This window comes from Cryptomeria japonica, chromosome 5 (assembly GCF_030272615.1).
Source record: "Cryptomeria japonica chromosome 5, Sugi_1.0, whole genome shotgun sequence".
In the NCBI taxonomy this organism is placed as follows: Eukaryota; Viridiplantae; Streptophyta; class Pinopsida; order Cupressales; family Cupressaceae; genus Cryptomeria; species Cryptomeria japonica.
Window position 1 is genome coordinate 488,257,626 of NC_081409.1, and position 72,089 is coordinate 488,329,714.

A 72,089-nucleotide genomic window follows, 5' to 3' on the forward strand; every position below is an offset into this window, starting at 1 on the left:
GGGTATGTGCAAGATCATGGTGTGCCAAAACAGGCCCTTAAGTGGCAATGAAATTTCAGAAAATCAGAGTTATGCAACTTGACATGAAAATTTGAATAAGTTGTGAACATTATTTTTAAAATATGTAAGAAGAGAATATATAGAAAATTGAATTTAGTTTCTAAGCTACTAGTTGTTTTTTGGAAAAAAAAAAAAATCCTATTTGATGAAAATTTCAAATTTCAATGCAGTGGTACTAAAATTTCAGGAAAAAAATAAGAAGTAGACTTATGTCTGACCACCCTAATCACAATCAAATCTTAATATTTTTTTATAATATTTATAATATAAGTATTAGATTCATGTCTGGATGTGACACATTTTTTTATTTTTTTTTTTATAAATTAAATAATTATCTATGAATTTTTTACTACAGCTTTTCAAAATTTCAGAAACTCCTACATCTGACCACCTTAACTTGGTCAAAACCTTATGAAATTTATTTTATTTTTATTTTTCCCTATAGTAGACAAAGCATAGGATGTGACGCCTATTCTGGTTTCAAAAAATGATATACCGTTTGAAAGTTATGAGTGTTTTTCAATCAGTATATCAATAAGGACTATTGTTAGAATTCAATTAGAAAATAAATAATAATTATTTATTAAAGTCAAAATAAGACAAGCCTTATATTGTTGGAAAGCTAGGAACGTCCTTAAAAAACCCTTTTCGTTTTATCAATTTTGGTTACAAAAAAAGTCGTCAACCACCAGTGTAAAGTCTGGAAAATCAAGGAATACTGAAAAACACATTTTTTCAGTTGACTTTCCAGGCTTGTCACTTCCAAGCCAAATACCAAAGCAATCCCAAACCGAAATTTGAAAATTTGACTACAAAAATCAGATATCGGATTTTATCCGATATCCGATTTTAGTAAAAAAATTTGTGGTCCCCAAACAATTTCCTGTTGCTGCCATTTATTTGGTAAACTGCCACATGGCAGAAATTTGATATCCGATTAAATCGGATATCAGATTTTATTAGTCATATTTTAGAGAGAGGGAGAGAGAAGGAGAGGGAGAGAGGGGGAGAGAGAGAGAGAGAGAGAGAGAGAGAGAGAGAGAGAGAGAGAGAGAGAGAGAGAGAGAGAGAGGAGGAGGAGAGGGAGAAAGAGAAAGAGAGAAAGAGAGGGAGAGGGAGGAGAGAGAGAGACAGAGAGAGACAGAGAGAGACAGAGAGAGAGGGAGGGAGGGAGACAGAGACAGAGACAGAGACAGAGAGAGGGGGGAAAGAGAGAGAGAGAGAGAGAGAGAGGGAGAGGGAGAGAGAGATAGAGAAAGGAGGAGAGGGAGAAAGGGAGGGAGAGAGAGAGAGAGATAAAGAGAGAGAGAGAGAGAGAGAGAATATAACCCCTAATGACACATTTGTTTTCTTAAGCGGTCTTATGGTGTCGTTAGGGGTCATATGGTGTCTTGGGACACCATAGGACCCCTTAAGACACCAAAGCATATCGTTAGGGGTCATATGGTGTCTTAAGGGGTCATATGGTGTCCCATGAACCCTTATGATCTCTTAAGACACCATATGACCCCTAATGACACCATATTGGGTCACTTTGGGTCATATTGTGTCCTAAGGGGTCCTATGGTGTCCCAAGACACCATACGACCCCTATGGACACCATACAACCCCTAATGACACCATAGGACCCCTTAAGACACCAAATCATGTTGTTAGGGGTCATATTGTGTCCTACGACCCCGTAAGACAAAATATGACACCTAACGACATGATTTGGTGTCTTAAGGGGTCCTATGGTGTTGTTAGGGGTCATACGATGTCCACAATATGACCCCTTTTCCCTACAACATGAGCCAAAGTGACCCAATATGGTGTCATTAGGGGTCATATGGTGTCCTAAGAGGTCATAAGGGTTCATGGGACACCATATGACCCCTATGGACACCGTATGACCCCTAATGACACCATAGGACCCCTTAAGACACCAAGTCATGTCGTTAGGGGTCATATTGTGTCCTACGACCCCGTAAGATACAATATGACCCCTAAAGACATGATTTGGTGTCTTAAGGGGTCCTATGGTGTCATTAGGGGTCATACAGTGTCCATAGGGGTCATATGGTGTCTTGGGACACCATAGGACCCCTTATGACATAATATGACCCATTTTCCTTACAATATGACCCAAAGTGACCCAATATGGTGTCATTAGGGCTCATATGGTGTCCTAAGAGGTCATAAGGGTTCATGGGACACCATATGACCCCTAACAACACCATAGGACCCCTTAAGACACCAAATCATGTCGTTAGGGGTCATATTATGACTTGCGGGGTCGTAGGACACAATATGACCACTAAAAACATGATTTGGTATCTTAAGGGGTCCTATGGTGTCGTTAGGGGTCGTATGGTATCCATAGGAGTCATATGGTGTCCCATCCCTTATGACCTCTTAGGACACCATATGACCCCTAATGACACCATATTGGGTTGCTTTGGGTCATATTATTGGGAAAAGGGGTCATATTGTGTCATAAGGGGTCCTATGGTGTCCTAAGACACCATAAGACCCCTATGGACACCGTATGACCCCTAACGACACCATAGGACCCGTTAAGACACCAAATCATGTCGTTAGGGGTCATAATGTGTCTTACGAGGTCGTAGGACACAATATGACCCCTAACAACATTATTTGGTGTCTTAAGGGGTCCTATGTTGTCGTTAGGGGTCATACGGTGTCCATAGGGGTCATACAGTGTCCATAGGGGTCATATCGTGTCTAGGGACACCATAGGACCCCTTACGACCAAATATGACCCCTTTTCCCTACAATATGACCCAAAGTGACCCAGTATGGTGTCATTAGGGGTCATATGGTGTCCGAACAGGTCATAAGGGTTCATGGGACACCATATGACCCCTATAGACACCATATGTCCCCTAATGACACCATAGGACCCCTTAAGACACCAAATCATGTTGTTAGGGGTCATATTGTGTCCTATGGGGTCGTAGGACACAATATGACCCCTAATGACATGATTTGGTGTCTTAAGGGGTCCTATGGTGTCGTTAGGGGTCGTATGGTGTCCATAAGGATCATATTGTGTCCCATGAACCCTTATGACCTCTTAGGACACCATATGACCCCTAATGACACCATATTAGGTCGCTTTGGGTCATATTGTAGGGAAAATTGGTCATATTGTGTCATAAGGGGTCCTATGGTATCCCAAGACACCATATGACCCCTATGGACACCGTATGACCCCTAACGACACCATAGGACCCCTTAAGACACCAAATCATTTCGTTAGGGGTCATATTGTGTCTTACGCGGTCATAGGACACAATATGACCCCTAACGACATGATTTGGTGTCTTAAGAGGTCCTATGGTGTCGTTACGGGTCGTATGGTATCCATAGGGGTCATATGGTGTCCCATGAACCCTTATGACCTCTTAGGACACCATATGACCCCTAATGACACCATATTGGGTCATTTTGGGTCATATTGTAGGGAAAAGGGGTCATATTGTGTCATAAGGGGTCCTATGATGTCCCAAGACACCATATGACCCCTATGGACACCGTAGGACCCCTAACGACACCATAGGACCCCTTAATACACCAAATCATGTCATTAGGGGTCATATTGTGTCTTACGGGGTCGTAGGACACAATATGACCCCTAACAACATGTTTTGGTTTCTTAAGGGGTCCTATGGTGTCGTTAGGGGTCCTACGGTGTCCATAGGGGTCATATGGTGTGCCATGAACCCTTATGACCTCTTAGGAAACCATATGACCCCTAATCACACCATATTGGGTCACTTTGGGTCATATTGTAGGGAAAAGGGGTCATATTGTGTCCTAAGGGGTCCTACAGTGTCCCAAGACACCATATGACCCCTATGGACACCATACGACCCCTAACGACACCATAGGACCCCTCAAGACACCAAATCATGTCGTTAGGGGTCATATTGTGTCCTACGGGGTCGTAGGACACAATATGACCCCTAACGACATGATTTGGTGTCTTGAGGGGTCCTATGGTGTCGTTAGGGGTCGTATGGTGTCCATAGGGGTCATATGGTGTCCCATGAACCCTTATGACCTCTTAGAACACCATATGACCCCTAATGACACCATATTGGGTCACTTTGGGTCATATTGTAGGGAAAAGGGGTCATATTGTGTCGTAAGGTGTCCTATGATGTCCCAAGACACCATATGACCCCTATGGACACCGTAGGACCCCTAACGACACCATAGGACCCCTTAACACACCAAATCATGTCATTAGGGGTCATATTGTGTCTTACGGGGTCATAGGACACAATATGACCCCTAATGACATGTTTTGGTTTCTTAAGGGGTCCTATGGTGTCGTTAGGGGTCCTACGATGTCCATAGGGGTCATATGGTGTCCCATGAACCCTTATGACCTCTTAGGACACCATATGACCCCTAATGACACCATATTGGGTCACTTTGGGTCATATTGTGTCCTAAGGGGTCCTACGGTGTCCCAAGACACCATATGACCCTTATGGACACCATACGACCCCTAATGACACCATAGGACCCCTCAAGACACCAAATCATGTCGTTAGGGGTCATATTGTGTCCTACGGGGTCGTAGGACACAATATGACCCCTAACGACATGATTTGGTGTCTTGAGGGGTCCTATGGTGTCGTTAGGGGTCCTAGGGTCGTAGGACACAATATGACCCCTAACGACATGATTTGGTGTCTTGAGGGGTCCTATGGTGTCGTTAGGGATCGTATGGTGTCGTAGGACACAATATGACCCCTAACGACATGATTTGGTGTCTTGAGGGGTCCTATGGTGTCGTTAGGGGTCGTATGGTGTCCATAGGGGTCATATGGTGTCCCATGAACCCTTATGACCTCTTAGAACACCATATGACCCCTAATGACACCATATTCGATCGCTTTGGGTCATATTGTAGGGAAAAGGGGTCATATTGTGTCCTAAGGGGTCCTATGGTGTCCCAAGACACCATATGACCCCTATGGACATCGCATGACCCCTAACGACACCATAGGACCCCTTAAGACACCAAATCATGTCATTAGGGGTCCTATTGTGTCTTACAGGGTCGTAGGACACAATATGACCCCTAACGACATGATTTGGTGTCTTAAGGGGTCCTATGGTGTCGTTAGGGGTCATACGGTGTCCATAAGGGTCATATGGTGTCCCATGAACCCTTATGACCTCTTAGGACACCATATGACCCCTAATGACACCATATTGGGTCGCTTTGGGTCATATTGTAGGGAAAAGGGGTCATATTGTGTCATAAGGGGTCCTATGGTGTCCCAATACACCATATGAACCCTATGGACACTGTATAACCCCTAATGACACCATAGGACCCGTTAAGACACCAAATCATGTCATTAGGGGTCATATTATGTCTTACGGGGTCGTAGGACACAATATGACCCCTAACGACATGATTTGGTGTCTTAAGGGGTCCTATGGTGTCGTTAGGGGTCGTATGGTGTCCATAGGGGTCATATGGTGTCCCATGAACCCTTATGACCTCTTAGAACACCATATGACCCCTAATGACACCATATTGGGTCGCTTTGGGTCATATTGTAGGGAAAAGGGTTCATATTATGTCATAAGGGGTCCTATGGTGTCCCAAGACACCATATGACCCCTATGGATGTCGTATGACCCCTAATGACACCATAGGACCCCTTAAGATAGCAAATCATGTCATTAGGGGTCATATTGTGTCCTACGACCCCGTAAGACACAATATGACCCCTAACGACATGATTTGGTGTCTTAAGGGATCCTATGGTGTCGTTAAGGATCGTATGGTGTCCATAGGGGTCATATGGTGTCCCATGAACTCTTATGACCTCTTAGGACACCATATGACCCCTAATGACACTCTCTCCTTCTCTCTCTCCCTCTCCTTCTCTCTTTCTCTCTCTCACTCTCTCCTTCTCTCTCTCTCTCTCTCTCCCTCTCTCCTTCTCTCTCTCTCTCTCTCTCTCTCTCTCTCTCTCTCTCTCTCTCTCTCTCTCTCTCTCCCTCTCCTTCCCTCTCCTTCCCTCTCCTTCCTTCTCTCTCTCTCTCTCTCTCTCTCTCTCTCTCTCTCTCTCTCTCTCTCTCTCTCTCTCTCTCTCTCTCTCTCTCTCTCTCTCTCTCTCTCTCTCTCTCTCTCTCTCTCTCTCTCTCTCTCTCTCACCTCACACTCACACACACACTCTCTCATTCCTTCTCTCTCTCCTTCCTTCTCTTTCTCCCTCTCTCCCTCTCTCTCACTCTCTCCTTCCTTCTCTCTATCCTTCTCCTTCTCTCTCTCTTTCCTTCTCTCTCCTTCCTCTCTCTCTCTCCTCTCCTCTCTCTCTTTCCTCTCTCTCTCTCTCTCTCTCTCTCTCTCCTCTCCTCTCTTTCTCTCTCTCTCTCTCTCCCCCTCTCTCCCCCTCTCCCTCTCTCTCTCTCTCTCTCTCTCTCTCCCCCCCCCCCTCTCTCTCTCTCTCTCTCTCTCCCTCTCTCTCTCCTCTCTCTCTCTCTCTCTCTCTTTGGTTGAGTAGAATGCATGTGGAGAGGCGTATACCTCATATTTGGTGTTTTTTTGAGGTGGGGTGTGGGAAGGGTGAGCATGATGGAGGAGGTGCATGTTTGAAGAGTGCTCTAGTTAAGGAGCAATTGAGGATTTCTTTGATGCACGTTCTATTGTTGATTGGTGTAGTTCAGCATTGTCATAAGGAGGTACTCTTGATTCAGCAGGTGAGCAGATTCTTTTGGTTGGTTGAGGAGGGGAACAGTGGGAGATAGATTGGATTGTCAAACAATTAAAGATTCTTCAAAGATGCATTCATTTCTCAGCTCAGATGCAAGTACATGGACCATTTGGACATGAGCGTTGTCTTTTTTTTGTTAGAGTTGTGTTCAGTGTGATTGGGATCAGTGCAAGTCAAGTGAGTGGATTGATACGTGGGTTCCCCACTATCTAACTCCTTTATCTCAAACAATATTCTTGTCAAACGATGACATGGAAAGTTCACTTGAGTATGATCGTCTATCAGATCTTGTATAGCCAGGACATGTTTTTGCAGTTGTTGCACCGTAAGGGAATGAAGAGAGATCAAAATATTGGTTGGCACGATGTGTACAGGGAAAACAAAAGCTAACACAACCAGTGACAGATGATGATGGGTTCACATATCATATAGGTTCAGTTGTTGTTGTGGGAACTTGGTTGTGAACATACATGATTAGAAAGAATGGTATACCTGCATTTGAAGACTATGAGAGACACAAAACCATTATAATGTATTCACACCTTATTATAGCTACAAATGTCAAGTTGTTGAAGCATCAAGCAAAACCGAAGACCAAAGAGCTATGGACAATGACGACTGTTGATCATGAAGCAATACTAGATACTCTTAAACAAAGAGATGACCCTTCAGGAACACTTGAGTAGTAGGTCTTTAATGGTGCCTTATTTTTTTATCATGCATTTCATTTCAAACAATGATCATTAAACCTTAATGTTCAAGTTTGTTACGTGTATATTAAGGATGTGTTCAAAATGTAGGTCTATTGATGAACGATTTGTTTTGGCAACACGGTTTTTGCATGCACATAGCGAGTACACTTGATATAATTGGAAGGGACGTATTTTTGCAACATGACTTATTATCATGCATTTGATGAGCTTTACAATTTTTGTTATTAGACAACACTATTTGATATTTTTTTATGATATAATTATCGCATAACCTTTATGCTCATGAAGGTCTTTTTTGATGATATACAACAGTATCACATTATGATTTTTGCGTCGACACAGTGGGTTATGTTGATATAATTCGAAGGGACATATTTTATGGTATATAATCCCACCTTTTCATTTATTATCATGCATTTCAGTTGAAGTGATTATCATTAATCCTTAATGTTCATCCATGAATTTTATGTGTAGACTAACAATTCTTAAAAATACAGGTTCATGCTAGATCATTCGTCGTTGACAAGACCCTCTCTTGGTGATGGTACATATTCCTTTGTGCATTAATGAGATTAAATTGTGGGTCTTGTCGTCGTTTATTATCATGAAGGTGATTCAAATGCATGTGGCCAAGACACATCTACAGTGGATCAAATTGTCATGACAGATGATCTATTGAATCAAACATTTGACATTGATAGTCAAGTAAATAGGTTAATGTTGGGCCTTCAGCATCAACACCTACTAGTCAAGGTGGTCATCAAACTTTCACTCAGGTAACCTTGTCTATTTTTATTGATTAATGGTTTATAGAATAAAGTCAGTTAGATTTTGGCAATTGAATAACATTGTTTCATTTTCAGACGCTGACATCAGATGCACCTAATATTCTCTCCACAATGGAGCATGGTGTTCTCTAGCAATAGCATCTTTGATGCTTTTGACAGTAGTATGAGTCAGATTAGTAAATTTCTAATTTGATGCTTCCCACAGGGCTTTGCAACTTCAGATTTTGAGTGTGCCCCTGTTACAAATGAATTGTACTTTAATCGACATAGATGTTCTATGATGGATTTTTTGTAAGACTATATGATTTTATTACATATATTGTACTTTAATCGACATATAACAATATCCAAGTGGTGGTTGGCATGAGCTTGAATATGGTAAGTTGTATGCATCTTGAAGTTGAATATGATATGTTGTATACACCTTGAAGTTGAAATTTGATTAGACTTTGTCAGCATTTGATGAATCATAAATGTCATTTCATTATTAATCTTGTGAGTGTGAGGTGTAGGAATAAATATCAATTACTTTGAAAGTCATGGATGGTTGTCCTGATATGATAACCACCTAATGGTTGTGCCTTATGAAGAAAAGTTGAACAGATAATAACTAATTGAGAACATCAATTCAAATCCATAATATAGAGGATACTAATAACAGATCTTTGTATATTTATTTTTTCTAATAATGAAATAGGTACAACTGTATTGAGATAAAATGAAGCTTTTCTTTGATATGAAGATGTCGCATTGGCAAATTGGTCTTTATTATAATACACAAGACATAAGTAAAATCAAAACACTCTCATCAAATCCTTCTAGATTCTATGTTAACTTGTGACTCATTAGTGTATGCTAGGAGAGGGAAGAGTGTGTGGCTTCAGGGTACAGTTTTGGACTTGAACCATATTGCATAAATCTCAAGGCTTCAACTTGATTATCATTAAAGGTTTATGATTGTTTACAAAATATCCCTTCATATCCCTTCATGGATGTCACATGCGTAGGGTATGACCCCGAGCATCGGATCGAGTGGGGGGGCAAAATAGGAGCATGTGTAGGGTAATAATGCCTAATTGGACATGTTGGAGCTGACGATTCATCATCATGACAAGCAGAATGAGAAATCAGCCACGCGACAACATTCCACTGAGTGAGACTGACAATTTTTTCGCCAACCAAAAAATTGTTGCCCTAATAAAACCGTAGGGCAACTTGAAAAACCGAGATAGGCTTTGGTAGGGACTCCTCTCATGACCCCGTAGGTTCAAATGGATCGTTCACAGGTGCCACAGATTCCGAGTTAGGGCCCGTCAAAGTTTGACAATTTTGAGCACTTAGGGCACTCAAGGGATGACGTCGGTAGGGTATGACCCCGAGCGTCGGATCGAGTGGGGGGGGGAAAATAGGAGCATGCGTAGGGTAATAATGCCTAACTGGACATGTCGAAGCCGATGGTTCATCATCGCGATGAGGAAAATGAGAAATCGGTCACACGACAACATTCGATTGAGTGAGACTGACGATTTTTTTGCCAATCAAAAAATTGCTGCCCTAATAAAACCGTAGGACAACTTGAAAACCTGAGATAGGATTTTGTAGGGACCCCTCTCATGGCCCCACAGGTTCAAATGGATCATTCGCAGGTGCCACGGATTTCGAGTTAGGGCCCGTCAAAGTTTGATAATTTTGAGCACTTAGGGCGCTCAAGGGATGACGCCGGTAGGGTATGACCCCGAGTGTCGGATAAAGTGGGGGGGGAAAATAGGAGCATGCATAGGGTAATAATGCCTAACTGGACATTTCATAGCCAACGGTTTGTCATCGCGACGAGCAGAATGAGAAATCGGCCACACGACAACATTGCATTGAGTGAGACTGACGATTGTTTTGCCAACCAAAAAATTGCTGCCCTAATAAAACCGTAGGGCAACTTGAAAAACCAAGATACAATTTTGTAGGGACCCCTCTCATGGCCCCATAGGTTCAAACAGATCATTCGTAGGTGCCACAGATTCCGAGTTAGGGCCCATCAAGTTTGACAATTTTGAGCACTTAGGGCGCTCAAGGCACGACGCCGGTAGGGTATGACCTCGAGCATCGGATCGAGTGGGGGGGAAAAATAGGAGCATTCGTAGGGTAATAATGCCTAACTAGACATGTAAGAGCTGACAGTTTGTCATCGCGACGAGCAGAACGAGAAATCGGCCATGCGACAACATTCCATTGAGTGAGACTAACGATTTTTTTTGCTAGCCAAAAAATTGTTGCCCTAATAAAACCGTAGGGCAACTTGAAAAACTGAGATAGGCTTTTGTAGGGACCCCTCTCATGGCCTCATAGGTTCAAATGGATCATTCACAGGTGCCATGGATTCTGAGTTAGGGCCTGTCAAAGTTTGACAATTTTGAGCACTTAGCGTGCTCAAGGGACGACGCTGGTAGGGTATGACCCCGAGCGTCGGATTGAGTGGGGAGGGGGGGGAAATAGGAGCATGCATAGGGTAATAATGCCTAACTGGACATGTTAGAGCTGATGGTTCGTCATCGCGATGAGTAGAACGAGAAATCGGACACACGACAACATTCCATTGAGTGAGACTGACGATTTTTTTGCCAACCGAAAAATTGTTGCCCTAATAAAACCGTAGGGAAACTTGAAAAACAGAGATAGGCTTTTGTAGGGACCCCTCTCATGGCCCTGTAGGTTCAAATGGATCATTCACAAGTGCCACGGATTCTGAGTTAGGGCCCGTCAAAGTTTGAAAATTTTGAGCACTTAGGGCACTCAAGGGACGACATCGGTAGGGTATGACCTCGAGCGTTGGATCGAGTGGGGGGGAAAAATAGGAGTATGCGTAGGGTAATAATGCCTAACTGGATATGTCAGAGCTGACGATTCATCATCGCGACGAGCAGAACAAGAAATCAGCCACACGACAACATTCGATTGAGTGAGACTGATGATTTTTTCGCCAACCGAAAAATTGCTGCCCTAATAAAACCGTAGGGCAAATTGAAAAACCGAGATAGGATTTTGTAGGGACCCCTCTCGTGGCCCCGTAGGTTCAAACGGATCATTCGCAGATGCCACGGATTCTGAGTTAGGGCCCATCAAAGTTTGACAATTTTGAGCACTTAGGGCACTCAAGGGACGACACCGGTAGGGTATGACCTCGAGCATCGAATCGAGTGAGGGGGAAAAATAGGAGCATGCGTAGGGTAATAATGCCTAACTGGACATGTTGGAGCCAACGGTTCGTCATCACGACGAGCAGAACGAGAAATCAGCCATGCGACAACATTCCATTGAGTGAGACTGACGATTTTTTCACCAACCGAAAAATTGCTGCCCTAATAAAACCCCAAGTGTTCGACTGAGGTGGGGGGCAAAATAGGACCATGCATAGGGTAATAATGAATTGTATCAAGTATTGTTCATTAAATGAATTGTATTGTATTGTTCATTAAATGAATTGTATTTTTCATTCATTGTATTGTTCATTGAATGAATTGTATTGTATTGTTGATTAAATGAATTGTATTGTTCATAAATTGTATTGTTCATTAAATGAATTGTATTGTATTGTTCATTAAATGAATTATATTGTTCATTATAAAAACAACAGTTACGATGAAATGAAATGAATTGTATTGTTCATTAACTAGCCATTATTAGTCATTGTTAATTATTGGAATGAAGATTAAAGATATCCATGATAACACCACGCATAGATGAGCAACAATTTATATGATTGAATATCAACTTCTGTATATATAAAAATGTTGAATGATTACAAATGTATGTCCATACATAAATATGGCATAAACGCCAACTGAAACAAAATGTATGTCTAAATACGTGAATGTATGTCCATATACAAAATATACATGCCAACTAGACATGTAAGCATCCCAAAACTATCTATAACATCCTAAGCTACTAATGGATCATGAAAATTGATCCTCTTCGCTACACTGCTCGACTCTGAAGGATCCTGCACAAGAAAAACAAACCACGATTAATATTAGTTATATTTTGTAATTCACATTCGAAAAGTTAACATAAAAATGAACTATTCATGTTTACCTCATCTCCACATTTTCTCTTCAGCTTTGTAGGACTCTTGATGTATGGCTTTGGTAGAGGAGGTATGTTTTGAATATTTTGATACACAACCTACATATATTTAGAAACATGACATTGATACAAGTTAGCATATAATTGTCACTGATAATAAAAAATTATATCTACTAATCAAATAATAAAATAAACACACATCTACTCGAGGCATCTCTTCTTCTTCTTCAGGTATACTAGGTGTAGTCATCAAGGATGTGAAGCCAAGAGTTCTCTGTATATAAACACAACAAGTATATGAAACTATCAATCTATGTCTAGACATGTATAATCACTATAAGTTATTTAAACTATTCATTCAATCATATTTGCATTCAATTACCTTTCCCTTGTCTCCAATTGCACTACCAGTTCCTAAATCACACTACATCGCACTCGTGTTGCTTGTGCCCTACAAGAGTAAAATAAGATATACATGCAAGTTACTTCATAATCTAATTAATACAAATATAAATGATGAGCATGTATGTACAATAAAATACAAATGACTAGGTGCAATAATATATGTACCATCAAGCTATCAAGGCCAAATGAAATGGCCGACAAGGTGCCCTCTTGAATCTGTCTCAACTCATCCTTGGTCATCAACTGTTAAATAGACCATGTAAATAAAAATTAGTACTTAATATTATCTAATTTATAAATATTTAATTAAAATATAACATGAACTGTGAAAACACAAATCTTACCAATACATCATCAATGTATGATGATGGTGCCTCCTCGACTCTAGCATGTGAGGACTCCCCAGGGTATCCTCCAGTCTGTGTAATAACATCTGGTGCATCATGCATCTCATGCACCTCATAATCTACACTGCCCACAGGAGGATTAACGGGTTGTCCAACTGGACCAAAGCATACGTGCCCACACATGACACAACTATGGGGCATGCATATGTGTGGAGCTGAGGATGACGTGTCACCAGCACTAGATGTGCCACTACCATCAAGAGTAGGCTGAGATACTGACACAGCCTGAGAAACCAAAAGGCTACTCAAAGAGTAAATAGCCGATATGGTCCATGAAGCCGCCTCACAAATGATATCAGGATGTTGAACTGCAGTTCGGGGATCAACAGGAGGAGGGGGACATATGGGCCTTGGAATACTCTGACTGCCCCAGGTCTATTTTGGGGCATACCTAAACCTACACCCTGGAAAGGTTGGATGTCAAAGTAGTTCACATGTTTGCGTAGAACAAACTCAGCATACAATTTTTTAATGAAATAGAAGGGGATATCAAGATTGTTGTTGGGTAGTTTGTCAAAAACCATCCACCAACGATCCCAAAAGTTTTTCACAATCCCATCATTTGTGCACCATTTGATAGAAAGTTTTGTTTTTTGGGGATCTACGGGCTAACCAATACGGGGATTGACAAACAATGAGGCGATTTCGGCTTTGGATATCTCAAGATCCTTGATATCCTTATACGACAAGCCATCTGCATATTTTTCCTTCATAGAATCTCGCCACAAAAGGGCGGCATCGTGCTCCTCAGTCATGGTTTCCATACTTTTTATGATCGACGTGAGAGGATCAAACAATGGGTGTAGACAAGGGATCCTACGATATACTTCTGCAATCCCCCTCAATTAATTCAAATTTTGTGCAATCAAATCTTGAATTGAGGGGGGGTTTGGCAAATGAGGGTTTGGTTGTTGCAGTTGTGGTTGTGGTTGGTCAGTGTTTTCATTGTCATCCCCCATTTTTAACCTAATTGAATGTAAACAATTAAATTTAGTTAATAAATTTAAACAATTAGGTATTTGATTTTAAAAAACCTAGTTTTCATGAAAAAAACCATATTTTCAATGAAAAATCAAATAAACATTAACAAAAAATACAAAAAATTAATGAAAATGATTCAAAACGATAAAATTCTTACCTCTAAATCTATTTTTTTGCAATTTTTTGTCAGAACACCGGATATCGGATGGAGCGGATATCGGATTTTGATGAATTTGCGCGACCTGTGAGTTAAAAATGACTCACGGGACTGTCACTGTTGAAATATAAAAGTCTCAAAAAATCGGATATCCAATTTTCTCGAATATCCGATTTCTATACTTAAATTATTTTTAAATAACATATATAATATAATAATATATTATATTATATAATACGTATTGTATTATATTATATATATTATAATATATAATATAATATAATAATATTATATTATATATAATATAATATTATATTATATTATATAATATTGTATTATATAATACGTATTGTATTATATTATATATGTTATAATATAATACAATATTATATTATATATAATATAATATAATATAATATAATACAATATTATATTATATTATATATTATAATACAATACAATATTATATATTATAATATAATACAATATTATATTATATTATATATAATATAATATAATATAATATTGTATATAATATAATATAATATAATTTAATATTGTATTATACTATATATAATATAATTTAATATTGTATTATATTGTAATATATTATATAATATATAATATAATTTAATATTGTATTATACTATATATAATATAATTTAATATTGTATTATATTGTAATATATTATATAATATATAATATAATATTATTAAATTATATTATATAATATATAATATAATATAATATTATATTATATAATATATAATATAATATTATATTATATAATATATAATATAATATTATATTATATAATATATAATATAATATAATATTATATTATATAATATATAATATAATATTATATTATATAATATATAATATTATATTATATAATATATTATATTATATTATATTATATTATATTATATTATATTATATTATATTATATTATATTATATTATATTATAATATAATATAATATAATATAATATTGTATTATATAATATTATATTATATATTATATAATATAATATAATATAATATTGTATTATATAATATATTATTATATTATAATATAATATAATATAATAATATATTATATAATACGTATTATATAATATATATAATGTAATATGTAACATATAATATATTTTTTAAATTAAAATTACAAATAAAAATCGGATATCTGATTTTCTCGGATATCCGATTTGCATAGGTAATTACCAAGCCAAGGTGTACTGACACCCAGGCCAAGCAAAAAGTCAACACGGATTTTTGCATTTTTAGGCGAGTGAGGAAGGCTATTTTTTTCACATCACCACTTTTTGGCCCCCCTTGCACTAACCCTAAATACCAATCTCTTATAGTTTTCATTCATCCTCATCAAATTCGGAGCTTTCTTGACTCTTGTCTATGTTTTCTTCACTTTGAATCTGCATACCTTCGTTGAACTGCATCTCAATGCTACGAGTAGATCTAGTACATGAGTCAATAGTCCCATTGGCACTTTGGTTTGAAGTGTTGCCCAAACCTCTTCTTTCAAGCAATTTTCTAAATTTTTGTCTAGTTTGTTTCTTAGCTTTGATTTTAGGAACCCCAAAGCACTGAAAAACTCTCTCATCTTCCACCGAACCCAATATCATGGTAAGACATAAATCATCAAGCTTCAAATATTCTGGTATTGAATTACGCAACGCTACGTTCATAGCTATATATTTCCAAAGCCTTGTTATTGATCCCTCTTCGCGAGGGTTCTCCATTCTGCCATATTGTTCCCTCATAGTGTATGCAAAACAAGATGATTGCTCTCTAAGACGAGTTTCATCTAATATTTCATTTATAGTTACTCCATTCAATTCTCTGGATATGCAAAATTGTTTTATTAAAGTCAGTAGCTTACTTCAAAAATTAGCTGCACTGTTGAGGCTCCAATATTGAGGAAACACAATAGACATGGCTTCAAGTAGGTTGTCATGAGGGAATCTGCTTCTAATCTGTGAGGAAAGATCATAGGAAATTTTCTTCACAAAAGTATTTACAGACTCAACAATCTTGTCAAAATCTTCCCTTATAACTCTTGCTAGTTGCTTCTTGGGGCGCTTTCCTGGTTCCTCGGGGTCGACCATGGCATAGAAGTGCATTGGTATCTCAACTCCCCATACATTGGCACATACCTCCTCATTTGCACCAATTTGTAAAAATTTATCAAGATTGTTCAAATCTATGAGTGTATGCCACTTAACAAATTTTTCATCAGATAGTGTTAGTTGATTTCGATAGAGATTGTTGAGGGCCTTACATGTCAACTTACACAGCGTAGCGTATTCTGCAATATACAGAGCTCTTTTTTGGGCAGCCTTAATAATATTCCTCATTTCCTCTAGCATGGGCATAAGAGCTGCTAAAGTTAAGAGTGTCTCTAGATTACTTAACCTCCAAAGAAGGTCAAGAAATTTTGGTTGCTCTGATTCGTCGTGAGTTGTGTGAAATAGTCCAATCAAGGATGGATATTCTAAAAAAACTCGATGCGCTGGACCATCCAAAGAGATCCATCTGGTATCATTATCCTTGAGAAGCTTGTTCCCATCAATTAGTCCATCAGAAAAGTGTTGAAATTCCATAAATCACTTGGGACTTCGACAAAAGTGTGAGTAGAGCTCTCTGATTAAAATTTCAATTTTTTTTACTGAAGCATACTTGCTCACAATTCCAAAAGCTAGATTCATTATGTGAGCCATGCAGTGAATTTCAGTAATGTACGGTGCAAAATAAGTTTCAATCTTTGTACAAAGACTGTTCCTGTGACCTTGCATTACTGAAGCTCCATCTGCTCCAACACACACCAATTTTTTGGCAATCGTCATGTCATCCATACCTCCATATTCAATTCAACATCTCTTTACTAGTTGAAATAAATTTTCCATTGTCACACTATCCTTCATTTTAGCAACAAATAGTAGATGAGGTTGGCAAGCATGATTCTATACAATATAAACATGCATGCATACCCATGAAGTATTGTCTACTACCGTAACTTCGTCTAAAGAATGTGCAATAAAGTTTGTCTCTCTTATTTTTTCCTTTACATCTTCTTTTCCAACCTCAGCAAGACAACTTGCACATTCCCATCCACTGTTTACTAACCGGTGACTATTAGGATTGTTAGGAAATTTCAAAAAGTGTAATAAACCACTAATTGATGGGAAATTTGTCATAGCACGCCCTCTGCTCAAAATATAAAAAACAACACTTAACTGAACAACTTTTCCCAGTTGTTCTATTTGCATTGCTTTTCCAGAACTAGCTTCAATAGAACCTTTAACTTCAGCAGCCCTCGTCTGTATTTTCTCATGAAAATAATACTCTTTGGCATTCCTCACATGCTTACATTCCTCCTTTGTTTTCCATCTTATAACTGATTTTTCAACTTCGTCTATCATTTGTTTTTCATAAACTTTACCCATATGCTTTTCTATGGTGTCAAATTTTAGCTGCAACCTAATTTCCTTGTTATGTTTTTAAGTGCAAATATTACACCTGCATTCTATTAGAGGCTCGCCTTCAATTGGATTCTCCACTAGTTCAATGAATGAATACTTTGATGCCCAATTAATTTGAAAATTCCTCACTGACATATCCCACTCCCGATCCTTTTTTTATTTTGGTTGATCCTTTTTTGATATGTCTTTTATTTTCCCCTTCTATGCATTATCATCTACAGCATTATCACCCAAGTTGATTATATCATTCTAGCTAACTTGGGTATCTACCAGATAATCTTCTTCAAGATCATCCTGATCTGAGATATCAGGTTCATTGTCGTCTTCAACATGTGGTGTAGGTTGTGAATTTTGTACTTGTACTTATGATGATGTACTTTCCTGATTTTCACCACAATCTTTTCCAAAGCCAAAGAACAAAGACAACGTTCTACGTTTTGTTGGCCTCTCATGGCCTTCCCCACATTCAAGTTTCCTACCCTTCTTCCTGTTCAACATCTCCAACGAAATAAAGGCTGCAAAAAAAACATCAATTTATTGAAGAAGCAATAATAGACTATAAAGTATAATATATGTTTCATTGGCCCTACGACCTACAATCTAAATGTTTGAGGTATGAATCTCTCAGTTGACCACTTGGCACTGACAGGTCCCCACTGATTAAGAATGAACTCAACAGTGCAAACAAATATAGATAAATTCATAATAATATTATAACACTTCAAAAATATGATCACTCACCTTTAGGTCACTAACAATCGCCAATGCAGTCAACCGCAATGGTTTTCCTTGGTCTGAAACTTCGCCATCTATCCGAATTCAGAGCCTAGAACCCACCAGATTGTGTAGAGATAGATCTGATATTTGAATGTATTTATACCAATCCTTAAATGGCGATTTCCATGGGAATTTTATATGGTATACAAATATTTGGCGAATCCCGCTTAACTATAACATGACTTATGTAATTTTTGAGGAGATTATGGGTCGTCCAAATAATTGGCAAATACAATATAGTTGGCAAAAACTGGGGTGAATGGAGATACGCGTTGGCAAAATGTCAAGCGAATTGGGTCCTCCTAGCTAACAAATCTTCATATGCTTATTGGCGAATTATGGTCATCTATTAAGGCAACCTCGGAGAGTGTAGGCGAAAAAATTAAATTTACCATGTGTCCACTGTATACTGTATTGGTGAAATCCTCGCATAGAAACACTTAATTTCATCGAGTCGTGAATTTGATGAAAATTGATAATATTTTGGTGACATGGCCACCCCTAGTTGGTAAAAAATATTCGCCATTTCTCAAGTCGCCGACGTGAAAAATTCGCCATTGGCGAATATTTGCCACTAAAGTAATCTTTGGGCCATAACTTGTGTTGATGTCTTCGGGGACATATCTTATTCCTCTACTAAGATACTAGGAAAACCAATATGGCCACATACAAGAGCCGCTTTGAAAATCTAAATTTTTCAAGAGATGAGTCTGATAAAATTCATGACCCTAAACTATGTTCAAACCCAAAGACCCTTCGAGAAGGAGCATGTGCATGAATGCAAGAAAATTTGAAGAAAAAAGATCTTGAATCTTTGGTGTATAGGCTCTAGCATTATGGTCTTCCTCAATATATGGTTCCCTTAGTTCATCATTGCCCTAAGCTGATAGATGTGTGCACTGTAAATTTTGAGGCAGATGTTAGAATATTTCAGGGGCAATCCCTTAAAGTAGTCATCAATGTTGATGCCATTAAGGGATTTTTTGTGTATTCATTCTCTTTCATCAAAGGTTGAAATGTTCAATAGGAAAAGGATGGAGAGCTACTACTCCACCCAAACTAACGCCATTAATTTTTGCAAACATGAGTTGAAGAGAAGTAGGGATGAGACCCAATTGCCCAAGTTTCTCATAGCCCTTAAAAATCATAATCAAGATTTATAGGACGGTTTTTCTATGTTGGCATTCATTTTTGGTTTTGACCATGACCGGGAGGTGCGCGAGTTTTAGATGGGTTTGGCTTTTAAACTTAGGAAGCAGAAGGGTGTTTTTTGGTATGACATTATAGATACAATTGCAAAAAAAATAAGCAAATAGTTACAAAGTTATGACAAGGAGTATAAGTTCAAGTACCCTTCTTTTCTAGGTCACATGTTTTTACATTAGAATGTAGACTTTTTAGTCAGTATATGCCTTATCGGTAATCAATGAGAATAATTGTAGAAACCTTGTGTCTACTTGGACCCATATCCTCTAAGCTACTCATGATTGTTATGCTTTTTCTAACCAATTATTAACCCCTATCTTAGAAGACCTGAGTAAAGGGAATTGTGAGCACCACACCAAAAATTATGTAGACCAGGTTAAATGGATGATGGATAGTCAACCCCCATGTGATTGGTTTATAGGAGTAGATTTTACACTCATTAGAGTGTGCATGGCTTCTTTGAAGAGCCTTTCTGACTCCCAACCTATTTAACAAATAGAATCCTTACGATAAAAATGTTTATATAACTTTCAGTTTTAGACAAGATGCATGGAGCAGGGAGGTATAAAACTATTATTTATAAGTATCCATTGGTATTAGGATCAGTCACTCTAGAAAAAAGAGGTGCAAAGAACTTGTTGTTAGCTAAACTGGCTCATCTGGGCCTGGTTTTATGTGTGACAAATGTCATTATGATCCAAATGGTTGCTTTCCATCTTTCAAAGTCAAGACGACTCACATCACTCGTCCCTATTATGATGCACGACGGAATCTGACAGAAGATGGTCCTAGTATATATGTAGATCTAGCTCCTATGTCAGCACCCTCAGCCAAGAGACCACTTTAGCTATCATTTTACAAGGTCTTAGCACAAGTTAATCTTGCTACAAAAAAAGGCAGAGTGCTAAGGTGTAAGTTTCTCAAAAGGGGTTGGGCCGAAGAGAAAGTTGTTGATTTTTGGACTTTTTGACAAGAAGTTCAAGATTTAAATTCTAAATTTCAGAACAATCCCATAAATGATAAATTTGAAGACATATGGAATAGAGAGCATGATGACACTAATGATGAAGAATAATAAGGGTCCTAAGAGCGGGAAAGAAAGGGTAAGAAGCCTTAGATTGGGCTTGGCACAGGGCCATTAATAGTCAAAGCATATACAAGAATCTGATGGCCACACACCCAAAATTTTAGAAAGAGACCTCAACCTATACGACAACCTCAAAAGATGCCAGAAGTGAACAACCTGCCGACACCCAAGGGAAAGTTGAAGAGCAACTGGTTGTTTTGGTCCCAACTTCTACTACCTCAGTATTTCAGGTATGTTTTTCTCCCCCTCTTCTTACTTCTCAATCTCTAGTCAGTCCATTAGCACCCCCACCTCCTATTTCTTTAATTAATGTTAGTGCTTTGGTCTCGCTTTCTATTCCCATGTTGATTTTTGCTCCACTTCATGTGCCAATCCCTACTTCTGGCTTAATTTTCACACCCCCATAGGTAATTCTATAATTTGCTACTGTGTCCATCGCATCCTTTATTGCAATGACCATCGCTTCCACAGTATCCACCCTTTCATTACAGACTGTAGCAGCTATTATAGCCCCATTATCCCCTACATATAGTTTGAGTATTACACCTCCTCTTGTATCTATGGGACCATTTCAAAGTATCCCTCAACTTTCCCCTTCAGTACTCAATTTCCTAAAACAAGCACAGCCCAAGTCCTTTGTGATCTCGATTCCTTTTGGCCTTCCTACTGAATTTCCTTTTGTAAACCAATATATCCAGTCTTCTTCTGACTTCATAAATTAGGCTAACACAACAAAGATGTTGTGAGAAAATAGAGCATAGAAGAGGAAAGAAAAGAATACGTCTAAGCTTGTTGTTCCTCGTATGGAAATAATTTTCAACGAAACACATCAATCTATAATGTTTGCATCTAAAATTCCAAATATAATAAATCCAAAAGGGCAGATGAAACCAAAGGATTACGTGGTCCATGCAGTAGGAATTAACCTAAGTTGGGTTCGTCCACAAGATAAGGTGGAGCATATGGAGGAAACACAAATGGTACTAACTATAAATTTCCTTAAGCTCAGTCATCACCTGGAGAAAAGAGAAAATGAATTGAGAAATGTGAAGGATACTATTGACATTTTGAAGGCAAAGGAGAAAGCAAAAGATGTAGAGATTGCTCGCCTAACCAAAGAAATATAGGGAAAGACCCTTGCTATCTCCCAGCAAGGACAAGCAGAAAAGGCTAAATTTTAAGAGGCGTTGAATAAGCTTACAACCTAGACTTAGAAGGATCAGCAAGAAAAGCAAGATTTTTCTAAAAAGTTGCAAGCAAAAGATCAAGAGCCTTTCAGATATGGCTTGCATCCAAAAAGAGTTGCAAAGTGTGATTGCAAAAATAAATCTCCTTCAACAAGAAATAAAGAAGCTTCATATCCTACTAGTTGAAGAGAAACAAGAAAAAGAATTGGCAGATATCTAATTGCATGATAAGCTCAATGAGCTTGCTCATGTGAATCAAGAACATGTAGCCCCATGAATTTGTAAGTGCAAATGCAATAAGAGCTTAAAGACTAATAAGCAAAGTTTGACAAAGAGCTCCATGAAGCTCAAGTTTCCTTTGAAAAAGAGCATGAGGCCAAAGCAAAAGCAAGGAAAGTCCTACAAGAGAAAATCTCAGAGCTAAATTCCTTACAACAACAAATTTCTTATTTTGAAAAGAAGAATGAGGAATTATTAGAAGATATAGGGGCAAAAGAATTACAAATTTATTTGTCTTAGGAACTCGCCACAATGACTGCTTTATAGGTTAATTTCCTCCCAATCCTTCAATAGCTCTATTTTTCATATTGGGATAAAGTCACAATGACCATCGCTTCGCTTTAATCAGCCTTGAATTTTCTCACAGACACCATAAAGTTGAGCGCAGAGGTATGGAGTGTGGTCGATCAAACCCTACAAGTTATTACACCAAAAGTGTCTGAGTCTAAGTTGTTGATCGAGAAGTTGTATACAATTGCAGACCATGTTCTTGTAGTAGTAGGCATATGGGATCACAGATCAGTTTCTCAGAAAGCTAATGAATTTATTAATTGCAATAGAGAAGCCTTGAAAGAAAAAGATGTGCTTGTACGCATTAATGGCTATCATCACTCACGTAAGGAGGCAGTTTGAGAAATTCGTATAAATGGATCTCCCGTCCCCTTTCCTTCCTGATGACTTGGTGGTAGTAGAGAATCAAATTATGCAGCTTCTGGAACAACGTCAGCAATATCAGTCACTATTTCAATCACTCAAACGGGTTCCTAATGCCTTTGATATTAAGAGCATTATTCACCCATTTTCCCAGCTTAATTTTCATCTTGACCTAGCCTTTGGGATGTTGGGTGATTTATCCTTCAAGGAAATGATTGAATTGGATCATGCGTATGAACACCTACGAGCTCAAACACGGTCTTCAGATACAGAGTGCTCTGATGTCTTTTTTTTTAAGTTTTGGGTCTGTTCTATGAAACTAGAAGTTTTGAGGTTCTCATTTTCACAAGCGGAATTCAACACTTTTGAGAATGGCATTCTCACATTAGCCTCACCAAGCTCCGCTAGGTCGCTATGTGTCTCTTTCCCGCGCTTTAACTCAGACCATTGTATAATGCAAATCTTTTACATTGAGGCCACCACGCATCAACCTTTGCGGGGTTTTCTTGAGAAATAAAAGCGAAGAGCATCAACAAGTTCCATTGTCTCGCCCGTGAGTTTTCAAAAGGGAAGAAAATACAAGCCAAGGAGAATCTTTGTCTAACTGCCATGTGTCCCTGAAGCCAAGCAATCGGCCATGTGTTGGTAAAACAAGATGTCGAAGATCACCACAATCAGAAAGTAACCAAAGCGCCCTCCTTGGAAAATGTGCAAGCCAATACAAAGAATCAATTTGTTGAAGCGGTTAGGTTGAAATGATGATTTGGAGTGATAGAGGTGATTCTCCTAAGAAAAACATGATAGTATTTTGAATATGGACAACCACGTGGCCAAATTGGAGAATCATTTTTGTTTCCTCAGGCATCCCCATTTGTAGAAAAGGTCTTTAAAATAGCAGATGTCATTAGTTTGAGGGGGTTCACTCTCAAAAAACATTTTCTAGCTCTTACTTCAATACCATAGCATTGTTTATGGCCCATGCAAATAGGCGCTCAAAGTGTGCTAGTTTATGGCCTTTATGTTTGTTTATTTTCATTCATGCTGAAACTATGTTTTGTGTCAATTGAGTAAAGGTTGAAAATCTGTAATCTGATGAAAACTTTTGAGATTTTAATATAACTTCTGCTAGTTGAACCATGTTTAATACTCTTTTAGTTCAGTGATTGTATTTTAAGATTGCATTATGCTTTTGAATGAATCTGTGAAATGAATATTTTCTAGTAATGCATGATTGTCTAGCCTTTTAACTATGCACATGATGTATGGTTTTTTGTGCTCCCAAAGGTTTTAAATCAAAAATTCTTGGCATATCGCCTTAGTTTAGGTTGTTTTTTAAGTTTTCTCTCTCCCTTTTCTCTTATGCATGAAGAGTCGGCTTCTAAAATCTTGGAGGTTGTCCAATGAAGCGCAATAGGTCCTCCACTCATTGAACTTCCCATATGGTTGTTGTATTGAAAGTAATTTTAGGCATCAACAAACACATAATCCATAGAAAGATATGAACATGAAACATCAAACACACCATACACAATGAGACACCAGATTTTATGTGGAAAACTTTGTTAGGAGAAAAACCATGAAGAAGTTGTTCTCAATATATGAACACTTGTTAGGGTGACACTAGTTAAGTTGATTTTTACAAAGAAAAGCTTGCTACTAGAGGGTTCACTACTCAAGAGAAAAAAAGAAGAGTCTCACTATCAGGGGGCTCACTACAAAAATGAAGAAGAAGAATAAAAGAGAAAGAATCACCACTGATGCACTTCTTCAATCGCAAGATTTGTAGATACCTTTGGCTCATTGTTTCCGGTAGCTAACACATTAAAGCTCACACTACTCAATAATTTTCACCAACTCAGCATCAACTATCAAATAGTTAGGAAGATAGATCCTCTTTCATACACCTTCATCGCATTTCACTTTGTTTCACCCATACCATTCACAACACCCAAGCATCACTATATATACCATCCTTACATAGGAAAAATCTCCCAAGGTAGGCTAAGAAACTTAACCAAACACAATTCAAATTAGGTTGGCACTAAACATTCATGAGGTGGAAAATAATTTAAATTGGACCACAACACATCTTAATCAGGACCAAAACAATTATCAAACACGTTATGCAAAATTCCATAATCATCAACGCAACAAAGTAAAGTGTAGACACCTAAGGTCGACCAAACCTAGAGTAAACACCTTCAAACTTGTAAATCATGCTTCTAAAGCCCAAGATCACACACCAACTGAATAGAATGAAGAGCTAAGGACATTAATAACTTAACTCCAAAAATGCAATGCTAGAAAGCATAACGCGGAAAAATGTGGAGTATGCATTTCACATAGAAACATTATCAAATATTGTCAAACATACTACTAAAAATAACTTATTCATCACAACAATTTGGAGCACCAAATCCAAAATATAACATCTCCAAACATAGCTTAATAATGTGTCGAAACTGCAAGAATATATATGCAACATAGAAGATATGTACAGAAAATTACTCAGCACGACTGCTTAGAAAAGTCAACAACACTTATACCAATCAGTCACAAATGACAACCAAGGCATGTTGACATCAATGACAACACATAAGTAGCTCATTCTGATCAACCTTGCAACACCTTGCACTAGAGTATGTGTATGAAAAGAAGACAATATCATGTTGATCTTCAATGCTTGCTCTGCATTGGAGAGAGCGTTGATAGGAGTGTTGACTCTTTCTTCATTCTCATGAGATACCCTAGGAGAGGTATTGTATACACCTAAAAATGGTCTGAAGATAATTAATTAAATACACAGTTATTTAATTAATCTCCCTTCCCAATTAATCGAATTTGCAAGCAAATTTGATTAATTCCCTTATTCATCTACTAGTAAATAAATCTACATGATTTATTTATATAGTTCATTTCATATCCCTTTTGATTAATTAATCTAAATTAATTAATCCTCCCCCCCATCTAAATCAATTCTTCTAATTCCTAATTAAAATTAACAAACTCAAGTTTATTGAGATTAATGACCATTTTCCAATTATTTGAATTTCTAAATTCAAATGAGCACATGGCTACTAAGTTTTAACCACCTAACCTAACCACCCTCTAACCTAGCCCATTCCACCCAACCCTAAGTTTAACTAACCCTATCCTATCTTTCACATCCTAGCCTCCTATGGGTTGGATATTCTCCCCTTAAGACACATGGCACTTAGGCCACATGTCTCCTCCCTTGGACACTTGCCCCCTTATGAGCAAGGCTCCTTGACACCTGTCACCACAGAGATGACAAGTGTCCCTCCCTCCAACCTCTTCTCCAACCTCCTCCAATTTCACCCTTGATATCTTCAGACTCAATCTTGACCACTGATTCCTGCCACCTCACCCCTAGCCTTGGAAATCCTATAAATATCCCCCTTTTTGGAGCACAAAGGATCCCATCTCATATAAATTTAGGCATTGTTAGTATAGGCATATCCATTCTAGCATATCATTTGAGCATTATTATTATAAGAAATTATCGAGTTTAATTTGATCATTTTCTAGCATAATTGCATCATCATCATAGCTTAATCATGCATATCATTAGCTTGGACTCTTGGATCAATCTAGCATAATCAATCTCATCTAGCTTGCATATCATATCATTTCAAATCCTCCATCTAGGTGTAGTCAAGTCATTGGGATTTCTTATCCAGATCTAAGAGCAAATCCATACTCGCATCTCTTAGGAGGCGATAGGTCGCTTTGTCATGGTTTATCTTTCACTTGCTTTTAATTTGCTAACCATGCTTGTAATGATCTATTGAGTGTTTGTGTTGCAGCTAGAGGTAACCTACTTCACACACACGACAGGTACAAGTGTTAGCCTTTTCAATGTCATCCTTAGGACTATAATTGTCTACAAAATCTTTTATGTGATATACATATGCAATGCGTTTTGTTGAGAATGTCATCATAAGACAACATACAATGCAGATAAAAGATTTGAGAGATTATTTGCAAGTAGGAAATTGTGATGGATGAAAATGGAATTGGGTAGATTAGGGCATAATCCTACTTTCATTCATACATTAGAATATGAAAGAGCCTAAGGAAGTGATCCACTTTGACTGTCTCTTGTGAAAGAGAGTCAAAAGATATTTTTAGGGTTTCTATTCCTTCGTTGATATGAAAGGGAATGTGTAAAATGTAGGAGAATGATAAACTAAGCTAGTAGTATGAATGTAAACAACCAAAGCAGTAGCAATAACAGTCAGATATAGAAACAAAATTGAGACAAAAAGAATAGATTTGGAAAAGGGAATTTGGTATGCACATGTGACAGAAAATCAGGCTTGATCTAATAAGACCAGGTCATTGGGCGCTCTGGTCTCAATAACTAAATTGATTTGCAAAATAGAAATCTATAATATGAGACTGTGTGAGGTCTATCTGCCAAATTCAGAGTTGATTGGGGAGGACTAAGGCATGGTCCTAGAGGTCGAGGGCATTAGACGCAATAGGGCATTGGGCACCCTAGTCCATGAAATCCAAGTCTTGATTCTGGTAATGGTTCTATGACAGTTTGCTGAGATCTTTCAAAAATTGTCTACTTTGACAAAAACATATAACTGCACTTGCAAGCTAGAAAATGGTGTTTGTGGCTATATAGGGTTTTGCCTTAATCCAACCCCTTGTTTTGGTAATTTCCACCTCCAAAAAAAACCAATATAGTATTTAAAAGTTTGTGCCCTAGAATCTCATGTGTTTGTAAGATTCCTATGAGCTAAAATGCAAACTACAGTTCTACCCTATGTTTTGATTAAAAACCCTAAAATGAATGTAATGTAAATTCTTCGAACAAAAAATGCAATGTAGATCTAAAGCAATAATGTAGATCTTAAAATGTGATAATATGTAGATCTGAAACTCAAATAGAGATATGAAAATAACATGAAACCATACCAAACCTAAGGAGAGGTACAAGTCAATCAATAGTCGATGATCTCCTTATTATTCTTCAATATCTCCTAAAGCTTCCATGAATGATAGAAATATCAATGAAGACTTGATTAATGATCAATTTTTTTATTGTAGACTTCACATAAAACCTATATTTTCACTTCACAAGGATCTCCTTCAATCGCTAGAATTGGATCCTTAAATGAGGGAAAGAAAAGGCTATATATATTAACCCCTAACTTTAATTTTGATAATAGACCGATGTAGAATTAATAAAAAAATTGACATAAAGTGGGATTTGAACATTACAATACCACCAAATTAAGATCCTGAAATTCGGGGGGGAAAGTACGAGACCAGAATGCTAGCATTTTGGTCCAAAGGACTTTTTTCCAATTTTCTAGGGATACGAGATATCATAATTATAAAGTCAAATCCAACACGATAGATCAATCCAAGGTGTTTAGATATGCAAAAATGTGCTTTGAAGATTGAAATTAGGACATTATTAGGACTAATTTAAAACAAAATAAAAAGGGGAACACCTAGGGTTAAGGGCTCAATTTTATGATATGTGAATTGATGAGAGGGGACTTTAGATTCAATTAAATTAATAATTAAATGCCTAAGAAGCCCTATAAATGCAAGATGTTATGGGACACACTGAGGCAGACTTGCTAGCCTAAGTGTGGAATTGGACAACCCTAATTAAGGGTGTACAATTTACGACACTATAGAAATATTTTAGAAATTCTAATGATACCATATGCAAGAGTACTGTAAATGAAAAGAAGCAAGATATAGTGAAAGAAGTCATTATCCAACATATGATTTTGATAAATGTAACCAAGCAGCAATTTAATCACATGTGAAATAGCTCAAACCAATCATATCTAGTAAATTTCATTATTAGACACTTCCAAATCAAGTTTGAAAACACCATTGAAAAACTATGCAATCCACAAGTCAATTTTAGAAGAATAAATTATGTCTAAATTTATGTAATTCAATTGTATATATGAGTGCAAAATTTAATGTTTAAGTGCATATAAATCGGATCTAAGCCAATGAATCATAAATAAGCATGAAAAAGGGGTTCACCAAAAATGTAATGTTTGGTGAACTAGCTACCCAAATGAATGTAACTATGAGTGTATAAGTTATATGTTTCATAAATAATTGTAAATATGAATCAAATTTGAAAATGAAAAATCAGAAGGAATGCAAGCATGAGAGCCAGGTTCACCAAAATGTAATGGTTGTAAAATTAGAGTTTCACTAATTAAGATAATAAAAATACTAATCTTACCTAAGGGACCATTACATTTTTTAGGGGATGAATCCAATAGATCCAACCACAATTCAATTAGGAAAAGGGCTTAAATGCTTATTAGATTCACTTGTTTTGTTTGTCTCCCCTTTTTGAGTAGAAATTGGATGTAGATTGTGAAGTTAGGGTTAAAACAATGGAAAATTGAAGTGAAATAATAGTAACAGACTACTACAAATATCAAACAGCCACAAACAGGGATCTGAGCAAAAGAATAAGATCAAAACATGTTCCTAAAAGGTTGGGCAAATTTGTCGAGACTAGGATGGTAAGTCACCCTTGTCTTGTAACTCTGAGACAGGCAAGTGGGATACTTTTCGAATCGGGGAGACACACTAGATTCGCTATCGGAAGCTTGGACAAAATTCTCAAGACTAGAATGGTAGGCCACCCTGGTCCTCCACTTTTTGCTCTGTCAAAATCTGAACCCGTTTGTCATCAACTCTATCAAAATCTTCAATCATAGTTGCTAAGTCAACATCCTTCACACAGAAAGAGAAGAAATGGGATTGTGGATAGGGGTTTTCCTTAGGTCAAAACTCGGATAGGAATTAACCTTGAATGAAATAATGTAAATACTAAAGTAAATGCTAGGAGATATACCTCGGATATGTAATGGTTGATAAGAAGATTGATGATGCAATGCTCTTTAGATATGATCACAAATGTTGGATGCAATGACATGATAAACACGTGAACATGAATGACCTAATGAAACACGTGCTTGCATGAGGATGGATGTGACTTTGTTCCATGATGCTTGAAGGATATGGTGGGATGAAATGTTGCTCGAATGCTTGAGAATACTTGATGATGAATGCTTGACGGATGCACGAATGATGGGGTATGTGTGTGATAATCAAATGAATTGATAGGATGTCCTTATATAGGGTTCCCTAGGTAAATTACCGGTTAGGTTGACCTCCAATGGTCAAGTTGAGCCACAAGAGCCAAAATCCATTGGGGAGGGAGAGAGCTTTCCCAAATTTATTTTGGATCTTGTTTAAGGGGGACTAGGGTGGTGGGGCCTCATAGTCCAAACCAAGGTGCCACCATGATTTGGTACTCCAAAATAGGACCAACAAATCAGTAAATGGTGAAGGACAACTCTTGGACTAGGCCCACTTACTGGTATCAATAGGTGACATCAATGTCGAGCAAAATGGGTCGAAAACGAGCCTAGGGGAATGGAGATAGGACACAATAAGGTAGGAGCACAAACATGAGGTGTAAATTGTACCGGTTACAATTTACAATGCTACACCACTACATCAAACATTTTTAAAATTATGAGACATACCCACACAGGAAGGAATCCACACCCATATTTTATGACCATTGTCATAACCAAAATCGGGCCCCTTTTGTCGGGACAAGGGTACCTGGAGCACCCTTCTCCTAGGAAAATGATGGTTGGGGTGCCTTTGTCCAACCAATTAGGGCTAAACAAAGGTCCACAAACTAGATGTTAGGTGAAGTTTGAGAATTGAAATCAGTGTGAGCAGAATCAAACATGGTCAAAGCACGAAAGGCCAAAACGCCATAGTGAGGCCTAATGTGAGGATGAAAATTATATAGGGATACAATTTACGACACTACAATTGCACAACTACCACCAATACATAACCAGTTTCTATGTAAAGTTAGTGAAACATGTAGTCTAAGGTTCAAAAAACAATACAAGGAAAATAGAATAAATATAAATAAGACACACATGTCAATAAATAAAAAACAAGGCCACAAATACCATCTAGGCATCATAATTGGTCATTGATTTCATGCTATAACAGTGCTACAAGTGGCATCAATCATCATTAGACTCCATGCAAAATGGGTACTTACAAGATAGATGCTACACATTGAATGTTTTTTTCTAATTTGGAGGCTTTTTGTGGATTAATCAATGTGAGGGGAATTTAAGAATGGTCAACCATATCCATATCCTTTGAGCATATTATATTTAGTTTTAATAATGATAGTTTATTTTATTTTGAAATACATCCTCATAGTAGTTTGCATTCCAATTAGAATAGGGGAGAATATAATGTTGAAAATTGCATCTTGATGCCCTTTTAAAAGCCTTATCTTTTAGGCCCACTTTAATTAAAGTGTATTTGTTGTGCAAGTCTACAAGTCATGTATTGTTACGCGAAATTTGGATCTAGACATTATTCTATCTTGTTTCCCTCATCACTCATCCTTAGAAACCAATCTCATTTCTTAAATCTTTCATTCACTAGCTTGTATCAAATTCCTAGGTGTAGAACTAACCTAGGTCATTTCATAATCAAATATTTGGACCTCAAACTTTTAAAATCCATATTTAAACTTGGCCAACCTTTTCACTACTCATTGTAAATCAAAGAAGTGCATGTTTATGTCGATTCAAGTGCCATCTTATTGTACTTAAGAGTATTCACTCATTGACTTGAGTTAATGCGACATGCCTTAATCCACTTGCACATCATTGAGGAATCTAATTAAATTTGGCGAAGCATACATCAATATACATCACCCTAGACATATTGCACATTTGTTTCTTATCTTTTATTTATTGTTGCAAAACCATTGAATTGATCATCCTAGGGAATAGATTGAGGAGAACACAACCCTTGCTTTGCAAATTCTTAAATGGTGTTTTATCAAAGCAAGCAAAATCTATTTATTAGATGTTAGTCACTTCATTTTTTTGGTTATAGGTTCTTCTCTACACACGAATTTGTTTTCCACTTGTACCAATGTGGATCTAAACAAAAACAAACAACCATCAATTTGCAAATTCTGATGCAATTTTTTTTATCAAATTTTAATATTCTAATATATGAATTCTTCAATTTTAACAACTTTGATATATATTCAAGGTAAATACAACTTTTAATTTATGTAATTTATTTTTTAAAGTATTATGCAAAGATAATTAATAATTTTCCCTAGGACATATGAGGAGATGGTTTATGTTGTCCAAAAATAGTGTACCAAAATAATAAAAATTAGAACTGAAGTGATAAATTTTTAATAAAAGTACTTTGTGATGAATTGTTGAACAAGAAGATATAGCCACTTCTATCTCTGGTTGAGATGAGATGTTTCAAAATTAGTATCACTGTTATAATGAAATGAAATGATGTCATATTCATGTATATTTTATACAATATGATGAATTGTTGAACAACAAGATATAGCCACTTCTATCTCTGGTTGAGATGAGATGTTTCAAAATTAGTATTACTGTTATAATGAATTGAAATGATGTCATATTCATGTATATTTTATAAAAATACAATATGATGAATTGCTGAACAAATTATACCGTCTTTGTTTCTAATACAAATGAAATGATTCAAAATTAATATTACTCTGCCTTTTTCATGTTGTAAAAATTGAAGCAACATGAGAATATTCGTTAAAGATACATTGCGATGAACTGTTAAATAAGTAGATATAACTAACTATCTGTATCTCTAATTGAAGTGAAATGATTCAAAAATTTATAATACTCTTGGAATGGCACGAGATGATGCCCTTTTTTATTGCTTTCCAACTGCTAGAATGCAAGAAGATCGAGTAGAAGGTCCTCCAGCAGCAGTCGGAAAATTGCTACTTCAATTTTTATCCCTATTTCTTCCCTTTCTACTGTAAACCTCTTCCACTTCCATTCTTCTCTTCCGCTCATCAACTCCATCTCCACAAGCTTGTCTGTATCAACTGTTACCTCTTCCAATGGGCATGTAGTCGTAGTACACTGCAAAACAACGGGATTCATTTGAGCCAGCTGCTCATATTCGCATATCTTCTTAAGCACATGTTTTCTAGCTCCTCCTACTTTGATCAAAACACGCTTTATCTCAGACAGAAATTCAATGAAAGAAAAACAACAAACAAGAAAGTGGAAAGGGGCAGAAACGGACTCTGTTGAACTTGAAACTCTAAGCCGTATGTGAGTGAGTCCAGGACAGAAATTGGACTTTGTTGTTCCTCTTCTGAATTCTCATTGCTTACCTTGCTACCTCTCTCCGAAACCCTTTTATTCATGTAGGGAGCGCATTTGTTCTCCTTCTCATCACAAAACCAGTAGAACTTGATCAATAATAGACATGCAAAGATAAGAAAGCAGACACTAGTAGTTTTTATTCACTGAGAAAATTCCAGTTTCCAACATAAATTCACCAAAATCGGATGTTAAAATGGCCAGATTGTCCAAACTCAAAGTCTCTTGGCAAGCGCACATTCAATAATTTAGAAAACTGAAAGTTAGGGTTTCAAATTTAGATCATTTTTTAATTGTTGATGAGTTGAACTTTAGGGTTTGAGACAAGGCACAAAACGCAGGATTGGTCATGAAGGAAAAGCAAAAAGATTCACCTCAATATCTGTGGAGTCCGACTTAACGTCATCAGTTGAAGTCACTTCATCTATCTCCGGCATGAAATTCAGAGGAGTCGTAATAGAAGTCGACGGAGCACGCATATAATCTTTTTGAATGCAAGTAACAGATCCTTCATACCGATTACAGACAGCTTCACACATTTGGGGTTTTGTTGTGATGATATTCACTGCAGATCTCGGACTGTGATCAAAATCACCAGCTCGATCGATCTCCAAGGAAAAATAGGATTCCTCTAAATTGCAAGGATCAGGATCGGGATCAATTCCTTTAAGCTCACTACAATCAGAGCTGCTGCTTCGACCAGTAGAGTTTGATCCACGGTCACTGTCGAGGCTCGATTCTAGCCATTCACTGCTGCTACTGCTAAAGGAAAAATCCTCTACATTTCCTTTCCCAGTCCCACTGACCTTCCTTTCCAATGAAGAAAAGCAGGTACTACTAATAACATCTCCACGGCTTTCCTTTTCTCTCACCAAGCTGGTCCTTGAATGGCCCGCATTCTCATAGATATCAAGAAATTCTGATTCTTGGAACGAATTCCACCTCACAATGTCATATATTCTAAGTCTAGCTTCCTCACTTCCTTGCACTTCCGGCCAAGGCCTCGGGGCATTTGAGAATCCCAACTCTGAAGCAGATGATGCATCTTTGATACACTCCTTAGACGGGGCTACCCTTGTCAAAATAGACTTGAGTAGATTATATTTATTCTTCCTCTGCCCTGTTGCTCCCCTGTTCTTGTTGTTGAAGACAAAAAACCTAGACAATCCGAGTGCGTTGAGTAGGAGCTCTGCAGCATTGGAGGCGGAGGTGTTGTTCTTACCACTCAACTCCTCGTCCACATACGCATGTGATTTTCTCAAGCGTTTACTATTTTTAAAATTAGCCATACGATCCAAATGAACAAGGTAACGAACGGTTGTACAGGAATGCAATCTGGGCTCCAAAATCCTGGCGGCCGCTTCCCTGAGAGTTGTTGCGCTCGATGATGAGGAGCTCAACTCATACCCTTGCCCTGATAATCTGTACCCTCTGCCTCTCTTCATTTTGCCTTTCGAAACCACCAAAGCCTCCTCCTGCTTCTCCTGCAACACTTGTGAAAGAGATTTTGCCTGCATTTTACGCTCACAATGTCCATTCATCTCTGCAAAACAGATTTAGAAACATGAGCAGACTAAGTGAAAACGAAAATCTTAAACAGATCTCAAGTGAAAGTGATACATACAAATTACAGTGTTCCCTGCCTGCGTCTCAGAGATTGCACCTTCCTGCAATGCATCATAACTCTCAACCCTACCTATTTTTCCAGATTCACAACGGAAAGAAAAAACCAAAAACAGTTTACCCTACAAAAGCCACAAGGTAAGTTAAAAAAAAAAAGCCTTACCGACCAGTGATCGTATTCAGTTGACTCAAATCCGAACGTCCATCAAGATTATCGAATAGAAGGTGAAAATAGAAAATGCAAAAGGGCAAGAATAGAATACAATGCTTTGAATGGAAATGTATGTTTCCTTTTCCCATCCCATCGAGATCGAGGTGAGGAGGTACAATTTACAAATAACAAGAGAAAAAGCACAGCGTGCAAGGATGGTTTCCTAGCAAAGCGACAAAATCAAATATTTGAAAGCGACAGCGTAGTATGAAATGCTACGTTGACTGAGACGTTTGAATTCGTAAATGATGTTCATTCAGATTTTGAATTTATTTATTTATTTAAAACTATCTATCTATCTATAATCTATGTACTTACAGACCTAACCATGCACGCCCGCGCAATTCCCCGATTCCCCATCGACTTTTAAATGATTTAAATTAACAATTTCGAAATTTATATTTTTTTCACAAGGGACAACTAGGTAGAATACTGAAAACTGAAATGCTACGTTTTCAAGCTAAATAGTATTGTTTTAACTACTCAATTTTTTACAATTTAATTTAATGTATTTGCCACTTCCAAGTTATTAATAGTCTAAGGTTTAGTGTGTTTGTGTAGGTTTATCCTAGAGATTATTTGAAAAGGGTTAGATAGGTTGTTTTTTTAATGGGTGTTTTTTTTTTTTTGAGTATTTTTATTATGTATTTATTATTTTCACATTTTAAGATTTTTATATGAAGCTTATATCAAATTTTCATTATCATTATGTTTTTCTTCTAAGAAGTTGTTATCTTAAGGGCTTAGAGTTTAGCTAGTCACAAGATATTGGTTGGCATAATGGATAATAATCATAACAAGGAAAATTATTTGATTGTGAGGCATGCTTCGAACAAATAGACAGGCAAGATTTCAATTTTGTTGCACTTTTTCAAGAGATTTTCTCCTTAACTTGCTACTTCTTTTACACAATTGGTTGATACTCTTGACATACTATTGATTGATAAGACCTTTTTTTAAGTAGTTTCAAGGTGTTGGTGTTGAGGTCAACTCTTTAAGTTATTTCTATAGTGCATCCTTGACACCCTTACCCAAGCTTCTTCATCCATTATAAGTCCTCCTACTTTTAATGTCTCTCATGCTACATCTCATGTTCGTCCTTGTCATACCATGGCTACTTCTCAACATGTCAGTTTTCCATCTATTTCCTCCATCCCCTCTACTAATATATATCCTTAATTCCACACCCCTAGTGTACCACCTACTTCCCATCATTTAATCTTATGCTACTAATGTTATATCTTCATATTAAGTCACTCGTGCCATACCTTCTAATACCACACTTTTTTTTATTTACTAAGAGCATATTACCACTTACCCCATTTCTTTTTCTATGGTATCTTTACCTCTCATTCATGGACAAGTTTAGTGGCTATAATTAGATCAAGATAGCACCAAAAGACTAGGACAAGACCAGATTCACTTGTCCTTGGTGAACTTATGCATATGTTGTCTAGCCTTTTGGTCTCTACAATGCCCCTAGCATTTTCAAAGGGCGGACCTTAGCATTTTCTTTCACCTCACACATGATTGCATGGAGTCATATACGAGTGACTTCACCACTAATTGTGATAGTTATGATGAATGAAGCTTTCACAAATTTGAAGAAGGTACTTCAAAGGTGCATGAATCATAATTTGTCATTAAGTAATGAGAAGAGCTACATGGTGATGCAAGAAGGAATTATGTTAGGCCATCATGTTTTTCAACAAGGTATACAAGTTGATCCTATGAAAAGTGAAATGATTAAAAATCTACCTATTACTTCCAAGAAAAAGGATGTTAGAATCTTTCTTGGTCATGTTGGTTACTATAGGAGATCCATTAAAGACTTCCAGCAAAATAGCATCACCATTATTCATTCTTCTCACCAAGGATGTAGAATTTGAATGGACTAATGCTTGTCAAAAAGCTTTCCAAACATTGAAGGATGTGTTAATAGAGGAACCTATTCTTTGAGGACCAAACTGGAACCTTTCATTTTACATACATATGGATGTCTCGGATCACATTGTGGGAGCAGTTCTAGGATAGAAGGAGGGGATCATTGAATATGTCATTTATTACATTAATAAAAACCTGCAATCAAAATAACTCAACTATATGGTCACAGAAAAATAAATGTTGCAGTCATCTATGTTATCAACAAGTTTAGACATTACATAACTGGATATCAAGTTTTTATATGCACTGACCGTGCAGTGATAAGGTACTTAATGAATAAATGTGTTGTCATTGGCAAGTTAGTTAGATGGTTGCTATTGCTACTAGAATTTGATATTACAATAGTGAATAAGCCTAGCAAAGCAAATGTAGTTGCAAATTTTCTACCCCGACTAACAAATGCGAATTCAAATTCAATCATAGATGATTCATTCCCTAATGAGCATCTATTTTCTCTATAATTTCATGACCTATGGTATGCCAACATTAAAATCTACTTGGTTTCAGGAAAGATGCCTCATTAGTTTTCTCCAAGTGAGAAGCATCAAATTGTGGAGAAAAGTCTCTTTTACTCATGGATATGAAGGCTATCACTTCTATACTAGGCTAGACAATGTCATGAGGTGTTTCCTCTGAAAAGATGAAATACATGACATTCTTCATGCTTGTCATGATGAACCTTGTGGGGAACATTTTGTAGTGAAGAGAACAACCATGGAGATAATCAACACAGGTTACTATTGGTCATCTCTGCATAAATATGTAGTCAAGTATACAAGGCATTGTAATAGGTGCCAAAGAATGGGCAAACCCACCAAATCAAACAAGATGCATTTGCACCCTCGGCTGGTTATAGCACCATTTGATAAGTGGGGATTGGATTTTATTAGGCCAATCAATCAACCCTCCAACAATAAGGAGTAAATATTAGTTTGCAAAGACTATTTGTTGGATTCAAGGATCACTGAGAGCGGGGGTGAATCAGTGATCTACCGGTTAGCAAATTTTCAAACTTAACTTTAAACCACCGGAAGCATACACATGAAACTGTAATGCGGAAATATAAAACAAGCAACCACAAAATCATAACATCAGATTTTTACATGTAACCCCAAATGGGAAAAACCATAGTGGGATTTGAACCCACAATATTATTCTACTATGGCTAGTAGCAAAACAATTACAATATGGGAAATACACAAGCATTCAAGCACATTACATAGAGCTCATTGCTCAAATACAATAAGGGCTACAACCCTAGAAGGCTCACTACCTTATTGATTAGTTACAGTGATGAATTACAGCAAAATGAACTCTAAAATAGCATCTACAATGCTTGGATGAGTTCTGGTTGAGTGCCAAATTTACTGTCTAGATCACCTCTGTTGATCTGCTCTATTCTGCCATGTTCACTGTCTCAGTGAGCTACTAGATCAAGAATGTGCATGTAAACTACGCCAAAATTAATTCTCGATCACCACTCGCTCGCATACAATCATACCATCCACCAAAAATATCATCAACACCAAACTTATATACCAACAATCACAAAATAGATCATTTACCATGTCGGCCTGCTAGTGTAATGTGTAGTCACATGTCAGCTTTGACCGGATCACAAAAGATAAATGTAGATCACCAAAACAATAATAAAATGATGTTTCAATGTCGGCCCAATCAATCCAAACACGATTCAATGCACCACAATCACCGGAAAGCTTTCGGACCCAAAACTACTCTATTCTTCCTAAAACACCGATTGACATCCACTTCCGGTTAAGAAGAATTAAAGCTACCAAATCAAATCTCCATGAAGAGTTACCATCAATGACAACCCTAAACCAATAATAAACCATCAGAAGCCACCAGATGAGTGTCAATTGCCAACATTATTTGACTAAGTGGGTAGAAGTAATGGCAATGAAGCATGCAAAATATAATAAGGTTGCAGATTTTTTGTATGAAGAGATTTTTACAAGGTATGAGGTCCCTAGGAAAATTGTAACAGATCAGGGTCCTCAATTCACATCAACATTAATTAAGGCACTTATAAATGAGTACCAACTCTGACACAAGAAAGTGACACTATATCGCCCTCAAACCAATGGACAAGTGGAGGTCACTAATAGAGAATTCAAAGCCATCTTTGCAAAAACTATATCAATTCATAAGAAGGATTGGGATTCTAAGTTATAAGAGCCAATCTAGGCATATAGGACCACCTAGAAAACTACTACAGGCATTACACCATTTGAATTGGTGAAATGAAAGTTGTCATGCATGTAGAATTTGAGCATAAGACCTTAAGGATAATATTATAATTTGGAATTGACTTGTAACAGGCTCAATATAAAAGGATTGACAACTTGAATTCTTTACAATCAAATTTAGGCAAGAGGCACTTCAATGAATGGAACTAGTACAATCTCAAAGAATTAAGTGGCATAATAGATTTATCAAAACTAGGAAATTTGACTAAGGCAATTGGGAATTAGTTTATGATTCACGATACAAGGATCACCAAGGCAAACTCCAAACTAGATGGTTGGGGTCATACGAGATTGTTGAAGTAATTTCAAATAGTGTGGTTCAATTGTAGACCATTGACCCAATGCAACTCATTGTTTGTCAACATTCGTTGACTTCGATTATACAACAAACCCAACCTCAACAAAGAATAGTTCTTCCAGTAGCTTGCAAATTTTACCCTAAATACTCCACAATCAAGGATGGATGATGTTTCAACTTACATAGATAGTAGAAAATCATACTAAAGTTCTCATTTCATTGAGAACATTTCATAGCAACAATAAAATAATTTACTTTTGCCATTTGCTAGCAAGTTGGAACCATACACAAGTTCAAGAGCCTTGTTTCATGCAACCAAGTAGTCAAGACTTGTTTTGTGATAAATTAGCTTTCACGTGTCACGCAACTTGATATTCTCTTCAATTTCCATTCATGTCAACTTCCACAAATCTTATTGAACTCCAACTCATTCATATCTTATTTCATGTCACTCATATGACGTCAATAGATTTCAAATATTTTCTTTCTTCCAGGTCATCATAATTCAACGTGACTCAAGTTGGTTTATGGAGGCATCTTCTAATCAACAACAAATTTTAACTAATTTCAAGAATACCTGTCACTAGTACAATAATCATTACTTTATATGTGCATCGTTGTATAATATTATGTTCTTTCCTATTTTTACACATACTACATAATTATTATAGCATTTATGGTATCATTTAAGATTCAATAATTCATATTCTTCATGCTCTTAATTTATCTCCTCAACCCTATGATTTAGCATGTGTGGAGCATGTGTGGACACTTAGCTCATTTTAATTTGGGGGCAGAGGTCTTGTCATGATTAGTCATGCTAATTTTTTTCAAACGATAGTTTATTATGGTTGTGAACATATAGTGTGGGGTTATCCTACAATAGTGTGTTACACTTTCACCCACAAAGGAAAAATGCAAGTGGGAAAAATTTTTGTGAAGCATGTTCAATCGAATAAAGGGTGTCCGATCGAACACCCCTGTTTGATCATACAAGTAATGTCAGGGGAGTTCGATTGAAGGGGTGTTTTATTAATATTTTAAGCGGTTCAATTAAACATCCCATTCAATTGACCCCCTTTAAACCGATTTTTTTAACAAACATTATATGAACCCAAGGTGATAATTATTTTGTCATTTTCAACTGTCTCCCTGGGCTCCAAAATACGTTAGATCAAACTCCCTCACCAATTTTTTGTAAGCAAAGCTCTTCAGCACCCGACACCACCCACTATTCCAACATTATTATACCAGGTGCACCAAATTCTTTTTTTTCTTGTTTAAAATTGCTTGTATGTTGTTGTTTTTTAATTTATTGATAGATTTATATAAAAATAAATAAAAATTAGCAAGTAAAAATATTTATTTTTGTATTCTTGTAATTTTAGATAAATAATCACATATTTAAATCACATAGAATACTTTTAGAAACCAAAAAAAAAAAATTTAAGACCTTAGAAATTTTTTAGAAAAATTGAGATAACCTTAAAAGAAATTAGAAAACCTTAGAAAAATCTTACAAAACCTTACAAATTTTTAAGAAAACCTTACAAAAATTCTTGTATTACATTACAAAACCATAGAAAAATATTTTTAAAAACCTTAAAATATTCAATTTAAAACCTTTCTCTCTCCCTCTCTCCCCTTTCATTTCTTTTTAGTAGATCTCTCTCTCTCTCCTTAAGTCTTCTCTCTCTCTCCCTCTCTCACCTTTAAGTCTTTTTACTCTCGCTCTCTCCCTCTCTCCACTTAATTATTTTTACTCTCTCTCTCTCTCTCTTAATTATTTTTACACACACTCTCTAGAGTTCTCTCTCTCCTAGGACCTTAAGTCTTTTTACAAACTCTCTCTAAATATCTCTCTCCCTCTCTCCCCTTAAGTCAATTTTTACACACACTTTCTCTCCTCTCTCTCTCCCTCTCTCCTCTTAAGTCTTTTTACATAGTCTCTCTCTCTCCCTCTTTCCCTCTCTCCTCTAAAGTATTTTTACATAGTCTCTCTAGATCTCTCTCTCCCTCTCAAGACCTTAAATATTTTTATACTCTCTAAATATATCTCTCCCTCTCTCTCCTTTAGTCAATTTTTACTCTCTCTCTCTAGATCTCTCTCTCCCTCTCTCCCCTTAATTATTTTTACTCTCTCTTCCCCCTTAAAATATCTTTTTAGGACCTCTCTCTCTCTGTCTTTTTGAACACCCTTTTTAGTATCTATCTCTCTCTCTCCCCTCTTAAACTGTCTTTTATGTAGTTTAAGTTTGAGTTTATGTGTAAATTTAATATCCATTATTTAATGTTTAGTTTGAGTTCACAAACATGTACAAATTTAATGTTTACCATTTAAATTTAATGTAACAGTATTTAAATTTAATGTAACTTAGTATTTAAATTTAATGTAACTTATTGATTAAATTTAATGTTACTTAGTTTGTAACTTAGTATTTCAATAATTTGTGTTGTTATAAATGCACATAAATAAGTTATGTAGTTCTTTATATGCAGTTTTTAAAAACAAGTTAAATAGAGTAAATTTCAAGCTTTTCACATGTGTGTTCATATACACTTACATAATTTGTAACTTTATGGCACCTAGATAGATGGATGATCAAGCTCCACATGCAACACTTGCACATCAATATGCAGTTCATGATTATGATGCTATTTTTATTATAGGGATCAAGAGATCTAGAAATGAAGAACCACAACAGATGACCCCATTATTGATGGTGTATATAAGAATACATGTCAAACAATTTGAGGAGTTTAGAGAGTCTTAGAGAGTGCTTAGGCCAACACATCATACTCCCCTCAGATTATGGATGTCATTTTTAGGGAGTTAAGGGTAGATATCTCAAGTAATGGTTCCTTGGAAGATGTCTAGCATTAGGTCCCCAAGGAAATTATCAAACAAGATCTATTTCCTTATTATCTAGATAAAAACAAGGTGAGAGGATACCAAATTACATGGTGTATAGATGCAAAGGTGGTTAGGAAAATATACCCTCGATTATTAGCTACACATGGTTGTTATCCTAATAATGACCAGATTCCATTATAATTTGCTCAGCAGGTGTACATTGAGGTCTGTTTGGGATTGAAGGTCAACTACCTTGATGTTCTAGCTATTTTGGATAGGGGAGAGGCAAAGTGGCTAATCGAGAGCCATATCGCAAAGCTGACTGACAGGTTCCAACACACAAGCAATTGGTTGGTCATAAGTTTCTTGCGATTTCCCCATCCCTCGCCCCCACAACAGATCAGGTGGTAATTACTTCCTAGAGGAAAGAAATTGATAGCGTTGGAGATATTGCAGCTGCAACATCTACCATTTCTTTTGCTAGGTTGGGTAGATATATGATGATCCAACCACGATTGAGATAATCAACAAGTGCATCATCTAGTCATACGATCTATGATCACTATATTGTTGCTGACATCTCCACAACACAGGACATAGAAGCTATCATAGTAGGTGCACAAAAGATGCAGATGTCTCACTATTTGGCTGAGGACCTCCTACATGCATACTATTTTATTTCATCTTGCCTTCAGATACCATTAGGTGAGGTCAAGTAGGAGGTTCTTAGAGAGTCATAAGTTGGAGCATTGACTCATGCACTAAGACAATTGCAACATTCTCATCACTTTGTGCAACATGACCTACCTATAGATCACTTTATTGTTGCAAAGGAGAGGATATGGGTCAATTAGGTTCGTATCACACCAAAGGGCCAGGATTCATTTGAGGAGAAACTACAAGGATTAAGCCAAACTATTTTTATGGATATGCTACTATGGTTAGACTCTTCATCGATGCCCTCTCATCTATATAGCCCCCCACACTCTTCGTTCGTTGAGTCTGTCACATGCAGATACATAGATACAGTTGTTGTGGCATATATGATTGTAGCAGATGATCAGACTACAACTTTTGATACCCATGTGCATGTATAATAAATGATTTTAAAATATTTGGGCTTATATTTTATTTATAATTTTTGTAACTTTCAATTATTGAATTAGTCCTAACATGTACACGAGTAACAATTATCTCACGTTACTCCCAACCTGAGATTAGAGTGTGTGCATATGCAAGATTATGTTGATGCAACACCTGCTAATGGATAGGTGTTTTAAATTCTTATACATACAATATCAAAGTTGTATATATGTGTATGTGTGTGTGCATGTATGTATGTATATTCTTTTTATAGTTATTGATCTATTTGATAATATAAATTGATATTTAATGTGTTCTACTATTTGCAGGAATCGGTGAGACGTTCATTGAACCAGGACTCTCACTCAGAGGTTCACTCTGTTAGTATCTGACATGATGACCAATCGGCCACTTAGAGTGTGCCCATCTACATGTTTACCATTATATAGACTTTCTTAGACACATTTGTACAGGTTTTATATAGGGACAACTTTAAGAAACCCCACTGTAAAATCTTGCCGAATCTTTCATTGTTTTGGGGGAATATTTTTATTTTTTTATTGAGGAAAAAATCCTAAATTTCATTGGCGAATGTTTTCTTATTGAGTAAGAATTATACAAAAATTAAGGTGAATTTTTCATTCTTTTTGGGAAAAAAATAAATTTATTGGCGAATCCTTTTTTATTGCATGAAAATTTTAGAAAAATTAAGGCAAATTTTTTATTATTTATGGGGGAAAATAATTGTTACCAAAATTTCTACCTTCAACTCATTTTGGTAGAGCTAGAATTATTTTTTACATTTAAGGTGAAAGGTACATTCATTTTATGCTAATTATTCTTTTGCAATGAAGTATCTTGGATTAAAATTCAGTTTATTATGCAAAGTCCACAATAAAATATTCATAAGAAATTGTGTAGAATTATTGTATTATGTTCATTTGTGAAATGAAGAAACATACAAGATTGCATAAGTATTGTTGTTTCATGCTTGATGATGAGAAAAATGTTTAAAAGTCCCACACAAGCTGTGGGAATGACTGAACCATGGTGATAAAACATAGGATCTAAGATATGCAACTAAAGATAAGGAAAAGAAAAGCATATAATTAAACATTATGTCCTTCATTGCATGTTCAATGTTGTGATAATGCTCAATCTTCAGCTCTGCCATCAACTTTCCTCTTATCTTCAATCCTTCATCTCCTAGGTTTAAATATACATGTAAAATGTTAAGAGATTGGTTAGAGCTCGAGACATAAAATTTCACCATATGTTATCAAAAACTGAATAACTTAAACCTATGAGCTATCAATCTAATCCACTCATATCAGTGATATACTGAGGAATCAAGATCAAATCTTCGTGATGAAAATGAAATCATCAACATAAGGGATAATTCCTTGTTTTTATCTAACTTGTTTGTCCATTGTGTAGGTACATGTACATGTTGCATTACTAATTCATCATGTTCAACATTTAAGCATGTGGTGTAAAATAAGGCTCCCATACGAGTTGAGCCCAACACGCTAATATGCCAATATGGCTTCATTAAACATGGGCTTATCATTCACAACAGTGAACTTTTGAGATCACTGTTATAAATAATATGTATGTGTTTGATGGAACAATACTGACATATTAAAAGCTAGACAATGCCTCAGGAACAAACTTTCAAGAATAGTCATGACAAATTCTAATAAAAACTTCAGGACAAGTGGCCACAATCACAAAAAAATAGAGGACATGAGCAACAATAATCAAAGTGTAAGAATAAATATGAGTCTCAGTAAAGAGAAGCATAGACAACTCCATCTAGCATGATGAAGCTACAAGAACAAAACAATGAATAGTCCAAAAGGCAATCACCATAACCACAACCCAAGGGTTTTGTCTCCAATCAACATAGCAGCCCAAAAGGAAGATTCACAATCACATGGTGTGAGCAAAGCCATACAAGATAAGATAGAGAACTCAGAAAAGGGGCATGATTTTGTGATGCAGTGAAAGTATGAGTACATAAAATGGCAGTGACATTTATAGAAGTCTAAGGAATGATCTTTGTCAATTCAAGGCACATTGAAAACATATGAAGTTTCAGTCTGAGACAGGTTTGCAACAGTGACTTAGGAGATATTTAGAACAATAGTGAAGGCACAAGAAAGAAAAGACCATTGACAATCAATGAGCCAAGAAATAATAGTGAGCAGCATATTGGTCTCAATCCATAGGGATAGTCCCTAGACACAAAGAAAAGATCACAGTGTAAGAGATAAGAATGTGGCAATAAGTTTCATGATTTAGGGCAATCGCCTCCAATATAGAAAATATAGTGATAGCGCTCAATACATTGAAAGATAGAAAAGATCAGTGACCCTCAAGGGTCAACTTATGAAGCATAAAGATTAATGAGATACAAGACCATTTTGGCAAGGTTGGAGTTCAATGCTATGACAAAGAGCATCAAGCACATAAAAGGCAGATTTGATGTATGTTAGAATGGTCATAGTGCAGTCAATATGACTATTAGCAAATTGGATAATCAACCTACATTATCACTTTTTAGAGCAGTCTAAAAGCCAAAATAGTGAAAAAGGCTAGTAAATGGAGCCCTAACAGTGATAAAAATAATAGAAGAAGATGCTATGAACAATGCTCTCAATAGAAAATACAAGACATAAGTAGTTGGAAATGGCTTTCATATCAATCATTTCAAGCTAATGAACATATTGAAAGAGCAGACCTATAGAAAATTGGTAGAGATATAAGAATATTTCTAGTTGGACGTATGATTGGAATGCAGCCTCAAGTATTGTAACAAGAAAGAGATCTCAAAGCTTGAGATAATCCTTGAAAATAACAACCTATATTTCTAGTTGGACATATGATTGGAAGGTAGCCTCAAGTATTGTAACAAGAAAGAGATCTCAAAGCTTGAGATAATCCTTGAAAATAACAACCTATATTTCATCTCATACATAGAACACAAAGCATAAAGATCAATACAAGAAGTCAAATAAAATAGTACAGTAGCAACATCTTATAGATTCACAGCCAAGAATCATTCAGGAGCAGTGACTTGGTAGAAGAAACCTCTGCCAAGAGAGTTAAAGTAGTCCAATGCAAAGAAGACAGTCGATGCATAGGTCAAAGGTCATAAAAGGATGCAATGATAAATAGAAGCCATTGGTCGCCAAACTTGATCAATAAGAGAATCCCTTATCATTGTATGGGATTGTTCTAAGACAATGCAGATACCCTAGGTTAACCTTTAGAGGACAGTGAGCAGCCCTCTGTTATAATGATCAACAATGACTCCCCTTGAGTCAAATAGCAACCAAAGAAAAGGTTATAGTCATAAAGAGCTTAAGAAAGGGGCAGGGTATCCATGAGAAGATCAAAAAAATAGTGAAGGCACCAAACAGAGAGCACACAAAGAAATAACATGAATGCAATCCTCCAATAAGGACAATCACTAAGGAGTAGTTACAACTTTTTCTCGGACAAAAGATAGATACAATCACCATAACAATGATGATCAGTACCCAAAAGAATAAAAAGACAAGTCAAGAAGCTTCATAAAGATGACAAAATAGTGAGGTTGTAGAGTGGATACAATCCTCAAGATTAGGCAACCCACAGGCCAGAGGATCATTCCATGTTTCACAAGATTATTGAGTTTCATACTTAGCATTCAGGCGCAATCCTACGTGACAAAAATAATAATTGCAATGGTGACTTTTTTCATATTGCATGAAAATTGTAGAAAAATCATGGCGAATCTAATTATTTTTTGGGGAAAATAATAAGTACATTTGGTGAATGTTTTTTATCACATAAAAATTGTAGAATAATAAAGTCGAATCTTTCATTACTTATTGGAGAAAAAAACTAATATAGAAAACACATCATATCTTCGTTGTAAGTCTCATGCATATCCGTTGGAATTAAAAACCTGCTTTTTCACATGTATGAAATATTTATATAAAATTCTAAGCCATCCTTTTGAATAGAAAACACTTTGCCTGTCAGAGGAAGAAAAATACAGAGGATAGCATACATTTAATATTCAATGAGAAGCTTGCTTGTGGTATATTTTATATTAGGAAATGACAAAAAAGTACATATCACACAGATTAATACAATATGTAGAATAATCCAAATGTATAGACCAGACAGTCAGTTGCTACCACTTCACAAATTGAGAAATGTGGTCATTAGTCATTTCCAATTAACGCTCCTCAACAAAATGGTTATATTATTGTACGTTGCATTTCAGAATGTAGAAGAGGAATATTTCTATCGATAAGTTTTTAGGAAGTCTTATTGTCTTTCTTGCAGAGGTTTTTAAGTGAAGTGCACTTGGCATAAGGAGATATGGCTAAAGAGGACTACATTGTCGAAGGTTTGCAAATGCCATGAAGTAAAGTAGATTGATGACTTACCTTGTAGCTAGAGGGATTTCAAAATAGCCAAAGGTAACCAAAGGGATTTTAAAAGGATTGAGTGCAACTACAAACTTCGATTGTAGTTGCAAATTATTCCAATCTCTCTGCAACTGCCATTTCCTCCTTATAATGGGTAGAATGCAGAGAGAAAGCTGGGTGAAGACACAAGAGATGCGGTTTTGGAGTCAGGAATCCCTGCTTGATCAAAACTCTCAAAGTTCTCTACTATCAAGAAATGGATTGAGATCCTTCCATCCTAGTATTCTTTGCATCAATAACCACAAATGTGTGATAGTGGCATGGCTCATACGGTAGTTATCATTCATGGAATCTTTCTGTGTCTCGGCACCAAAGCTTTCATGTATATTGGCTCGGAGGTTTTACAACATCCTATACGTGCAATACATGTTACACATTCTTGTAAATGGCTGGTAGCTTGTTGCATTCCCTATGATTATAAAAGGAATACCAAGGCCATAAAGAAGGATTTTGTAATTTTCTCATCTCTAGGGAGAGTAGAACTAGAAATAGGGCTTTGTCTTGAGTAGTGTGTAGGGTGGTTTCATGGTGAAAGAATGTACACATTCTCTCAGTAGGTTTTCAATTAGTTCATGAATAGACTACTATATTTATTATTGTTGCTAAGATTGTCTTTATTTGTACTTTCAGATGTTACATGAATGGTGAATCATAATATTAAGAATATTTTGATTTGTCTTGGCAATTTTATTGTCAATATTTAACTATTTAGTGTGTATGTGGGTTTCCTTCAAGGAAGGAATCACAATATATTTTCAAGTTACTAGAAGTCTGGAGTAATGTAATGGATCTATAAGAATAATTTATGCAACTACACATGAAGCTATGTTAACATTAGGCATTAATGCTTAAGTGGCTCACTATTTTTTATGCAATCAAAGTAGGGAGATCCAATGAAGGACATCCCATCCTTGCAGCCTAACACAAACACCATGCAAGATATACTGGTAACCAGTAACACAACACCAGATAAAGAAAAAAGAACAACCAGTAACATCACAAAATACATAACTGGTAAACAGTATGGACAAATCTTATAACAATTTGAAGAATTACATATGCCACATGCTAGATTGCAGTCCAGGATACAAATAATGCTTACAACACAAATATAAGATTCGTAAATCATCTACATATTAAATTGGCCTCTAGAAACTATCTGTTGGTTCAACCCTAATTTGGACCTCAGCCTCTGATGCAGGAGCACTGGTGTGGTTCTTACTGGTTTGAGCAGTTAGCAGTGGAATTGCTTGAAGATCATGGCATTTATTCATGTTTGAAAGTTTAGTGTTGTGGATTTGGATTTATTCCCTTGAGTTTGTTGTCTTTATCATGTTCAAGATTCATGGCATTTGGATTTAATCCCGCCAAGATATCGATTCTGGTGTTGGCCTGGTTGATATGTTCTTACCGGTTAGTCTTGCAGTGTGTTGAGCGAAGTTGAATCAGGTTGTGGTTGATTTTTTGTGACTCGCGGATCGATGATTTATGTTTCTTGTGCATTGTCTAATGTTCCTAGAGAACCCCGTGATGTTTTATGCTTTTTGGAAGTTGTTCTTAGTGATTTGAGCCGACATGTTACCGTTAGCACGTTTCATGAACCGGTTGGTCTTTGGGCCGACTTGATCAAGTTATTATTATTTACGAATGATATAAATAGAATTTTTGTGAATCATTTGAGGAGACAAAAGATAGAAGGCAAAGTTTAGAGATCAAGCGAAGATGTAGAACCGACGAGATTTTGGTCTGGTGGACTAAAGCCGGAAGGGCTGAGGTCCGGATTAGGATTGAACCGATATATTGTTTCCAGAGGCCGATTTGATGTGTAGACGATCTGCGGATCTTATATTTGTGTTGTAAGCATTGTTTGTATCCTAGACTGCGATCCAACATGTTGCATATGTAACTCTTCAAATTGTTATAAGACTTGTTCATATTGTTTACCAGTTGTTCTTTCTGCTTTATCTAGTGTTGTGTTACCGGTTATCGGTATATCTTGCATGGTGTTTATGTTAGGCTGCAAGGATGGGATGTCCTTCATTGGATCTCCCTACCTTGACTGAATCAAATGGTATCAGAGTTAGTTTGTGAACCTGTTGTTGGAGGAAGACCCAGTTATGCACCGGTTGGCTGGAAAGAAAGTTGAGGCAACTTGTGGACTTGTTCAGATCGTCGAATGTAAGGTATAGAAAGGTTTGTACATAGACCGCCGATCCTAGAGCTTGAGCTTGAGGCAATTAGTGGGTGGAGACTTGAACAGATCACCGATTGAGGTAGACTGCAAAGTGGACCGGTAGATCATCATGGAGAGGCAACCGGAAGCTGTAGTCAGATCGTCAAATCCGTGAGGTAGTGCAAGTACCTATTGACAGATTGTCAAACCAGATCAAGTGATGGGACTCACTTTTCAATTAACCCTGAGAGTCTAATGCAGGAGCACCGGTGTGGTTCTTACCGATTTGAGCAGTTAGCAGTGGAATTGCTTGGAGATCGTGGCATTTCTTCATGTTTGAGAGTTTAGCATTGTGGATTTGGATTTATTCCCTTGAGTTCGTTGTCTTTATCATGTTCAAGATTCATGGCATCTGGATTTAATCCTGGTGAGATATCGATTCTGGCATTGGCTCAGTTGATATGTTCTTACCGGTTAGTCTTGCAGTGTGTTGAGCGAAGTTGAATCGGGTTACGATTGATTTCCATTACTTGCAAATCATTGATTTATGTTTCTTGTGCCTTGTCCGATGTTCCCAGAGAACCGCATGATGTTTTATGCTTTTTGGAAGTTGTTCTTAGTGATTTGAGCAGACAAGTTACCATTAGCATGTTTCATGAACCGGTTGGTATTTGGGCCAACTTGACCAAGTTATTATTATTTGCGAACAGTATAAATTGAATTTTTACGAATCATTTGAGGAGACAAAAGATAGAAGGAAGAGTTTAGAGATCAAGCTTAGATGTAGAACCAATGAGATTATGGTTGGTGTACTAAAGCCAGATGGGTTGAGGTCCGGATTAGGGTTGAACCAACAGATTATTTTTGGAGGCCGATTTGATGTGTAGATCATCTGCAGATCTTATATTTGTGTTGTAAGCATTGTTTGTATCCTAGACTGCGATCCAACATGTGGCATATGTAATTATTTAGATTGTTATAAGATTTGTTCATACTATTTATCGGCTATGTATTATGTGATGTTATCGGTTGTTCTTTCTGCTTTATTTGGTGTTGTGTTACCGGTTACCTGTATATCTTGCATGGTGTTTGTGGTAGGCTGCAAGGACGAGATGTCCTTCATTGGATCTCCCTACCATGATTGCATCAATTTTGAAATGATCTGTTGCTTGGTTTTTCATTCTTGATCTCAGATTCAACTCTCTACCCTAGACATAAGAACTGGTTTGTTGAAGCTATCTGGGATTTGTTTCAGAAATACATCAAAATCAAAGTGCAATTTCCTTTGTTTCAAAAATACATCAAAATCAAAGTCCAATTAAATGTAGAATAATTAAGGTGCATCTTTCATGCATATAGCAAGTGTACTGCATATCCATTGGAATTAGAAATGTACTTTTTAGCACATATGAAATATTCATCTCAAATTCTAACTGATCTTTTCACATAGAAAACACTCCACTTGTCTAAGGACTTTATGCTTGTCATTTGGATGAAGAGTTGCATGGGTACAAATGTTAGCTTGTTCCTAAAGAAAATAGTGAATTGGTAACCTTAAATGATTATAGCAGACTGATGAGTTTTGATCCTTTCACTAGGTGGCATGAAGAGTTGCATGCCAACATGGGTACAAATGCTAGATTGTTCCTAAGGAAAAAATTGAAAATTGAAATGGTGGTTAAAAATGATCATGACCGATAAGTTTTGATTCTTTGGAAAGGCAAAAAGGTGAAAAGGATTATTTAGAACTTCTAAATTTAGAGCTTTGAGGTTTTTTATAAATCGATAACAGTTGAGTTGATCAAGGAGCATTATAAATATTTCCCTCTACACTTGTTCAAGAACAGTGTCATAAATGGAATACCCATATGTAGATGTTTCTTGTGTGTTCATAAGATATAGATTTAATGACACCAGGTGGAGAATATTTTAGGAAGGTTGTGTTTATAGTAGTACAACAAATTGCTTTGTATCTTAAGGGACTTTCAAATTGCAGGAGGTAGCTAAAGGGATTTTGAAAGGCTATTTGCAGTTGTAGATGGCCTTTCCCTAGCTGCCTACCTTAGCTCCCTCATTTCTTGAAGCCTAAGAGCCAGAGGGAGCGGGAAGGAGAACAATGAGGATAGGGGAGCGTTGGCTCTATCAAAGAGCATGTTTAGTTAAAATTGATAACTAAAGTCGGACCCCTATTCTGTTTACCAGATCTCTCTATGGAGCTCCTCCTCTATTTCTTAGAGAGATGAGATGTATCTGTGAGCTCCTCATCTAGTTTTTATAGTTAGAATCTTGCATCCATAAAGCTCTTCCTATAGTTTTTATAGTTATAATCTTGCATCCATACAAAGTTAAAAGTAGTGAGATGGTGGTGTGGCTCAAGAAATTGAATTTCCACAGTATTTTATTCTTCACCGTGGTTGTAAACAGCCCGAAGCTTGTTGCATTCCTTACTCTTATAAAAAGAATTCCAAGATTGTAGCGTGATCACTGGAAACACTCCTGGGAGGGGATATTTTTTGCTACAAGCCCAATATTGGTGTATATCTTTAATCTTGTCTTAGTATAGTGAGTGTTGGCCCTACCCAGCTATTAACTTATGAAAAAAAATTGTTCAAATGATTTATATGAATATTATTGATGAAGTGATATGTTATATGATTATATTTTAAACTTCTTTATTTTATGTTGAATAATAAGATAAATTTTAAGAAACATAATATAAAGTTAATTAAAATACTATTTATTTATGCAAAATTTCAAATATAACAACTATCTAATATTCGTACAATCACCAGTTTACATTGTATGCCATTGGTGTGAGGAGTTTCAGTTGGCATGAGCCGCCCAAGGCTCAAGAGGAGTTGGGAGTAATTCTAATTAACACAACAACTACTCGAGTCTCACATGTTGTTAAGGGTGCTTTGATGAAACATTAATGCCAATAAATGTGAAGTGGTTTTAGGAATCATACCCATAACCACTCTTAAATCATGACGAAGATGCCTCTCATTCTCAACTCTGATATCACACTCTGTTTGAATTGGGTACAATGGATATGCCTATCATCCTCAAAGCAAAAAAACCACATATGGATTTCTTGGGTGAAATCACTAACAAATGGTTGGTTGGGATCTTGGAGAAAAATTATTAGTATATTGGTCATGTTGTGAAGACAATCTTGGGAAGGGAATTCTTGTGGTCTCATCCCAGATACAGGGTAAGTCTTGATATCCCTTCTTTTTTCCTAGCCATGCTTTTGTATATGGGTGTTTTGAAGGAATGGTTAAAGAAGCTTACCCAAATGGTGTTCAAACACTCATTTTTGGGTGAAATTGATGTAGCATTGGATAAAATGGATGTGAATTTGTGCATTACCCTCCCACATCAATTCTACTTGAGCCAAGTGTGTAGATATCAAGTCATGACCACATTACAACCAGAGGTGTTGCAGGTCCATTGGAATAAAGTTGACCAGAGAATCAATTTCCTTTTGTTCATGGTTGGAATAAAAAACCATGAAGAGGCAGACTGGCATTAGGATTATTTGACCACAAAGGGGTTTCTGGATGAAGACGAATCTACGCCTGATGATTCAGCTGAGATGGTGAGTTTACTAGTGCTTGGATAAGGAGAAGAATGGATTCCAAATGACATTCATGATGTGGAGGACAATGCTAGGATTGAGGTCCATGCCAACTGCAACCAAGATTGTTGGGTGATGCAACAAGCCAGACATGGCAGGCATATGGAACTGGAGAAGGAAAGAGAGAATGTTATTGGAGGGCATGTAGGGAGTAGAAATTAGCCATGGTTAGGGGCTCTCAGAGGTTTCATGGTTACCCAGAATGGGGCCATTTTGATATTTGATTAGATAGTTACACTATGAATAGTCAATACTTAGGCATATATGAGTCATGTTTTAAATTAGTCATAGAGTTGTATCCATATAAGATGGGTTTCAATTTTGCATTTGTTATTGGCTTTTGCCCTACTGCATTGTTAAACCTTTTTTTGATTTAATATAATGGGTGTTGGCCTTACCCAACAATTTACTTATCAAAACAAAAAAACTATCTAATTAGAAGCATGAGATTAAAATGATATATGAGTCATGTTTTAAATCAAACATAGAACTTTATTTGTATAAGATGGGTTTCAATTTTGCATTTGTTATTTTCTTTTGCCCTATTGCACTATTAAACCTTTTTTTGATTTAACATAATGGGTGTTGGTCTTACCCAGTGATTTACTTATAAAAAAAACAACTATCTAATTAGAAGCATGAGATCAAAATTGATATAATATTAAAATTGATATAATATTAAAATTGATATAAAAAAAAATTGTTGGCAATTATCAAAGTTAGGGTTTATATAAACAAATATAGGTAATAGCTAGGGTTTCAAAATAAAACTTAAAATGATTTTCTCTGCAACTTTGTTACTGTAGATGATCAATTAGGCTCATGAAATTGAAAGACACATAGAGAAAACAATGATTAATGTAACAAATGCAACTATAGCTCGCACAGAAAACCCTAGAGCATAAACCCTGACAATGGTAAATTCTGATTCTAAAAAGCATACAGAGTATTTCATAATCCAGAGCATGGTAAACGTAAAATGGAACTGTAGAGAAGCTAATATAAATTATAATGAAAATTAAAAATTTGTGGATTGTAATGAGAAATTAGAAGTGGATGTATTTACTACAGTCACGTGTACTAGTTTAATGTCTTTAATTTTATTATTTTTTATTTGCCATAGTTTATAAAAACCTTCAACACTATAGAGTTAGCTTCATTGAGCACTTCTGGATAACTCTGCAATCGTGTGAACATCCTATTTATCTTACAGAAGATAGTCACACATTTTTACACTTAGGAGAAGATCATGATGGACCCACATATTTGCCATGTTACGTGGCTTTCCACATGTCATTCATTTAGTAGTCCAAGTGTATGTTGTCATTGTTGGTAGGGCACGTGTGGGTGGGGTTGTGGAGTTAGTTTTGGCGAGCACCTTTGATTAATCGCACAACCACACAATGATTTGGGTCGTCAGATAAACAGGAGGTGACCACTCAATATTATGGCTTACGAGGAGGATAGATTGAGCTAACCCTTTCTAATGTGTCCTTTGACCTCCAGCATGCATAATCTTATTGGTCCACTTAAGAAGAGCCTGATGTCAGTAGGGCCCATGTGCCATGTGTGTAGGCGGGGCTGTGGAGTTAAGGTGAATGAGCTTCTTGATCTAACTGCACAGTCACATGGTGATTTGGACTATTGATCTCAAAGAAAGCGCACTACGAGGTAAAAGCTTGAAAAATCAGAGCGATCAGGTGGCTAACAAAAGGGGCTAGTTACCATAATGATGAAGGAGACCCAAGTCATAACTAAGAAACTAACTACTTACTACAACCGATCAACGACAAAATATTTACGGATTGCAGAATATAGAAATGTGTGCACACTATTTAATTAACTATACTAAATTATATATATATTGATCTCTAAAATTGCTTCTAGAAATACAGCCTTATGGGAAACTTAGCGATGGGGAACTTGCACATTTTCACTTAGTAACCTCTAGGATTTTAGAAGTCGTCTCTTCATTCATATGGAGGGAAAAGGAGAAGAAGGAAAATAAAAAACAAATCTAATCTAAGGAGAGATCCTGAAAAAAATTTTATGTCAAATAAATGGCATAGAGAACTTCATATACATGCAATTTTAAGGCCCATTCAACAATATACATGCCCAAACATACCTCAAGATACATTTTAAGATTATTAAACATAGAGAAATGCACATATAAGAACATCTACCAAAAGAAAGAGTCTATAACATGATTCTATTAATAGAGTTCAAGCATACATTACTAAAGTCAAGACTGAGATTTGAAAATGCATAGAAAAACTATTTATGTACACTAAAAGAAATAGTCACAAAGACCTGAGGCACAATTTGATTGCTATAATCTAGGAGTAAAAAATAACTTTGAGGCTATAATTCCTATCTAGGAAATTTCTCTGTATTTCTTGAAGAAAATTAAAGTTTGGTACCCTTCATTAAACAAAAAATCCTCTACTTATAGAGGAAGGCTTAACAACCCACTACCAGAAACAAGAATAAATCAAGATAATTGACCAACTGGCCTCCTATCATCATCTTTTTCATTCATCAAATACCGTGAAAGCAATGACGTATTTGGTCTTTTTCATAGGCAAACAAATGTCTCTACTCATCGCATAAGAAAAAGCATCATCACCATTCTCTTGCAATGAACTCCCTGGAGTTATCCAGATCAAAGCCCCAAAATTGGTTTACAATTAATCATTTGAATCAACTGCCTCATGAGAAACACCTTGCCTTGAAAGAAAAAATGCGCTTGGAGATTTCTAGAGACTTCTCTGGATGGATATGTGACAACAGGATGAGGAGTCTCACTGTTCAATGAAACTGTGACCCCAAAAGCCCTATAAAGCTGCCACATGTTCATTCAAAATGCACCCTGCTTAAAAGTGAGTAATTGTTCGCAGGAGAAAAGAACTGATGCCACGCGGCACTCGGGAAGGGCTTGGTGAGAAAAGGAAAAAGAAGTCATCAAAAATGCGCATTGTGGCAAGCGCGTGCAAGCTATAGCTTGGAAAACCCTGAGCAGAGAGAAAACATACTTAGGACCCAAAAGAAAAGGGAAAAATTTCACGGATGCAACATCAGTTCTTGGCGACTTCTAGGGAAAGTCTTCCTGCAAGAAGCCGATACCCAAAATTTATGGTTCTACAGACCAGATTTATGCCTCTGCCTTGAAAATTTTGTCGAATACTTGCTACAAGGATAAAAAATCATCTTCTGAGGGCAAAGCTTGAGATTTTAGGGCTTGAAAAATTTGATCTAGTTCAATGATTTCCTTGAAAAGAAAATCATTTAACTTCTTATAAGTTATTCAAATAAAGTGAGGAGCTGAGCCAAGGGATGGATCAAATTCCCAAGTTTGCTTGCCTTAGAAGGGTTGCTTATAGCTTGAAGGTACGAAAAAATCCTACTGCTTCTGAACCATCAAGTTCACAACCTTCTTGGCATTCATGATTGAACCGTCAGAGAGGAAAGGCGAAGGTAGACCAAGATTTGTGAAATGTTCAAAATGTCCCTTTATGAATGTGGTCGAGGATCTCAAAGTTGACAAACTTGATGTGGCCTACGCTGCTACCTTGTTGCAATTTAAAACCACATTATCCCTCCTGTTCCCTTCTTTATGATCTCCAATTCCCATGAAGGCTAATTCATGCTCGGAAGAAATATATAACCAATTTACTAGCTTCTGAGCATTTGGGATCTTAGGTGTGATAGACTACACTACTTTCTCAATGATGGTACTCACTTCGGTGCACAAGGAGTGGGAATCTATTGTAAGAACTTTAAGGCCAGCTACAAATAGGGAAAGAGTTGTTATATTTTCTCCCAATAAGAAACGTAAAGTTCTTGGACTATGGGAGTGAAATCCGCAAGAGGAACAGGAGGAGGTACAAAGGGTTTTGAGAGGAGTTCAAATTCAACCTCTTTGGTCTCTATCCTCTCATGCAACTCTTTCATTTTATTTTCCAAATCAGATACTTGATGTTGTAAAACTACCACCCTGGTGCTCTTATCCTACATTTCTCTCTACAACTGATCATTGCTTGCCTACTCATTTTCCAAAGCCATCTTTGCATCTTGAAGCTCTCTCTCAAATTGGGCTTGTTTTTCTTGTAGTCCTGCAAGGCCTGATCTTTTACCTTTCTCTCCTCCTTGAGAATGGCTTGTGCGTTAGTCACGTACTCCTGATAATATTGATCTTTTTCTTTTATGGCTGTTTGCAAGTTAGCCTAGATCTGAGTTACATCTGAGGAACTTGCTCGGACCTACAAAAGCTCTTGTTCTTTGTCATAAAATTATTTGGTTAGCTTATTCTTCATGGTTTTCTCTACTTGCAAGTGGTTTTCTATAATATTCAATGCACTTTGAAGCTTTTCCTTCTCGGCCTTCTCTTGTTGTAGGGTTGACTAAAGGCGAGTGATTTCTGCTTCTCTAGCTCTTCCCTCTCTCTGCAGTCATTCAGCTATAGCTTTAACTATGTTCAACTCATTTGTAACCTTTTCTAGGTGTTAGGTATGCTTCAGGTAATCAGATGACACCACTTTCTGAGTTTTGTCCATGAGCTCGACTTTGTCTTGTGGTCATGCCTTCTTTAGATTGATGCCAATGACATGCACTGCATAATCCTCTAGTTGCATTTGACCTGTCAGCTTAATGATGTTAGGCATCATAGTTGTGAACAACAACTTCTCATGATCTTCATTGTAAAGTGTATGTATGTTGGGTTGGGCAAGCTTCTGAGAATATTTTGTTTTTCACTTCTGCACTCTCTGAGTGCGGGCTTGTTTGGTGGAATCTGCATGTTACAAGAACTCTGGTGGAGAAGGAATCATTTTCCCTACAAAAGGTACCCTAGGAGGGAAAACAAATGGGATGGAGGCTACAGGGGCTTGCAACTAAGTTAGTGCAGGCAAAGTGAGAGCAGCAGGAGAGAAAGGAGGGATTCCTTGCAAAACACCAGCAGGGGAAGAAAAAAGCAGGTCAACACTTGATGGCATTGAGGACGTATAACCTGCAAACCCTAAAGCTTGAGCTACTGAAGACACGACTGATAATTGACTTGGGGTTTTAGTAGAGTGATGAACACTTACTATTGTGCTGAATGATGCGACGCTAAGCAGAGAGGATGCGGCAAGGCTAGCAGATACCGAAACTGACTGTACTTGTGCATTGGCTACCAAAGATGTCACCGTGGATGAGGAACTAGATACATCAATAGAAGCATGTGTAGACAAGGCTATGGATGAGACTAGAGACTAAGAAGAAAGAAGAGGGGGAGAAAAGTATACCTAAGCTGAAGATGTTACCAGTTCAGTTGAAACTTGAGTTGCAACAGGTACTTGCATCTGAGTGCTTCTAAGAACCTCAACTATGTTCTGCTTCTTCTTCTAGGGGGGCATGTCAGTGCTTGGAGGACTCTGTGGTTGAGTTGTCTTTCTAGGCCACTTCCTTGAGACTTGTGAGTAGGGCCTACTAATGAGCTTCTTTACAAGCTTCATATGTGGCCAAAGGTTCAAGGTCTCGTGAAGGTGGTCTTATCTCAACCTGCTTCCCCTTTTTCCCCTGGTGCTATAAGTACTTGTACAGAAGCTATCTCATTAGTTCCACTTGGGGGAGGATCATAGTCTTCTTCAATATCATTATTATATTTTTTGCCATTCTTGTTCAAAATTCTCATCTATGGGGAGGTTGCCCAACCCCATTCGAGTTTGCTGACCTTCATGTCTGTATATCCAAAAGTGTTGCTTCTTGTCCTTAGCCCAAGAATCATCATCCATTTTTCTTTGCAGAATAGTTGACACCTTCTTCACAGGATCCACTTTTCCTATTGGTTGATAGAACTTCAACCATGGTAGTTGCTCCTCTTTAAGAATTAGGGCCAAATTTACATACCACTTTGCATCATCTTCTCTCGGATTTCTCCAAGACTCCCAGGTTGGACCACGTAGTATGTGCACTATGGGTGTCTTCCTTTGGGAAAGGTGGTCATCTGGGTCATAACTCCATTTGTCATCAATAACTACCAAGTCTAGATGAACTAACTTCAAAGTGGGCACACCCTCTGCTTGGAGTCTTTTCTCAACAACAATGGGCCCTATGATCTTATGATCTTGAGTTATGGCAGTGTCGTGTTTCTTGCTCTATGGGCCTACCGTACCAGTATCTGCACACCAACAGGTGCCACACCTTTCTCTCTTGTATATGGATTAGAAGCCATATTGCCAATCGAAGTAGAGATACCCTCTCTACGTGTGTCACTAAAAGGTCTCATCTCGGATGAAGAACAACGAGTATCTAGACTACAAGAGTTAGAACTGATCTATGAACAAAGACAAAATGCCTTTGATCATTTAAAGGTATATAAACAAAGAATGTTTCAAAGCTATAATCATAAGGTTAAACCATGAGTCTTTCAAGTTGGGGAACTAGTACTAAAGGAAAATCCACGCAACCAGGCAGATCGAGAAAAGAAGAAAATTTGAACCAAACTGGTTAGGTCCATTTGTGATCATAGTAGTATTTGGATCAGGAGCATATCAGCTATCAACACAAGATGGAGATTAGCTCGAGGAACCCATCAATAGCATACACCTAAAGAAATTCTATGTCTAAAAAATCAGAAAAATCAAAAGCAGAAAAAGTAAATAAATTAATTAAAAAAATAAAAAAATAAAAATGAGAAAAAGTGCAATAAAAATAGATGGTGAAAACCTGGCAAATAGGCGCTATCTGTGGGCTGGTTTTTCCATCTATTAGTTCATGCATCTTTCCGCTTGCATTCATTCATTTTTCCATCAGCATTGTCCATATCCATCATAAGTCTTTGTACATACGCAGGCATCGCAGCTGCTCTCTCACCATGGTTTGGATCATTGGGTATATCATAATGAATTTGTTTCTAGGCTTGGGGCAAAATCCTACACCTAGGTGGGGGCAAAACTCTTGATCATTTTGAGCTTAATCAAAAAGGTAGAACAACAATTAGACAACTCTTCTCAAGCAAAAACTGAGACACATCCAACGTTGAACATGAGATCAAATTATCAACCATCACACTGTCACAAAGTCATCCTAAATGCATGGATGATATATTTTTGGTTAATGATTGTTTAACTTTTCTATGTTTATTTTCACTATCATGATTTCTGAGTGACTACAGGATGTCTTTGATTAGAGGAACAAGGAAGGAACATGATATTTTTCTTGTCTGCTCTCTGAAAATTAATCATTAACATGTGCAAATATGTTTGAAATTATTAATACTGCATGTTTTATGCAAGCATCACTCAGGTCATCTCAGTTCAATTATACCTCGATTCTTGTGCTAACTTTCTATATCAAAATCCAGGAAAGCAGTGCTCAGGTCATCATGGTTTAATTATACCATCGATGTTTGTACTCACTTCCCACATTTTAAAAATCTCAATGATGACAAAAATGCAATAATCCAGTCACTGGTTCGTTCATAGCATTGCATTTCATTTGCATTTTAGCTTGCATTTCATTCATGCATGGGATCCCACATGCTCCTTTTATCCAAGGTTCAATCTATCGCAAGAATCATCAAGGTATCATCACAAGTGTATACGCAATCAGACTGATGACTCATATCTCTCCAGATACTATCAACCCAACAAAAATCTTATCCTACCCTCTCAATAGAACCAACATCAGCATATCCAAATCTTTCTGCAACTTGATATCAATAAACTATCAGTTCTTTATCTAATCAACCTTATCCAATCAAATCAATCAATCAATCAAATCTAATCGATTTTGATCATGTCTTATACAAGATGTATCCTTCCTAAAACCAGACGATCTGATTCATGTCTTATACAAGATGTATCCTTTCTGAAACCAGATGTTCTTATCGAGATTCAATTTTGTTTTAGGAATGACATCTCCTGTATAAGACAAAGATGATCAAAGCATTTGGTTTCAGGAAGGATTCATGTCTTATACAGGATGTATCCTTTCTGAAACCAGACGTTCTGATCACGTCTTATACAAGATGAATCCTTCCTGAAACCAAATGCTTTGATCATCTTTGTCTTATACAGGAGATGTCATTCCTAAAACCAAATTGAATCTCGATCTTATCAATCTAATCAATCAAGATTTATTAGTCTTATCAATATAATAAATCAAACTAATCGAAGAAATCACATTTTAATCAAATAAAATCTATCAGGATATCAATTTCGCAAAAAATCCAAAAACTTCAAAGATCAATTATCTCAATTGATCTCCTAAGGGGGCATCATCATATCAAAATTTAGCAACCAAGAGCTAGGGCATCCTATCAAACCAATATCATCATCAAAAGGAAATTATTCTTTGAATCAACGCATCATCACACCTCGCTTCAAAGAAGGGCAAAATGTATACACCTAAAATTGGTCTGAAGATAATTAATTAAATAAGCAATTATTTAATAAATCCTCCTTCCCAATTTAATTGAATTCATTAACAATTTGATTAAATCCCCCCATTCATCTACCTATTAATAAATCTAAGGATTTACTTAATAGGTTCATTTCAATAATCCCCTTTAATTAATTAATTCAAATTAATTAATTTCCCCCATCAAAATCATTTCTTCTAATCCTCTAATTAATTAAAACAAATCAATTATGAGTTGTTGAGATTAATTAACCTTTTCCTATTATTTTAATTTTTAAATTTAAATTCTCCTAGCTCCTAACCACCATGTCCCCTTTCCTTGAACACTTTGCCCTCTCATGAGCAAAGCTTTGTGACACTTGTCATTAATTGTTCCCTTTCATCTAACCTCTTCTAGAAGCTTCTTGATACTTGTCACCATGGAGATGATAATGTTCCCTTTCATCCAACCCCTTCTCTTACCTACCACCAACTGTCCCCTTTCATCCAACCTCTTCTCAACGCACCTCCAATTTAACCATTGATATCTTCAGATCAAATCTTGACCGTTGATTCATGCCACCTCACCCCTAGCCTTGGAAGTCCTATAAATAGACCCTATTTTGGAGCTCAAAGGATCCATCATATTCATCCCATCTCATTTGCATTCAAGCATTGTTACTATAGGCATATAGCTCTTAGCAAATCATTCTTAGCATTGTCATAATGTTCAATTTTAGCTTAACTACATCTTCATTCTAGCTTATTTTCTAGAATAATCATGAAACCATGTAGCTTAATCATACTATCATTGCTATATCATGCATCTTCATCATTTAAATCCTCCATTTAAGTGTAGTCAAGTCACTAGAATTTGCATAACCAGATCTGAGAGCAAAATTCATACTCGCGTTTACTAGGAGGCAATAGATCGATTAGCTATGGTTTTATCTTTCATTGATTAATTTTGTAACCATTGCTTGTAATGATTTATTGAGTATTTTGTGTTGCAGTTGTAGGTATAATAGGTACACTTCACAGATACACGACATTTTGGCACCCACCGTGGGACCGAAATCATCATTTTTGGCCTCTCAAGCTTCAACAAACATCCATCTCTGTCGGGACAGAATCAGAATTTCGTACGAGTTGATTTTCCAACTCGTACGAACTACATTTCAGTCTGGTATGAAACCTCATCTTATGTCGTACAAGCTCATTATCCATGTCATATGAGAGCTAAATGCATGTCGTATGAATTTCTAACTAGTAAATCCTGTGTCGTATGAACTAATTTTCATTGTCGTACAAGAGCTAAATGCATGTCGTATGAATTTCTGGCTGCTAAATCCTAAGTCGTACGAGTATATTTTGGTTTTTGTCTAAAGTTTAAAGTTGTGTCGTTTGAGCTCATAAATTGTGTCGTACGAGTCTCTATCTCTATGATTTTTAATAGACTGCATGTTAGGGTTTTCTGATTTTAATCTGAACTTCACTAATGCTAACCCTGATTTGTTTGTGAGCTTTTTGGCAGCCTAACTCTTTTCTACAGGCCGATTGACAAAGATATGCTTGTCAAAGACATAATTCAAAAACAAATCAAGATTACTAATGAATTTATTTTGTAGGTTGCCTACGAATTCAACTAAACTTGGTGTATTCATTAAATTTTTCTAGGCACACTTCAATTTTGCTAAGGGAAATGAACCATCATGTATTTTGTGTCTTTGATGATAGGCGAGTATGCTCTCACCTTTCTTAGGTGATTAGAAATGTAGACTCATCTTTTGCTTTCATTAGTGCATATCTTTAGCAGGCCTGCCCTCCCGAGGAGCTTAAAAACTCTTAAAGCCATTATAGTCGATGTGAGGGGAATGACCTAAGTGGGAACAACTAATGCCAAGTAATCCAACCCACTATAAAATAAACGTGATTTTGATGAAAATCAAGTCAACGACAGTGCTCAGGAATAGCTCTCCTCCATACGTTGGTTTTCAAGGGTGGGAGACCTCTTAATTGAGTATATACCCCGATGCACTGAACGGATCCCTTACTAGTGCCAGTTAAAATAGAGCTACCTGATTCACCTCTGAAAGGGTGATAATCTTTTTGCAAGAGAGATAGTAACTCTCCCAAGACACTTGCCATATCATGCCCCCATTAGCGTTTGGAGTCAGATAATGCGACGTTGAGAATCTATTGCGTGAGACTCAGCGGTTGTATTCTGATTAGCTATTGGGTGTGTACCTAAGCTTGCAAGAAAATATTTTCATTCTCAACCAACTTCCTTAGGGTTTAGCATTCTTGGAGTCACTTATCACATCATGTGTTTGCTATGTATTCATCCCTAAATTTAAAAATCAGACATCTAAAATTGGAAAATATAAGCAAAACATCAAAATTCACTAATCAAAATTCGGCAAAACAAAATATTTTTTTCATTGTCCTATTCTCTGTAGTATGAGTCAGGTTCTCTGTCGTATGGGATTTATCTTTTCTCGTATGGCTTAGTAAGGTTTTTCGTACAAGTAATTTGTTTTATCGTGTGGTTCAGAAAGCATTGTCGTATGAACCTCTGTCGTTTCACATGAAAATCTCAGTTTGTCATATGGGCTTCTATTTCTTGTCGTTATGGGCTCTATAATTTTTCGTATAAGTCTCTATGTTTACTAGTCCAAAATGGCTTCTTTGCATGACTTTTTCATGTCTGTCATTTTTCTTGATCAATTTGTATCAATAATTATTTGTTATATATCGCTTTATGCTTAAATTGTCTCCTTGGTTTGCTTGGTCAAGTTATCATCCATCAAAATTAGACTCTAGAAGATAAACACCTTAAGATTTTCAAGTGCTCACCCTCAACAAGTTTAAGATCTAAAACATCTCAAAGTGCATTATCACCCTCTTTGGTAAACTGATCACTCAAACATAGTTTCTCATTAGGATCAATCATCCTTTATCACAAAACTGAAACGTTTGGTCAAGATAATCTTGTCCCACATCATAGGATATATCGTTCCTACTGGACTTGGTTCTTATCAAATCACCATCATTGCACTCCTAAATTGAAGATCAAAAAACTTGCAAACCTTTCAACACTTGAATCATTTTATCGTGTCATATAATTCTAGCATATTTACCTTGACAATTGATCACTTACCCAAAAATAACTTTTAGACAATCAAATTCTAGCACAATATCTAACACACATGTATGCCCGTTCTAACTAGAGCTCAAAGACAAAAAATCGCAGAGACTGAAATTGAAACATTGGAAATGAATATAATCATGGAACATGAAGATGAAATACAAGTTGAAGGAGAAATAATAGAACATAACATCACTATGTAACCTATTCAAGATGCATCTGGGAGGAGTAGGAAGCGACAATGGGAGAATTCAAAATTCAAATTCTCTGAAAGGCGAGAACTCTGGTTCCAATGGTGGGAGCGACCAGAATGAAGGAGCTGGTCCTATGGGAGAGAAGGACAAGCCTCTGGACATTCAAAAGGATGTTGACATTCTATAGACTGGTGGTACTCTACTAGAGAAGAAAGTGGGTTCTAGGTTTTTGGGGGAGGGGTCTAGTGGGGGGTCCAGCCCACGTGAAGAGACCTTGGAAAATGGAAAAGAATCTAGAAAATGGTCATCCCTTTTTGGAACAAAACCATCTGGTAAATACTCTTTACCTCTTGTCAAGAATATTTCTGATCCATCCAGTAGAAAGTTCGCTATCTCTATCTCTGATCTAGTTCTGGATCATAATATAAACAGTATGTTGAACTCCCTGGTAGGCAAATTTATGGGTTCGCGTCCAAACATCGAAGTTGTAAGGGCTTATATCAAACGGAAATGGACTCTAAAGGGTAACGTTAAAATCTCGGCTTTGCCTAAAGGCCTTCTATCTTTTACTTTCTCATGTGAAGAAGATAAATTAAGGATACTTTATGGTAGTCCCTGGATGGTAGGAAAGACAGCCTTAGTTCTTTGGAAATGGCATCTGAATCTGAACATGAATGACTCTCTTTTGGCACAAGTTCTAGTTTGGGTAAAGTTACTAGGTCTGCCTCTTAAATATTGGGCAGAAAGCATCTTCTCAAGAATAGCAAGCTCCTTTGGTGAACTCCTCTCTATAGACCCAATCACAGCTTCAAAAAGGAGACTCACTCATGCTAGGTTTTGTGTAGGGATAGCCCATGATGCAGACATGCCAGAACAGATAGATATAGTGTCAAATTTGGGAACATGGAAACAACAAATAAAATATGAATCTATCCCCTTTGCCTGCTTCCATTGCAAGAAAGTAGGTCACTAGGCAAAATCCTATCCTATCAAGCCTAAAGGAGAGCTCAAGCAAACTAAACCCCCGATTGAAAGTAAAAAGGTTCTAGAAAAAAAGGTATGGCAAGTTAAAAACTCAGAAAATAAGGAAGCTGACTTTATTGACAACAATTGTTTTGAGCCCTTGGGGTAAAATAAGGAAGTGGTATCCTCAACTTCTATCTCCAATACCCCAACCCAGGAAGTATTGAGAAATGAGTCGACCAAAGTTAACAACCGAGTGACAGAGAAGATCCAAATAGAGGAATTAAAAGAACAGACTGAATCTTCAAAAGACACAACTGAAGTGGTAATCTCTGATACTTATGCTGGTAAGGAAATGCATAAGAAAGAGGAACAACCTAAGGAAGGGGAGATCTCTGGCTCCCAAGAAGAAAAGGTTGACTCTTCCCTGCTCATGATAAGCTCTAAAATACAAGAAGCCCAAAAATGTGCAATACTAGGTATGAACCTTTCGGATTCATATCAAAACTCAAAAATAGTAAACAGTGCTTCACATGATTCTAGATTCCCTAATTGGGGCAATGAAGATGAAACATCTAGAATCCTCAAGAATCCGGAAGCAGTTCTCAAGAAAGAAGTTGATTGAAAAATACCAAAATACAGGAACAAGAAAGGATCCACTCCCTCGACTTCTCAACTAAGGAAATCCAATAGAATAGCTCAAGTAGATGTTGGGTATATCTCCTCTTCCCCAGGTTGACCTTCTAACTATAAAGTTAGAGACAAGGAGGCTAGTAAGAACATTACATATGGGACTCAAAAGACTCTTAAGGAGTTAGGAATCGGTAAGTAACTATGTGTTAGGGTTTCTAGCAGATCTGAAGCAAATATGAACCAACAATTATATGTAGATTTAAATACAAAAGATAAAAAAATAAACCAGGACACAGATAACATAGAGATTTAACATGGTTCACCCAGAATGGGTTACGTCCACCATACACAACCGTCCAATCTTTCTTATTATCCAGCAAAAATAGTACATCAACCTTACAATGCCTTAAGCTTCCCAACTACTTATAACATGTGTTTTTAGGGAAAAAACAAAGTTGGCCTTTTTAGGGTTTTATTACAATGTCGGTTTTCATCAACAAAAAAAAATACCCAAAAAAAAAATTTCTCGGGGGCTCCCGCCCCTGAACCCCCTACCCGAGGCCCGGCCCGGCCCCAGACCCTGGCAAGGATATGTGCTAAGTGTACAGTATTTTGCTAATCAATCACCACATTTCAACAATCTCCCACTTGGAGACTGCCAGGCTCCACACTAAACAATCTCCCACTTGGAGACTGCTACTACACGACACCACTATACATGCAACATCCGCTGGATAAAAGACTAGGACTCGACTGGTATAAATTCCACAATTATCAATCAAGAAGACCAACAAAAACTGATGAAGAAATCAGCTTCTCCTGTGGAAGTGCCTTCATGAACATATCGGTAGGATTCTCACTTGTGTGAATCTTCTCAAGCCATAACTGACCCTCCTCGAAAACAGTCTGGATGAAGTGGTACCTGAGCTAAATGTGATTTGTCCTTGAATGAAAAGAAAAGTTCTTCAAGAGATGAATGGCACTCTAGCTATCAGTATACAATGGGTGATCCTCCTGTGTCTAACCTAATTCCTCCAGAAAATATTATAACCAAATCATCTCCTTGCTGGCTTCTGTAGCAGCAACATACTCAGCTTCGGTGGTTGAAAGTGCAACAACCTTTTGCAGCCTAGAAATCCAACTGACTGCAGTTCGCCCTATAGTAAAAACATACCCTATAGTACTCCTCCGTGAATCAATATCACCTGCCAGATTAGAGTCAACAAATCCACTCAGAGCAGCATTAGATCCTTTGAAACATAATGCCTTTGTAGTGGTTCCTTTCAAATACTGAAGGATCCATTTCACAGCATTCCAATGTTCCATACCTGGATTACTCATAAACCTACTCACAACTCCCACTGCATGTGCAATATCTAGCCTTGTGCAAACCATTGCATACATCAGACTGCCAACAGCTGATGAATACAGGGATGTTAGACATTTTGTTTACCTCTTCCTGTGCCTTTGGGCACATCTCCTTAGTCAATTTGAAATGACTAGCCAAAGGTTTACTAACTACTTTTGCATCCTGCATGTCAAATCTTTTCAACACCTTCTTTATATACTCGCTTTGGGAAAAATTCAAGGTTCTATTTTTCCTATCCCGTGTAATCCTCATACTGAGAATTTGCTTAGCTGCACCCAAATCCTTCATCGAAAATGACCTAGCTAATTTCTATTTAAGATCATTTATATGTTGCATGTTAGACCCAGCAACAAGCATGTCATCAACATAAAGCAACAGGATAACATAACTGTCATTATCCAATCTCTTAAAATATACACAATGATCAGAATGACATCTATGATAACCATGTTCAGTCATGAAACTATCAAATTTTAAATACCATTGTCGGGGTGATTGCTTTAGGCCATACAAACTTTTCTTTAACCTACACACCAAGTTCTCCTCACCTTTGACCTCATATCCCTATGGTTGCAGCATGTAAATTTCCTCCTCCAAATCTCCATGGAGAAAAGTTGTTTTGATGTCTAATTGTTCAAGATGTAAATCATTTGCAGCCACAAGACTAAGTACGGTTCTAATTGAAGTCATTTTTACAACTGGAGAAAATATTTCATCATAATCTATACCCTTTTTCTGTGCAAAGCCTTTTACCACAAGTCTGGCCTTATATCTTTTCTGACCTCCTTCCTCCTCCTTCAACCGATAAACACTATGAATATTATCTCTTAGAATATTAGGGGACTTAATAATCCTCATAAACACGATATTATTAGGAATATGATAAGGGATAGTAAACCTGATGTTTTTCTAATTCAAGGGACCAAAATGAGTAGAGAAAAAGTTGAATCTTTGAAGTTTTTTAAAAATGGGAGTATTAGTGGTGGTAGCTCAGAAGGTGCTTCGGGAGGCACTACCATTTGGAATCTTAGTAGTGTCAAAGGTCATGTTCTTATTCAATAAAAAAAATTCATCTTGCATTAGATTTGAGCATTTAAAAGATGGAACATAATGGGTCCTCACCAACATTTATGCACCCAACACCTTGAAAGCTAGAAGCTCCTTCTAGAAAAAACTTATAGAAATTAGGGACAGATTCAAGAATCTTAGCTAGCTGGTCATGGGAGACTTTAATACTCCTTTGAGAGAGGAGGAAAAATTTGGTGGAATCCCCTCTCAGTTGGAAAGTAGGTTGGCCCTTATGGACTTTATAAAGACACAGGCTCTCAACGATGTGGAGATACAGGGATGCAATTACACATGGACTAATAGGAGAACTGGTAATGATCCTATCCAAGTTTGCCTTGACAGGGCTCTTATTTCTAATGACTGGTACAGACATTACTTCTGCTCCCTATCTGCCCACATCCGGATTGGGTCAGATCATTTTCCCATCACCTTCATTGCTGACCCAATTAATATAAGAAGACATTTTGCTTTCAAATTTGAAAAAATGTGGACTCATCACCCTGACATCACTCCTAATATTCAGAAATGGTGGAGTATCCAAGTTGAGGGAACTATTATGTACAGAGTTGTAAAGAAACTCAAAAGTTATAAGGACAATATAAGACTCTGGAATAAATCCAGCTTTGCGAACATTTTTGAGGCCAAAGGTAAAGTCCAGGATGACCTTAAAAAAATACAGGTCCAAATTCAGAAGGATGGTTTCACAACTGTGTCTATTGCTGAAGAAAATGAGACCCTTAAAAAATACCATGAAATCATTGCTAAAGAGGAAACTTTTTGGAAGCAGAGATCAAGATGCATTTGGCTAAAGGAAGGATATAGGAATACAAGATTCTTTCATATGTCGATGATCAAACATAAAGTGGAAAATAGGATTACAAAATTGGCAGTGGACAATGGGGAGCTGATCAAGGAGGAAGAGATAAGGAATGAGGGGGAACTTCTGAGGAGGGATCACAGGTTGGACGCTGATGCTCAATCTTATTTTCTTCAAAATATTCCTTCTCTCATTGATGAGAAGATGAACGCCTCCCTTTCTTCAATTCCTTCAATTTTGGAAATAAAAAATGTTGTTTTTTTCTTTTGATGGTAACAAAGCCCCCGGTCTAGATGGCTTCCCCATGTTCTTTTTCCAAGAATTCTGGGACATTGCCGGGAAAGATGTTTCCAATGGGGTCAAGGAATTTTTTGGGGCTAGAAGACTTTTGAAAGAAATTAAAGGCACTTTCATTGCACTTATTCCCAAACCCCAAGGTGTTGACTCCATGGACAAGTTCAGACCAATCAGCTTAAGCAATTCTTTTTATAAGATTATCTCCAAGGTTCTTACCACTAGAATCCTGGGTGTCCTTCCTTCTTTGATTAATCATCAGCAAAATGGTTTTATCCCAAGAAGACAAATTCTTGACTCCATTATTACTATCCATGAGAATGTTCGTTCTCTTGTTAGGGCTAAGAAATAGGGTCTCATCCTCAAGCTTGATCTCTCCAAGGCCTATGACCGGGTTGACTGGTCTTTTCTTGTGAAGGTTCTTGTGGCTTATGGTTTTTCCACCAAATTTGTTGACCTCTTCAGTCAGCTTATTACCTCAGCCTCTTTTGTTGTTCTTGTCAATAGTTCCCCATCCCCCTTCTTCCAAGCGTCTAGAGGACTGAGGCAAGGGGATCCCATTTCCCCTATCCTCTTCATTATTATGGCTAAATGTTTTGGTAGGTCTATGAAAAGCATGGTGATGCGAGGATCTTTTAAGGGACTTCAACCTTCTTCAGCTGATCTTATATGCTCTCACCAACAGTTTGTGGATGATACCATTGTCATGGGGGAATCAAGTATCTCAGAAGCTAGAACCCTGAAGGACACTCTTTGTAAGTTTGCCTCTGCTTCTGGTCAGCTCATTAATTGGGTCAAAAGAAAAGTTTTTTTAATCAACACACCAGAGAGAAGATAGCATAGAATCAGTAGAATCCTAGAATGTTGGATTGCTGATCTTCCTGCCACTTGTCTTGGCCTCCCTATGGGCATTGCACCTCCTGATTCTTTTTGGAGCTCTCTAGTGGATGAATTTCATAAAAAAGTTAGCTGGTTGGAAAGGAACCCTTTTAAGTTAGGCTGAAAAGCTTCAACTTCTTAAAGCTTCTCTTCAAAGCATACCTATCTATGCCCTAAGCCTTTTTAGAATTCTAGTAAAGTATGCTGAAGCAATTGAGAAAATTCAAAGAAAATTTCTATGGTCAGGGGTTGAGGATAAGAAAAGAATGTCTCTTGTGGCTTGGGATCAGGTATGCAGACCGAAAAGTAAAGGAGGTCTAGGCCTGAGAAGAATCTAGATTTTAAATGAAGCTCTCCTATCTAAACAGGTTTGGAGAATGTTCCACTCAAATAGTGAATGGTGTAAAATCTGGTGAAGTAAGTACTCTCTTCTATCCTCCTATCTATCCTCTTTTATCAA

General features: G+C 36.9%; 1 protein-coding gene across 6 annotated transcripts; it reads right to left on the bottom strand.

The window, feature by feature from the left end:
* Positions 1–32,548: 32,548 nt before the first annotated feature.
* LOC131069789 (uncharacterized) lies at positions 32,549–35,243 on the bottom strand. Of its 6 annotated transcripts, none has more exons than XM_058005352.2 (5): positions 35,090–35,243; positions 34,924–34,966; positions 33,674–34,842; positions 33,220–33,364; positions 32,549–33,133 (listed from the first exon to the last, which is right to left on the bottom strand). In XM_058005352.2, the coding sequence occupies exons 3-5, from the start codon at positions 34,838–34,840 to the stop codon at positions 32,856–32,858; spliced, it is 1,590 nt and encodes a 529-aa protein (XP_057861335.2). In that variant the 5' UTR covers positions 34,841–34,842; positions 34,924–34,966; positions 35,090–35,243; the 3' UTR covers positions 32,549–32,855. The 6 variants fall into 6 exon arrangements, with proteins under 6 accessions (XP_057861335.2, XP_057861337.2, XP_057861333.2 ...); XM_058005354.2 differs by having other exon boundaries at positions 32,549–33,130; positions 35,086–35,243; XM_058005350.2 differs by having other exon boundaries at positions 35,086–35,243.
* Positions 35,244–72,089: the final 36,846 nt, after the last annotated feature.

Excerpts from the sequence above, each read along its gene's own strand:
- LOC131069789 (XM_058005352.2), bottom strand. The coding sequence starts at position 34,840 with ATGAATGGACATTGTGAGCGTAAAATGCAGGCAAAATCTCTTTCACAA. Across the intron at positions 33,365-33,673 it reads CGGACTCCACAGATATTGAG|GAGAACAAATGCGCTCCCTA; the intron begins GTGAATCTTTTT and ends TGTGATGAGAAG. Across the intron at positions 33,134-33,219 it reads AGAGTTTCAAGTTCAACAGA|TAGGAGGAGCTAGAAAACAT; the intron begins GTCCGTTTCTGC and ends TTTTGATCAAAG.